General features: G+C 39.7%; 2 protein-coding genes across 2 annotated transcripts in view; one reads left to right on the forward strand and one right to left on the reverse strand.

Moving 5' to 3' along the window:
* Window positions 1-6,494, reverse strand: part of hdc (histidine decarboxylase) — a 16,589-nt gene extending 10,095 nt beyond the window's left edge. Inside the window, exons 1-3 of the mRNA XM_033986956.2 lie at window positions 6,441-6,494; window positions 1,810-1,982; window positions 510-623 (exon numbers count right to left, since the gene is read on the reverse strand). Coding sequence (XP_033842847.1) covers window positions 510-623; window positions 1,810-1,982; window positions 6,441-6,468 — 315 coding nt within the window. The 5' untranslated portion in view covers window positions 6,469-6,494. The remainder of the gene's footprint in view (window positions 1-509; window positions 624-1,809; window positions 1,983-6,440) is intronic.
* Window positions 6,495-14,383: 7,889 nt separating this feature from the next.
* Window positions 14,384-42,930, forward strand: usp8 (ubiquitin specific peptidase 8). Its single transcript, XM_033985923.2, has 19 exons — window positions 14,384-14,484; window positions 15,699-15,871; window positions 17,275-17,419; window positions 18,183-18,268; window positions 18,357-18,492; window positions 19,407-19,449; window positions 20,317-20,488; window positions 21,182-21,344; window positions 22,537-22,678; window positions 23,568-23,830; window positions 25,145-25,564; window positions 27,264-27,338; window positions 27,764-28,059; window positions 29,263-29,484; window positions 31,027-31,237; window positions 36,265-36,501; window positions 37,921-38,063; window positions 39,416-39,548; window positions 39,923-42,930. Exons 2-19 carry the CDS (start codon window positions 15,768-15,770, stop codon window positions 40,079-40,081), a joined length of 3,150 nt encoding a protein of 1,049 aa, XP_033841814.1. The 5' UTR covers window positions 14,384-14,484; window positions 15,699-15,767; the 3' UTR covers window positions 40,082-42,930.
* Window positions 42,931-64,665: the final 21,735 nt, after the last annotated feature.

The following is a 64,665-nucleotide window of genomic DNA, read 5'->3' on the forward strand; positions in this document are numbered from 1 at the left end:
TTTTTAGTCGAGATTGAACGTGCTATTAAAGTGTGGCAAAAATCTCCACCAGTGCACACAGACACTGGGGATGAGGTGGGTTAAGTGTCTTGCCCAAGGACACAACAACAGCATTCATCTGTGGGAGCTGGAATTGCACCGCCAATCTGTTTCTGATGTTTTGATGTCGAAAGGCGAGACTCAAACCGCCAACAGTAGCGCACTCGGTTGGAGAGTTTGTTCACCGATCTGAAGGTTGACGGTTCAAATCCCGCTCTTGACATAAACATCATCGGTTGAGCGGTCAGATCCACAGTGCGATTCAAGCTCCCAGAAATGAATGCTGTTGTTGTGTCCTTGGGCAAGACACTTAACCCACCTCGCCCCCAATGTCTGTGTACTCAGGTGTATGAATGTGTGTGTGAATGGGGGAGTGGTGCTGATGACCTACTGACTCCCCAAATACATTTCCAAAGTATTTTCAACAACAAATTTCAAATGAACGACACATGTGTAGGGATTGTGCTCACCCAAGTGAAGCCGAGACAGTTAATAGCGTCTGCGATCATGTCCCCGAGCAGAGAGGGCCAAGAGGTGAGGCAGGGGAAGTACGCGTGCATCTGAGGACTCTGCCAGTGAACCACCTGAAGAAGAAGAGAAAACAGAAGAAAAACATCAACTGAGCCCAGTGAGAGGACTCAGAATCTCTTTTTCATGAGCGCCATGTTTAAAATACACAACATAGGTCCATTTAAAACATTAAAAACAGGAGCAGGTGTGAGTATAAATGTTTATCAGCAGATTATTAAAGTGCATTAGTGGGACCAGTGTGTCCAGTTGTGCGTGTCCTTGAAATAGTATATTCCATTTTTAGGAAGTAAAATAACCAAAAGGTTTCAGTTCAACTGTGGTCGGTGTTTTAGACGCAGACAATCATGAGATCTTGTGTTAAAAGTTCTTTTCCACCTCTTCTCTTCTCCCTCTCTCCTCCTTCCCTCTCTCACTCCTTCTCTTCCCTGCCGCTTCTCTTCTCCCTCTCTCCTCCTCTCCTTTCTCACGCATTCTCCTCTCCCTCTCTCCTCCTCTCCTCGGTCTCTCCTCTCTCACTCCTTCTGTTGTCCATCTCTCTTCCTCCCTCTCTCCTCCTCTCCTCTCTCACCCCTTCTCTTCGCTGCCGCTTCTCTTCTCCCTCTCTTCTCCCTCTCTCCTCCTCGCCTTTCTCACGCATTCTCGTCTCCCTCTCTCCTTCTCTTCTCCCTCTCTCCTCCTCTTCTCTCTCCCTCTCTCCTTCCCCTCTCCTCCTCTCCTCTCTCACCCCTTCTCTCCTTTCACTCCATCTCTTCTCCCTCTCTCCTCTCTCATTCCTTCTCTTCTCCCTCTCTCCTCCTCTCCCCTCTCCCTCTTTCCTCCCTCTCCTCCCCTCCACTCTCACCCCTCCTCTCCTCCTTCTTTCCTCTTCTCTTCTCTCACTCCTTTACTCCCTCTCTCCTCCTCTCCTCTCTCACTTCTTCTCTTCTCCCTCTCTCCTCCCTCTCTTCTCTTCTCCTCCTGAAATATTCCACAGTATGGCATAAAACCCATTTATCTCCCTGGAGACAAGCAAGCGATGCTACTATGCCAAGTGTCAGGTTAGATCTGTGGAGCGGCGACCCTGCTCACAGTAAGAATACATGTTTTTTTCAGTGTATCTTTGAGCAATAAAACATGTGTGATTTAATGAATGCAAATTGATCAGTTTAATGCCATACTGTGGTACATTTCAGTTGCGTAGCGTCCCTTTAAGTGTAACAAAAGTTTAAGGAGGAGTCATTTGTGGTCACATGGTCTTACCCCAGGCATGATGACCTTCTCGATGTCATTGAAGATGTTGTCCCATTCCTCTGGCTCGGAGGGGGCGGAGTCTGGCAGCAGCTCCTTCATGTATCCAGGCTTCACGTCGGGAATCACCCTCCGCTCACGAATGGAGCTCAGGTACTGGGTAATGTAGTCCACCATCTCCTTACCTGAATAAAACACACTTCATTACACTGCACCATGTTTAAAGTGCGACTAAACACTTAAACCTCTTCCAAATGGAGCTGCTAAACTAAATAAAAGAGAGAGGGGAGGAGAAGGAACAGTGTGATTGGTCTAACAGGTATCCACATTTCCAACTCTGCCCCTGTCTCCAGGTAACTGTAGATTTAATCATGGCAGACCTGCGTGATGTCACATAGTACTTGAGAGAGCAGAGCAGTGGCCACTAGAGGCAGCATGCACAGTTTTTTTTCTTTTATTTCTTTTCTTTTTTATGGTTTTGACTAGAAAGCTGCCAATTTACCTAAACTGCAAAAAAAATACAAATAAAAATACACAATAATACACTGCGCACACACACACACACACACACACACACACACACTTTATGTTTCTCACTATATATTGCAATGAAACTGTAAACGAAATTTGAGTTGGCACAATTATTCAAATCGTAAAGGCTGCAAAGAATAAATTATTTGTATTGAAAAATCTTGTTACACCTGTAGTTTAAACCTCAGCATGTTCTGAAATGTTCTGGATTCTTCTATTAATTTCCAGTTCTGATTTCTGTCTTCTCTCAAGTGGAGTTGTTTATGTTGAGTAACAGAAAACTACATTTAAACAAATCTGATATCACAATTCTAAAATGGAATAAATTTAACGTAACACATTTTTCAAAAGCCTCGACTGGAACTGTGTCTGTGTCTGATAATACAGAGTGAACTTACACACACACACACACACACACACACACACACACATCACACTCATATCATCACTCAAGACTGGGACTAAACCAGAACTAAACCAGGACTAGACCAGGACTAAACCAGGACTAAACCAGGACTAAACCAGGACTAAACCAGGACTAAACCAGGACTAAACCAGGACTAAACCAGAACTAAACCAGGACTAGACCAGAACTAAACCAGGACTAAACCAGGACTAAACCAGGACTAAACCAGGACTAAATCAGAACTAAACCAGAACAAAACCAGGACTAAACCAGGACTAAACCAGAACTAAACCAGGACTAAATCAGAACTAAACCAGAACTAAACCAGGACTAAACCAGAGCTAAACTAGGACTAAACCAGGACTAAACCAGAACTAAACCAGGACTAAACCAGGACTAAACCAGAACTAAACCAGGACTAGACCAGAACTAAACCAGGACTAAACCAGAACTAAACCAGGACTAGACCAGAACTAAACCAGGACTAAACCAGGACTAAACCAGGACTAAACCAGAACTAAACCAGGACTAGACCAGAACTAAACCAGGACTAGACCCGAACTAAACCAGGACTAAACCAGGACTAAACCAGGACTAAACCAGAACTAAACCAGGACTAAACCAGAACTAAACTAGGACTAAACCAGGACTAAACCAGAACTAAACCAGGACTAGACCAGAACTAAACCAGGACTAAACCAGGACTAAACCAGGACTAAACCAGAACTAAACCAGGACTAGACCAGAACTAAACCAGGACTAAACCAGAACTAAACCAGGACTAGACCAGAACTAAACCAGGACTAAACCAGGACTAAACCAGGACTAAACCAGAACTAAACCAGGACTAGACCAGAACTAAACCAGGACTAGACCCGAACTAAACCAGGACTAAACCAGGACTAAACCAGGACTAAACCAGAACTAAACCAGGACTAAACCAGAACTAAACTAGGACTAAACCAGGACTAAACCAGAACTAAACCAGGACTAAACCAGGACTAAACCAGGACTAAACCAGAACTAAACCAGGACTAGACCAGAACTAAACCAGGACTAAACCAGAACTAAACCAGGACTAGACCAGAACTAAACCAGGACTAAACCAGGACTAAACCAGGACTAAACCAGAACTAAACCAGGACTAGACCAGAACTAAACCAGGACTAGACCCAAACTAAACCAGGACTAAACCAGGACTAAACCAGGACTAAACCAGAACTAAACCAGGACTAAACCAGGACTAAACCAGGACTAAATCAGAAGTAAACCAGAACAAAACCAGGACTAAACCAGGACTAAACCAGGACTAAACCAGGACTAAACCAGGACTAAACCAGGACTAAACCAGAACTAAACCAGGACTAGACCAGAACTAAACCAGGACTAAACCAGGACTAAACCAGGACTAAACCAGGACTAAATCAGAACTAAACCAGAACAAAACCAGGACTAAACCAGGACTAAACCAGGACTAAACCAGAACTAAACCAGGACTAAATCAGAACTAAACCAGAGCTAAACCAGGACTAAACCAGAGCTAAACTAGGACTAAACCAGGACTAAACCAGAACTAAACCAGGACTAAACCAGGACTAAACCAGAACTAAACCAGGACTAGACCAGAACTAAACCAGGACTAAACCAGAACTAAACCAGGACTAGACCAGAACTAAACCAGGACTAAACCAGGACTAAACCAGGACTAAACCAGAACTAAACCAGGACTAGACCAGAACTAAACCAGGACTAGACCCGAACTAAACCAGGACTAAACCAGGACTAAACCAGGACTAAACCAGAACTAAACCAGGACTAAACCAGAACTAAACTAGGACTAAACCAGGACTAAACCAGAACTAAACCAGGACTAGACCAGAACTAAACCAGGACTAAACCAGGACTAAACCAGGACTAAACCAGAACTAAACCAGGACTAGACCAGAACTAAACCAGGACTAAACCAGAACTAAACCAGGACTAGACCAGAACTAAACCAGGACTAAACCAGGACTAAACCAGGACTAAACCAGAACTAAACCAGGACTAGACCAGAACTAAACCAGGACTAGACCCGAACTAAACCAGGACTAAACCAGGACTAAACCAGGACTAAACCAGAACTAAACCAGGACTAAACCAGAACTAAACCAGGACTAAACCAGGACTAAACCAGGACTAAACCAGAACTAAACCAGGACTAGACCAGAACTAAACCAGGACTAAACCAGAACTAAACCAGGACTAGACCAGAACTAAACCAGGACTAAACCAGGACTAAACCAGGACTAAACCAGAACTAAACCAGGACTAGACCAGAACTAAACCAGGACTAGACCCGAACTAAACCAGGACTAAACCAGGACTAAACCAGGACTAAACCAGAACTAAACCAGGACTAAACCAGGACTAAACCAGGACTAAATCAGAAGTAAACCAGAACAAAACCAGGACTAAACCAGGACTAAACCAGGACTAAACCAGGACTAAACCAGGACTAAATCAGAACTAAACCAGAACAAAACCAGGACTAAACCAGGACTAAACCAGGACTAAACCAGAACTAAACCAGGACTAAATCAGAACTAAACCAGAACTAAACCAGGACTAAACCAGAGCTAAACCAGGGCTAAACCAGGACTAAACCAGAACTAAACCAGGACTAAACCAGGACTAAACCAGGACTAAACCAGAACTAAACCAGAACCAAATCAAGTCTATTATCAGGACTAAACTGGCAAATCAGGAAAAAAGGGCAAGCGTGAACTCACCCTTCACACACACGCACACACCCCCGCACACACCCCCACACACACCCCACACACACATGCACACACCCCCCCACACACAAATGTACACACACAAGCGCACACACACAAGCGCACACACTCACACATCAAAACTTAGACTAAATTAAACCTGTACCAGACCAGGACTACATGGTTTGGTCATGTTCAGAGTTAAGTTACTATGGTAATTTTGTTATAAATAAAGCTGCACTATGTAACTTTTCTTATGGAAGGTCTGCTGCCTGATTTTCTCCATGGAAATGTCATCGTTTTACCTAGAATATTCCACAGCTTGGCATTAAATCTATCTCTATTACAATAGAAACAAGCCGATATTTGCACTCTGTAATACTATATGGAGTATCGACCTTAAATCCACAGCAGGGACCAATATGTTGTTTTGGCCTAAAGAATAATCATAAAACTATTTGAACACAATAATAATAATAACTGCAGAATGTGACCACACAGCTCTTTTATACATTTGTAGTAAATTTAAATTACATCATCAAAATCGGCTTTATATATACAGTATATATCGGCAGAGCTTATCGGCCATCGGTTTCTATAGATTCTAAACAAACGGTATCGGCATCAGCAATAAAAAAAAAAACAGAAAAAAACATATCGATCGATCTCTAATCTCTATGAGGATAAGAAAGTGACGCTGCCAAGCCAGCTCTGTGGAGACGCAACTCTGCTTACTATAAGAATACATGCTTTTCAAATATAATTCACTTTACCAGGCAAAAAAAACCCAAAACAAAATCTTAATTACAATTACAATTTCTTTAGCAATAAAACACCGGCTTACATCAATGCTAGATCGAAAAGTTTACTGCCATAACGTCGGCATGGTGATAAGCAGGTGGCCAGAAAAGTTCCATAGTGCATCTTTAATTTAAACTAATCCTCACCTCTGCGGTTGTAGTCCTCCGCCTGCATGTTGGTGACGGTGTTAGGGTGTAGTCCAGTGCTGTGAACAGGTGGAAGCAGTGATGTGTTTCAGTAGTGAGGAGTGACTTTAAAGAGCACAATACGAAGACCCCTCCTCAGTGTGACGCGTCTCTGAGCATATGTCAGATAATCACTGACCCTTCTGAGTCTGTGGACAAAAAAACAATGTCATTTACGCCAAATAATTACCCACATTTACCTCGCTCTAGGATTTAAATGTTTTTTTTTAGTGATACTTTTGTCCTTGATGTAGCAATACTTACAATCCTGACGTTTGATTGGCTATTTTGCGCCGGGCAGTTTGATTGATTTCAGATCCATTTATTTCAAATTGTAAATAACATGGTAGTTTCTTTTTAAAGCTACAGTATGTCACTTTTTAGCCTAAAATAGAAACGTTTAGATTTTTTTTTTTTTTTTTTTTTTTTTCATTTTGGATGTTTGTTGCACTGAAAGAGTAAGAAAAACATCCGTCCTTAGTCCTTAATGTAAGCGGGTTTATATCCCCACAAACCTGACTCCTCCTGCTTGTTTCCATGGAAATGTTGTTCCTTTGTGGTTGTTCCTCCACAGTATAGCATAAAACCCATATATCTCCAATGGGAACGTTCCGCAGTATGTATTTACAGTACTGGGTATTTCCACGGCATCATGCAGGTGTCATGTCACTGCCAGAACGTTACATAGTGTACCTTTAATCTACATATATGTCTGTATTGGTGGAATGTTCAGCAGTTACCGTGACACAACGCACACATTTGCAAACTCAGATAAAACGTTTTAGGATCTGAAATCTCATCACTCATCACTTCATGGTCCTGTTTCAATAATAGATTTTCAGCAAATGTTTTAGCGGCTAAGCGCACAAATCAGCTTGCCTGTTGTAGTTCCAACCATGTCATCTCTTTCTGGTCAAATAACGTTGAAATAAAGCTCGTATTAAGTCTTATTTGAGTAACAGAGCTTCTAACACAGCATAGTGCTTTCAGTTAGCATCACACCCCCAGGGAATGTTAATGACGTCAGCTCCAAAGTGTCAATAGACAACGCCGTGTGGTTTAAAAATATATTAGACGATGTTTTTTTTTATTGCAATGATTAAAAGTCTGTCTTGTTTATGTACGTTCTCAAAAATAATAATAATTGTGAAATCATGATTGATCAAAATGAAGGAAAAAGGTGATGTTTGTTTACCATATTGCCCAGCCTTAACAAAGAACAGTACATCTCCACAGAAGCGCTGTTCAAACAGTCACTTTCTGCACACAGGTTTAATCTTTGTATTCGTTACCCACATCCTTTCTCCTCAATGACTCAAACATCAATATTTGTATTAGCTATTGACACAAAATAAACACGCACGGCAAAGTGGACAGGTTTAGAGAATGAATAAAAAACCTTTTAAAATTGAGACATTTGAGCAGCTGGACCGGTCACACCCCGGGTATTTGTCATGCTTTATGTAACATTTGCAGCCGTAAAAACATCACATTAAAGCCATATCTGAAGAACTCAAACGAGCGGCAAAGCACATTATCAATACTAATGACTGCAGCGTGTTTGTGTAGGACTGATACCTCTGTTCAGTGCAATCAGTTATTTCATACAGACAGATGATTCTACATGTGAGTGTGCAGTTAACAGAATTTTGATCAAATCAAGATTCAGCCATTTCAAGTAGTTAATGAGACTTTTTATGGAGAGGTCTACAGTCCAAGAATTAGAACAGGACTAAACCAGGAACAAAAAGCGGGCTAAACAGGTCAGTCCCATTTCAGTCCAAGTTTAGTCTAGTGCAGTGTGCTTTAGGTTTAATTAAATCCTGGTAGTGTCCTCTTTGGTCTATTTGCTGCCATTGTCCTCCCTTGTTCTACAGATTATGTAGAACAAAGGAGGGGTGTTTTTCTAACCTTATTGAAAGTTGTAGAAACAACTCTTGTGTCCTGTTCGCAACAGTAAACCATTAATTTCCACATATAAGTTCAATGAGTTTGCAATATTCTTTAATGACAAGGTTCAGAGCATTGAAAATGTCATCAATTCCATGACGCAAAAAACAACCCAGCACCCACCTAGACTTAGACCTGACTCACTTTGCACCTGTAACTGACAAAAATGTCCTCTCAATTTCTAAAGTCTGTGCTCAATAGGTTGAGCACAGACTTTAGATAGGATGTCACTTCAATCTGGAACATTCCCAAGAGCTTTTTAAACTCAAGCCTCTCCTAAAGAAGAGCAGTCTTGATGCCACGATATTGAACAATTGCCAACCAGTCTCAAATCTGCAAAGGCAAAGTCCTTGAAGAAGTTGTTTGCCAACAGCTTATTAACTTTCTCCAAATGAACAACTCCTTTGATGTTTTCCAGTCAGGTTTTAGGTTTTATATGGACCAGTGGATTCACTCACTGCATCCAACAGATCAGTGTGTGGATGCAAAACAACTTTCTCCAGCTAAACTCAGACAAGACTGAAGTCATCATCTTTGGCCACAGAAACAAAGAGAAAGTGTCAGAAGTCCTCTCCAGTCTCTCTCTCTAAAACCTTCAAATCAGGCTAGAATGGACTCAGACTTGAACTTTAACAGCCACATCAAATCAATAACATCTGCTGCTTTTTACCACCTAAAAACATTGCAAAAATCAAAACCAGACTTGGAAAGACTTATGCATCTCCAGTAGACGACTGTAACGTCCTGCTCACTGGCCTGTCCAAACGAGCCTTAACACAGCTGCAGTACATCCAGAACACTGCTGCTCGGGTCCTGACTAGAAGCAGGAAGTACTTCACATATGTGTCCTGTGGCTCAGAGACTTTAAAGCAGCTCTGTGTGAACAAATCTCTCCATGGTCTAGCACAGGTGCTCAGACTTTTTCAGTATGTGAGCTACTTTTAAAATGATCGTGTCTTAAAGATCTACCACCTAATACAAAAATGTTAAACATATATTTGTTTGTAAATGTATTATGAATTCTTACATGTACAGTGCATTTTCATGTACTTTGCACAAAGTCATGAGATAATACTGCACAACACAACTGAACTTCCTACATGTTCATAATTAGTTGAATGATGATTCCTGCTCTGACACTGAATGAATCAGTGAGGGATGCATATTTCGGGCAGAAGCTTCTGACAGGAGCCAGGAGTAAAATTGCATTTTTCGTTTGAAAGTGATAACAGAGCTAATCATGTTGATTACGGTTTTGTCTTTTTTTATTGCCATAAAAATCATGTTAAACGAAGTATCAGAATTTACTGCATTTTTTCACACAACTACTTCTATTTTACACATCCATCTATATTTTTTCTTTTACGCATCGAATATCATTTGTCACCTTCAGGACAAAAGAGGCAGATTACTGTAATGATGGTAAAATATTTAAATAGCCTCATGTCTCCGCTTTGAGACGGCGTTTGAATTTACATGAGAGCACGACTGGGCGGAGTTACGCTGCTGGAAAGACCACAACCCGCTCTATCAGCGACGATAGGATCCGACGCTATAGGGTTAAACTAACTCACGCTTATTTATGCAGCGCCCATGATGTGACCCAGGGTCAGGTTTAATCTGACTGTCCTGTATATTAGTCATGTGACTGGATGGATGACGGGACGTGATCTGAACAGCCCTGGTCTAGCACCAAAGTTCATCTCCCACATGTTAGTGTCACATGAACCATCTCACACTCTGAGGACTTCAGGGACCGGCCTCCTGCTGGAGCCTAGAGTCAGGACTAAACATGGAGAATCAGCATTTCAGTTTTATGCAACTAAAACCTGGAACAATCTTACTGAAGATATGACACAGGCCTCTACTTTCACATTTTGTATATCTCTGTTCTGTTTAGCTGTGCATATGACTTAAAGGCTTTTATTCTGCACTCTTCTGTTTTAATGTTCATTTTAATTTTTCACAAATGTTATGAAATTTCACACAAAATTCCACTGGGTCATCTCAATCAATAAAGTCAGTCAGACCCATGCTGGTTTTTGCACCATGCTGCCATGGAGATGTGTCAAAATGCCCATATTATCCTAAAGGGAGTGATCCCAAAACTTCCCATTCATGAGAAAAATAGTCCTGCAATGAAAGTCACTAGTGCCTAGACAGTTCTAACACCTCAGTGGCTTTGGAACATAGGATCTTACTGGAAAACTAATGAATTCAAGGAAGGCCTTTGTTGGCAAGTCAATCAGGAGGCAGACAGGCTTTCACTGTCCACTTTCACTCCATCTTAAAACAGGTTAGGGCTAAAAACACAACTTTAACCTTAATAGGTTATTCAACGAATTAAAGTAACTATTACTAGGTTACTCAATTACTTAAATAATCATTAACTGCAGCCCTATATTTGTACATGTTTGAGCAATTTTTAATTGTGTATTTTCAAAACGGTCAATCGCTGTTCGATTGATCGACAGTACCAGCGCCATCAGTACACGGCCACTGTGATGTACTTACTTCATTCTTCAATTTTATTTTCTTAATGAATGATACGTGTAGCATTCAGCAGTGTCATTTTGGTATAAATGAATACTGCAAAGTCAGCTCCCACTGGGCAGTTTTCTAACGTGCAGACTTGTCTCTTTTATAAAGTCATTTTAGATTAATATTGCTATTTAAAATATGCAAATTATAACATAATTTTCCACGAGTGTCATAGATTATAACTATACAGCAGACACATGCACAATACACCTTTTAAAAAAAAAAAAAAACAAAGCCTCATAACAACATCCCTAGTGGACAACACAACAGAATCGTGGGGCGACACTGAACTGCTCTCATATTATAAGCATAAAGGATCAAATGTAAAAACAATGTAATGCAGTTTATGTGGGTCATGATTTCTAAACAAGTCTTTTGATCCAACTTAAGTGTTATCTGGACCCAGGCACAGTGAAGCCATTGTCCTTCTCCTTACGTATGCCAGTCTGATGAAAGCAGGTTTAACTGCAATTGTGCAATTCAAACCAATATGCGAAATCAAAGACAAACAGATTTATAATACAAGTCTTTCTTTTGCTTGTTGTATTTGAGTCAAACGCAGTGATTCAAAACATATCCTGTTGACATGAATGAAGAGGAACAACAGTTTTTTGGGGGTGGAATTTCAGCCAGTATACCTTTAAACATGAACTTTGATCATGATAACCCAAATAATTGTTCTTTATAATATAATGATCTAGTTTTGTATGTTTTATGCTGTGCTCTATTTTTGGAAGACTGGTTAAAAGAGGAGCGGTCAGTAGGCTAGATCACATTAGTCGAAAAAACTGTACAACTACACTGCTATCTTGAGAAGATATTGAAGACAAAATTATTTTTGTAGAAGCCTATTTCATGTTTTAATTAAATCATTAGTCATAATGATAGGTATAAAGGTTTAATGCACAAAAATAGTTTGAAGTCCATTGTATTCATGTCATAAATCAATATAATAATCAAAATTCAAGACTTAGTTCATGTTACATTAAATGTGAACTGTGAAACTTCTCACTTGCTTGTCTCCATGGAAATTTCTGAAATGTTGGATGGCAATAAACTATGCCAGATCAGATTGATTGTGGTACGAAAAAAGAGGACACCTGGTTCGAGGGCTAAAGTGTATCCGAGGGTCTGGATTGTAAAAAAATAAATAAAAACAAAAATAAAAAAGTGGTGCAGAGTTTGAGACATGAAGCACTGCGAGAATGAACCTCCTTCACAATACATGTAATAGCCTACATCAGTGGAGCAGCTGTGCCCCCTCTCCTAAAAAAAAAAATAAAAATCTGGCTACACCCCTGGCTTACATTTAGGTGTATTTTCCAAGGAGCAGTCTGTCCCGTCGCTTTGCTAGATGTGATTGTGTACCATGAAGGGCAGAAGACCAAAGAGGGAACGGGCAGAATTTAAATGCATGCTCAGTTTTGGGGAGTAACTGAATACATGTACCAAATATAAGTATTCAGAATACTCATTTTGAGTGATTGTATTCCAGAACAGTTACCCTTTCATGTGGTGGTATTCAGAGCACAGTTACTTCAAACTGCACATAACTGGTGAGAATATAAAACACTGCTCTTGTGGTGAGTGAGTGTGACTTTGTTTTTTACAAAATACATTTTAATGCAGGTATTTAGTATTCTGTAGCTAAGTACATTTTTGAAGTATTCTTCCCATGTGCGCGCTGTAGGTGCTGCTGGTTGGATCTGATCAGATGAGCAAAGACTGTCGCCAAAACTAAGAAAAGTGCCTCACACAGGGATGTCACCTAAGCTAAAATCCCTGACATTTTGGGGTAATTTGGAAATTCTTCCTGAATGCTTTTGGACGGCTGTTAAAGGAGGACATGACTGTTTCCATGGATATAAGTATGAACTTAACTAGGAAAAATTAGGATTAGATCCAGGTCTGGGTCTACAGGGCTGCAAACTTTTATAAATTAGGTTGCACCTCATTTGAAACTGGAGAAATGTGACAAAGTGGGCCTTTGTCCCTTTAATACCACCATCATTTTGTTTATTCACACATTTGGTCATTTTCAATAGTTTTGAGATATACAAATAAAACAAACTATCCCGGGTTTGTTTAATTTAGTTTTTCAGTTAGTTTACCTTTAATTTAATCACCACACATACCTGTTACTTTAATGATATTTTATTTGGTTAAATGTAGTCAATTCAGTTATAATATGTCAATAATCTACTCTTACCTGAATCTCCACAGGGTCCAGACAAAGAGGGGGCATATCATAGGTCGGACATTTTTAAAGGCTTGGGAGTGGCCATGGGCTGGACCATGTGGAGGGGAGAACTGGGTCAAGTTCTTTTTCTTTTTGTTTCAATGTCTTTGTGTATTTTGTAATGTTTAAGTGTTTATAGTTTATTTTAAACACTTTTTAAAGGAATTTAGGCCCTCATAAATCCGCAGTGTATGAGATCCTGCTAAACTTGTACCTACCGTACCTGAGAAGTAAATGGTGTTTACCTGGCGGAGGTGATTCTGGTTTGAAAGGGTATAAACAGGGCACGTCAGTCTTTTGGGGAGACCATCAGTCTAGCAGGGTACACGTGGGGTGTTTCCTTAATTTCTGTTGCCTTTTGCTTACGTTGAGCACAGTTTGTAAATATGTATTATTTTTCCACACATTACCATGGTGATTTAAATGAATTTTGATAATTGGGAAATTTGCCTACTTTGACCACATTGGGCCAGTTTCCCCACAATAAATAATAACACTTAATGGAACAGTATGCACCCCCTTTGAAACTCAAATGCACCCTCAGCCAGTTTAGTCTGGAGCTGTTGCTTATAATAATAATGCCTTACACTTGTAGCTTTACAGGCTTGTCAAAGCCTCCCAAAGCGCTACACTATAGTCATTATTCATTCACTTGGTGATGGTTAGCTACTATTGTAGCCACTGCTGCCCTGAAGCAGACTGACAAAAGCAAGGCTGCCAATCTGCACCATCAGGCCCTCTAACCATCACTAATCATTCACACACACGTAAGGACACAACAACAGAACTTGGTCCAAGCGGGACATGATTCTCCAACCTTTGGGTTGGGAGGCCAAAGCTCTAACCACTGAGCCACTGCCGCCCCAGAATAAAAATGCTGTTTTTAAAGTATTTTAGCCCTAACCTGTAACTGAAAAAATAGGATATATACGTTCAATGCCATACTGTGAAATATTCCAGGCCCAGCAACAATTTACATAGCCTAAGCCTTCAAATCAAAGACAGTTAGCTGCATATGGGTAAACTGTGGGTAAACTCAAGGCAAAATGAAAACAAAAAGGGAAGAATTTACCTAGAAATAACAGTGTTTTAAATGTTTAATAATAGTAACATTCAGCAGAGATCGGTGTCATTACTGATTTTTACATATAGAGGGCGCAAGTGAGTAGTCTACGTCCCCCCGGAAATTGACCCACCAAAGAACAAGACACGGGGAGAAAATCAGGAACCAGCTCCAAAAAAGTGTCTAAAGTGTAAACAACGGTCCAAAAAGAGGTAATTATGTAAGCGCAGATGAAATATTTAGAGTTTAATCATTTCATTTAGGTGTATTATCTGTTTTTGCATCAGTTGCACGTTGTGGTGTGTCTTGCCTGTGCCTGGTACTTCCTGTCCTCTGGTTAAATGGCTTTAGCCGCTAATGCTAATGCTAAACTGCGTGATACCTTTGCGTAGCTTCAAAATACAGCTACAGGCTAACACAAGAATCGGTAAATATCTTAAAACTACAGATTACACTGCAACATGACTCGGACTCAAATATTGCGTTGATGCTACTTTATTTCTGCCAGTCGAGTGTTTATATTTGTCCGCAAAGACGACCTAAGGAGACCTGTCAAAATAATGCTAACGTTAGCCTTCAAAGTATGTGATGTTGACAGCACACTACAGATGCACAATTACACTCATAAATCAAAGAGAATTGTACATTATTAGCGACTGTCTGAGTGCAGTGGAGAAATATATTTAGAATGGGTTTATGTTGTTCTTTTTTTAAACTTTAGTGTTAAGTTTTGACAAGCTCAGTTTGTCATTAGATTCTTTAGCTGTGCTGTGGTAGTTTGTTCTATCCAGTGAGTAAAAGTAATAAAGTACTCTGCTAAAGTACAAATCTTGGGTATCTGTGGTTACTTTTAAATTTTTCTTCACTATTTGAGAGCGGTATCTGTACTTTCTGCTCCATTTTTAAACAAGACTGAAACTTAAAAAGTAGTTTGGTTGCTTGAGAGCTGCTGAAAAGGCTGAGGGTTTATTTTTAACACGCACATAATTTGAGCAAACAAAAATATCCTAATAAAAACACCTAGAAAAAAGAGTTCCATTGTTTCTGTTGAACAAAATTCACCACAAATCTTTAACAAAATCACTGCATTTGAAGCGCTATAAGACACATATATGCATGACATACTTTTACTTTTTGCTATTTTGTACATTTTTAAATACTTTAATACTTTTACTTCAGTACTTTTTTCATGTGACTACTTGCTCTGGTATCTGTATTTTTACTTAAGCAACAAAACTGAGTACTTCTTCCATCACTGGCTTTAACATTGTGTAACAGTGTAATGATGTAACTACAGTGACCAGTGAATACATTGATACCTTTCTTTATCAGTACAATGTCATGTCTTTTTATTGACTGCAAAGATCACTACATATATTTTTGTATACTTTTTACATGTGGGCTAACACTTCTCTGCTCCAAATAGATGTGGTGGGTCTCCATACACTATTAAATGCCCACTGCGTTTGAGCTGTGAAAGAAAATAACTGCCAAGATGCCTGCAGTGTCCACCAGCCCCAAGGACCTATACCTGTCCACGTCTCTGGGTGATCTAAACAAGAAGGCAGAGGTTAAACCAGACAAGATCACCACAAGGAGGTATGCCCCAAAACAGAATCCATGCTGTGTTCTAAGGAAATGGGTGGTTTGGTTATTTCCAACTTGAATGTTACAAGATCAAGACACATTTTTCTGTATATACTAAGGCTATCAAAATCTGGAAATCAGATACTAATTGCTACGAAATGTAATGTATTGAAAACTAGATACTCATTTAAGTGGGTATTGGTAATAAAAATAAAAATAAATCACATGAACAGGACAGAATTTGAGCTGACAATTTTAGTATGGCTTTGAGCTTTATCAGAAGGCCATGGTAAGATAAAGAAAGTATTATTTTGTTTATGAAAATCACATTCACATTCTATTGCCAAAAAGGAGAATTTTTTTAAACTGCATTGTGGTATCGTAATCAGTATCAAGTTTTGACTAAATGTCTCAGTATTGAGATCAAGAAATGTTAGTATCGTGATGAATACTAGTATGTACATAAATAATATCACTTATGCTAAAACAGTAGGCAAGATATTTAAATGTTATATGAATGTCTCCAACATGTTTAATAGCAGAATACCTATAACAAATATTTACATATTTATGTGGTGTTTAACTACTAGATCCACTGTTTAGTGTTGATTTCCATTCATATAATACATCAGAGTTTAACTTGTTTGTGAAGTGAGAGTTCCTCAGCATCCCCAAGTTTGCAAGTACGAATTACCAATTTGCATTAAAGAGGGCGTATTATGCAAAATCAACATTTTATAGCTTTCTACTATGTTATAATGTCGTTCCCTCATGAAAAACATGCCTGAAGTGGTTTTAGATGTCATCCATTCATGTTTGAGTAATTTAGTGATCTCTCTCGGGCCCTAATCGAACCCTCCTTATGGTTAGCTGCAAGATTTGTCCTGTGCTCCACATGCCTATGTCACCCATGCTCCCACATGACAATTCTCCATAAATCTACAAAAAAATACACCACAGCTTCACAAACCTGATGTGCAGCAGTCTCATTAAGGCTGATTGTAATGTTATAGCTCTGTGAAGGGGGATGGACTTTTGACTCAGAGCGTCAAAAACAAAAGTGCAACTTATAAAACATGTTAATAAGTTGTTTTGGTGACTTTAGTATTTTCAAAACAATAAAGGACAATATGGTGATCAAAATAAGGTATGTTTTGGTAGTTAATACCCCATAGACATAAAATACCAGCTCTTTAAAGTCAAAATTTGGTGTTATAATTATTGTGGGCAGAGAATATTATCCACAGTTTTCACAGTTAATGATACATGAACAAAATATTTAAATTAATATTTACATTTATACTATAACAGATTACTACACATGTAACTACAGGTGTGTTATCAGTCTTACTAAATTGTGTGTTTTTTATTTTTATTTTTTATATTTATGCTAGTTTTTCTTGTGTTGTGTGCAGTTATATTCAGAGTGCCTGTAAACTCTTTAAGGCAGCAGAAGAGTGCCGCCTGGACAGAGACGAGGAGAAGGCTTACGTATTTTATATGAAGTATTTAACAATTTATGATGTTGTTAAAAAGAGACCAGACTTCAAACAACAACAGGTAAAATGGTGCTTTAGCAAAATGTTAAATTTATGCAATTTCATATACATGTAGGTATAGCTGTTAGCATTTTAAATATGCACCGTATTTTCCGGTCTATAAGTCGCTCTGGAGTATACGTCGCACCAGTGAAAAAATGCATAATAATGACGAAAAAAACATATATAATTTGCTTTTTTGGGGGAAATTTATTTTACAAAATCTTAGACCAAGAACAGACATTTCATCTTCAAAGGCAAGTTATAATAAGAATAAAATGGAGAACAACAGGCTGAATACTGGTACAGCACGCCACGTAACACATTTATATTTATTCAGCTACATGAAGCACAGACAGAACTGAATACGTGCCTGGTATGTTAACATAAGATGTTAACTGTTAATCAGATAAAGAAAGTATAAAAAACAAGCTAATAAGTTTACTCTTGATCTCACTCCTAATCACTAAATCCATTGAATTCTTAATCTTTGGTGTCGCTTCTGAACAACTCCAGAAGTAGATGAAGTGCTGCTTCTGTGTGGCTGTCATACTGGTAAACAAGCCTAGAGTGCCTTTGCCTTTGTAATTTCACATATAAGTCACATCTGAGTATAAGTTGCACCCCCGGCCAAACTATGAAAAAAAAAAAAGTGCAACGTATAGTCTGGAAAATACGGTAATATGTAACTACTGGTCAACCACATATTTCAAGTTGATTTCTTCACATTTCTATTAATTTAATTCACATTCATTCAGAATCAAGTGAATCTTTTTTATACACAGGACTTTTTTATGACAATGCTTGGACCAAACAGCATTAAAAAAGCCATTGAAGAAGCAGAGAAACTCTCAGAAAGTCTCAAACTCAGGTTAGTTCATTGTGTGCGTGTCTGTATGTTGTTAAGGCAAATGGTATGTCAAACCTGTAACCTGTGAATATTTTCTTTCCCATTTCAGGTATGAGGAAGTTGAGGTGCGCAAAAAGCTTGAGGAAAAAGAAAGACTGGAAGAGAAGAAGAGAAAGGAGGAGATGACAGAGAAAGAGAGTGGTCGATCCTCTCCCAAAACGACAGGCAAAAAGGACATTAAGAAGGTACACCAGTCAAATAATCAATATGTTCTGTTTGGTATGAATTTTTAAACTTCTACAGCAGACAACTGATCTAACTGAGTCTCTGTTCAATACAATGTTGTCTCTGGTGAAACTGAATACGGGCCATTTCCTGTGATTTATTGAACAAGCAAAGCACTGTGGCATCGTTGTGTTCAGTGTACAACAAAACCCCTTAGTAATTTATTATTCAGCTCAACTAGGATAATAATGCAGACAATGAGATGTTTACTGTTTGTATTGTCACTGCCCCTGTCTGTTTTTAAAAATGGACCATGAGTCCGAAATAAAGATGAATTGAAATGATACATGCAAAATCATTTAAAAAAACGTTTCAGCTATCTCATAATGGTTTCCCCTCTTCATTTAAAGGCTCGTTCCAAATTCGTCAAATTGGCCACAAAGCTCCTTAATCCAAAACTGGATGTGCGTCACCATCTGCCATGATAAGGACTGTCCGAATCATAGACCGTATATATAAATAGACATAGCGAACACATTAGCTGCCGCATTTCAAATACCAGAAAGTACCTACTGTAAAATGTACTTAAGTAAAAGCAACGATACCTAAAAATGTGTTTTTCTCCTTGATTTAACCTTTCAAAATGGTTTGAGTGCTGAACAGAATTTAAAAAGCCCTATATTTTGTGACCTTTTACCTTTTTTACCATGCACTTAACATCATAATGTTATTTGCCTCACCAGCCAAGCTGATTTGAATATGCGTGCATGTGTGAGGCAGCTAATTTAACTTTAAAATGAGTCACGTCAAAATACCACAGTGCAGTGAATAAATTAATCATTGTGACTTCATGACTTTCAAACCACAGCAGTAATAACAGATGAATAAAATAAAAAATGCACTGGAACTAGTAACTTTTAATGTTGTTTTTCAGGTGAAGGAAGGACAGAATGAAATAAAGAATACAACTCCAAAAGGTAAGCTCATTATTCACCTTGTTCTGGAGGTTGCTGTGGGCGTTGGCCATTGTCCTTTTTGTATTGGTGGTTTGCTAGAGTATGATGATGTCATACTCCCAGATGGGAGGTGTCAGATTTTCCTATTGATTACACTTCTTTTTGTTGAAATATCTACAAATATCATTCAAAATGTTGAATCTGATCATCTGTTAGTGACTAGACCCATTAACTTTTTTCATTACAACAAAAATCTCCATTTCTATGATATTCATTTTACATAACATAGATACATAGTAATATTGTAAAGGGAAGTATGTTCTCTTTACAGTATTTTATGATTTTTGCCTTTTTAAACTTTTCTCTTTTTTTTTTCTTACTACCTGACAATGGGTACATTTGTTTACTGGAGTAATCAGACCACTCAATAATTATTAATCTTAATAATCCTATATTAACTCTAGATGTGCATATGCCAATTCATTAAACTGCCCATATTACATTTTTCCTGATCTGTTAATAATTTTGTTTCCTTATCACAAACATACCTGGAGTTGTGTTTTGTTCCACCTTGTGATTTCATGCAGTAACACAGGAAGTGCTCCACTATGGTTTTAAACTCCATACACTTGATTTCAGCCCTGGAATTTGTGATTAAAAGGTAAAAGTAGTAGTAGTAGTAGTAGTAGTTTTGGAAATGTAGACAGATTAATAATGGTTTCTCAAACGTGTGTGAATAAAACAAAACTGCAGGTATGTTTTTGATGAGGTAACAAAATTATAACATGATTGAAAGCTCACAAGAGTCAATTTTGCATACCATAGGACCTTTTGAATGTTTTATGAAGTAACACTGGTATTTGGAAGTAAAATATTTTTTTCTTCCAGCTGTGACACCAGCTGGGGGCATCACAGCAGAGAGACTGTTCGCTCTGATGAAGGACCAGACGATCTCGCTGATGGTGATGGACGCTCGGACATTTAAAGATTTCGAAGACTCCCACATCCAGGTCCCAGCTCAGACCTGCATCAGCGTCCCAGAGGAGGCAGTCAGCCCGGGGTAACAACCACAGCATTTGAGATGAGGCAAAAACGGAACAGAACACCAACAAATGTAACAAACAAAAACCTGGCAGAGGTGACATTTATGGAAATAACATATGAACACGCAATTAACAGAGGTTGAAATTATACTTAAAGGGCCCATATTATGCTAATTTCTGATCTATGTTATAATCTTGTTTTCTCATCACAAATATACTGAGTTCTTCTCTCAAACAAAAAAGAATCAATTCCACCTTGGGATATCATGGGGTAATACCGGAAGTGCTCCACTGTGTTTTTAAACTCCACACACCTTCACTAGAATTATTTGGATATTTTAAGCCCTTAAATTGCCAATCTCATCTCTAAGATTAAAGGAGCTGTTAATTTAAAACTACCACTTCATGACAACACAAGGTTGAACAGAGCATTTTTAGCTCTTAAGTTTGTGGGTTTGCGTAATTTAGAGTTCATGTTTTGCCCTCCGTTGGATGTTTTCTTGTTTATAACTACTGTGGAAATTATATAGTCCATTTTCAGACCTAGCTAAGACCTAGATTAGACCTGGAATAGTCCTGTTACAGAGCTGGTTTAGATCCGGTGGTACTCTGAAAGCCAAATTGTGTCTTTGGAGGTACTTAGTGTGAAAAGTTTGAGTGACACTGGTCTAATTGATATTTTTTCATTTGTTTGTTTTTGACTCTTTCAGAATCACTGTGAATCAGATTGAGGCGAAGCTGCCGGACCTGTCCAAAGAGCCCTGGAGGAGGAGAGGCTTTGTGGATTACATCGTTTTACTCGACTGGTTCAGCTCCGTCTCAGACCTGGCCCTTGGCAACACTCTGCGGAGCCTCAAAGACGCACTGTTTGTGGTGAGATAGTAATACTTTACTATGTTACAAATGTGTGTTATCGTGAATTAATACCTAGTGTTGTCATGATACTAACATTTCAAACTCAATTTCGATACTAAGGAATAGACTCCATGCACAATACCGATTTGGATACCACAATAATTAAAAAAAACCTCTTTAGACAATATAATTTGATTACATTAAATGATAGTATTTCTTTTCTATTCCCATGTGGCCTTATATCTGTGTAATCCCTCAGTGGTCCAGGTAGGTTTCATAGTGGTCCATGGGCGTATACTAGTATATGTGGTCTTAGACTTGTTCTGACACAGCTCAAGATCATTCAGGAAAGGTTCATTTCTGTCCTATAAATGTGTTTTTGTTTTAGTATTGATACATCCTCAAATGAGTGTCTAGTTTCGATGCTACTTTTAGTATCGATTAGGATCTGATTTTCAATACTTTCGACAATCCTTTTCATACCAGCAGCTCTAAAACGTTTAAGTAGCCGTACCAAATATTATTTAAATACCTCCTACCAATGTTCATGGTTTGGAAATCAAGTACCTCAGCCCAAATGCAATAATTTGTTAGAGCTTTTTATGTTTCAAAAAAATGCTTGCTGCAAGGAGCCAATGTTACACTTGGAGATTCTTGGTCAAGTGTCTAAATATTACGCTATTTTCTAATCTATTTTACAATGTTTCCTCATCACAAACATTCCTGGACTTTTGTTTTGTTTCATTCACACATTCACAGTCTAACACACAAACCCTGCATTTTATTTTTAGTTCTTCTCTCAAACAGAAAACAATCTATCCCACCTTAATGTCATGTGGTAATATAGAAAGTGCTCCACATTTTTTCTTTTTAAACTCCATACACCTTCACTAGAGTCATAATCATGCATAATTTCAGCACTGGAATTGCCTATCTCTAGTGAACTAAAGGTAAAAGGTAGCTGTTAATGCCAAAACTACTGCTTCACAAGGTGGAACAGAGCATTTTCAGCTTTGGAGATGCAGACAGACTAATAATACAGGCTTATGCAAACACACGGAGGTGACAGTATTACAACACGGCTTAAAGCTCTCAAGAGTCATTTTTTGCACATTATTGGACCTGGAATATTGGAGCTGGAGGAGTAGTGTATGGAAAGTGAAGAGTTCTCTATCTGTTGTTTAGTGGTATTTCTACATTTTGTTCACAGTGGGACAGTATGACTATCCTTCGCAGCGAGCCCTTGGTTTTGGAGGGAGGCTACGAGAACTGGCTTCTGTTTTATCCAATGTACACGACAAACTCCAAAGTCAAACCCCCAAGACAAACCTTCACCAACACACTGCCTCAATGTAAGAACAGCTGTTTAAGTAATATTTATATTTACCTTTATGCCACTGTGTCTCAAGTTTATTTGAATTACTTTGTGTACCAATTGTGCTATACAAAGTGCTTTACAGAATAAGAAAGACATTCTATTCACAACACAAACAGATCAATTATCACTGAAACACTTAACACTGAAAGAGAAGGGTGCAGAGTACAAACCTTTTCAGTCATATGCACCACTGAACAGAACCTTTTTTCAGCCTGGATTTAAACAAAGTAGAGGCCTGTCTCACATCTTCAGGAAGACTGTTCCAGGTTTTAGCTGCATAAAACAAACACTGATTTATCATGTTTAGTCCTGGTTTAGTCCTGGTTCAGTCCTGGTTCAGTCCTGGTTCAGTCCTGGTTCAGTCCTGGTTCAGTCCTGGTTCAGTCCTGGTTCAGTCCTGGCTCAGTCCTGGCTCAGTCCTGGCTCAGTCCTGGCTCAGTCCTGGCTTAGTCCTGGCTTAGTCCTGGCTTAGTCCTGGCTTAGTCCTGGCTTAGTCCTGGCTTAGTCCTGGCTTAGTCCTGGTTCAGTCCTGGTTCAGTCCTGGTTCAGTCCTGGTTCAGTCCTGGTTTAGTCCTGGTCTGCTATTGTTCACAAAGACACAGGGAAAACAAAACATCCAAAGTTACTCACAGTCTGCAACTAAACTCTGTTAATCTGGGGTGTGAGAAATGTGATTTTATTCAAAATTATAGGTGACCAATGAGCTATGTTTCACATGCATCACTGAAAAAAAACAAAAAACACAAATCTGATTAGGCAATCGTGTTCGGTTCTATCCCTCTGTGTAAAAAAATGCAGAGATATTATTCTGGAACAACTGAAGTACAACCCATAGTTAGTTTTCTCAAAACCATTATTCCCAGTGAATTTCAGCTACCCCACCCTTGAAGACCCCAAGCCTCCACCCCTTCCTCAGCCCGAGCCGCAGCACCGCCCTGAGCCGGTGGAGCCCTCTGACCCTCCGATGGTGAATGGCGTAGCTTGTGCAGATGCCCCGCCCCCTCAGACCGCAGTGACAGACAGACAGGCCGACGCTGTGGACTCACCAGGGACAGGACCAGAGCTCAGCAAGAAGACATCGGGCCCAACGAGCCAGTCGCCGGTCATAACCAAAGCATTCCCTCAGGTATTCAAATTAACGTCATGTAACCTATGTACACCTGGGAAGCAAACAACTAAGAGATAGTAAAAGGAAAAATCAAATTCAAATCTGTCAACTGGACAAAACGTTGTTAGAGTGAAGAAGTTTTGCTACTTTTTTTTTTTTTTGCTACCATCACTTTTTCAGTTATGGTCAGATTACTGTTGGACACTTAAATCTATCTGTTGTTTTCAGTGTAGCTAGCTCCTCCCTTCACACCTATTGTTTTATCTGGAAACAGCAGCAAAACGTCATCATTCCTACAACTTTTTATCCAGTTGACAGATTAGAATTTTTCTTTTACTCTGGATCATACCTGGATGACTGAGGGATTACACAGACAGCTAGGAGATACTTTAAAATAACTACACTTCTAATAGCATTAATATACCATGACCAAAAATTAACAGTGTTTATTAAGAATGATTCAAGCGTGCAGACTTCTAAATGAATACACTAAATCTATCTCTTAACCGTAACCCTTTAATTCAAAAGTCTGGACACACCCTATCATTTAATGTTTTTATGTTTATTTCTACTTTCTCCATTTTTTATACACAGACATCAAGACATCAAACTTATGAAGTACAATATATGGAATTAAGTAGCAAGGGAAAAAAGTTGAATAACTACTAAATATTTTTCGATTAACAAAGGGTGGCTACTTTGAGGATTTGAATCTAAAATATATATATGTGTCCAAATGTTTAACTGGTTAGTTGCGTTTATTTAATGTCAATCAATCAATCAATCAATAAACAACTGTATTAAACCAAGAGGCCAATGCAGTTAGCAGATCTATGGTTGTGCATAAACCGTAAATAAAATCAAATACAAACACAACACATTCAAATGATTCAAAGTTTTATGGGAGAAGGAATAAAATATTTAGTTAGTATAGTTATTATATTTAGTGTATTTATTATAAAAACTAATACTAATACTAAATAAAACATACAGTCTTGCTGTGAGTGGTGTCATCGTCTCCGCAGATCTGATCTATAATTTGGCAATGTGGCATCCCTTGTTTGACTCCGTGGAAATGGATAAAGCCTTTGGCCATACTGTGGAACTTTCCAGGCAAAGCAATAGCATCTCCATGGAGACAAGCAAGCTAGTAGCAGACACTTCTACAGAAAAGTTACATAACATTGATATAGAGAAATTCTGTATGATTTCTTCTATTTGAAATACAGCACATTTTGTATTGTGATTATTTTGTATACATTTAAGGGAGATTTCAAATTATACTAATGGTTCATATTGGTTTACTAAAACTCTGGTCTCTTATTCCCTCAGTTTGACCGCACCAAGAAGCCCTCTGTGAGAATAGTGGAAGAGCCCAAACCTAGTGTGAACGGCGCAGCCAAAGATTTGACCCAAAACGGACCCACGATCCCAGACCGCTCTGTCAAACCCTCCGTGACCCCAAATCAAATGCACAACGAGGCTGCGGCAGAGATGGAGCAAGCCAGGCAGGAGCAGGAGAGGAAAGAGAGGGAGCTGAAGGAAAGACTCGAACGAGAGAATAGTGAAAAGATGAAGAAGGAGGAAGAGGAGAGGAAGGAGAAGAAGAAACTGGAGCGACAGAAGGCGGAAGAGGTGGAGGACAGCAAAGGAGAGAGAGAGCGCAGAGGCAAAGATGCAAACACAGACACACCCTCAAAAAGCATGTCCCTGGATTCGCCCGCGCCAAACCACCTCGTCAGTGAGATAAAGGTGCGTCTCATGGTCACATGATGCAGAAAACACAACACACTCACAATAATGAAATATGAACCTGCTATGAACCTGAGTAGTGTTGCACAATGCTAACATTTTAAACTCTATTTCAATACTAAAAATCTGTAACGAGTATCAGGTCTATTCTTGATAACCAAATGATAATCTTTTTTGTGATCAAATTTTTTTAATCAAGTGTTGATATCATCTGCAGTTAAACAAGTGTGTTTTTTTGACAATTTTGAAATTTTAAATAATAGTACTTGTTTATTATATCGTGTGGGTTTAAACTAGTTCTGATAAAACTCAAGATTAATCTGTTCAGGAAATGTCCAATTTTATCCAGTTATCAGTAGTTGCTTAAATGAGATGGTTTCGATACTATTTTTAGTATGAATTAGTATTTGATTTTCGATACTTTTGACAACCCAATTTTAAAACGCATTAATACATCAAAAACAGTCTTCATTATGTCTTTCTGGGCTTTAGATGTGTTTTATAATACCTACATTTAAACCCATCACCGTACATTCTATGAAAAGATAAATTGGCCATCGCTGTCTGTCAGAAGAGAACAACATTGCATAAATGCATTTATAAAGGACTATGACAATAGACTGCCTGAATATCTCACGTATTTGTTGAACTTTGATACGGGAACTTTTAATACAACATCTCATGATTGGCATGCTTCCAAAAACTGGTCACATTAGAACTGAAATGGGGGACAAAAAGCTTTTGATTATTTTGCTTCCTAAAAATGGAATGCATTTCTAGGACAAGCAAAACTGGATACATTAGTGTCACTAATGCACTTTAATCTGGCAATAAACATTTATAATCACACTTGCTCCTGTTTTTAATGTTTTTAATGGTCTTATGTAGGCTTTTGTTTGTTTTGTTATGAAAAAGTTGTGATTACGTGACTTTTTTGCAGAACTTGTCCATCTTTTATTTATTCAATTACAAGTATTTTTATTGGTTTGGTTCGGTCTGCAAAAGGCTTATTGTTAATGGGAATAACGCATGGATAATTGGATCAGTCAAATGAAGCTCATCGAGGCTAGCAGTTATAGAGGCCAATTTGGAGCTAAGTTTTATATTCGGAATTCCAAATTCCAAAGAGCCAATCTGGAGAGAAGTCCCTAAAGCTAACACTCCTTCCCGCCCGCACCACTAGTTTAGCAGGGAGCGGGCTCTTGGCAACATTGTCAATCAAATCAAACTAAACCTCGGGGGAAAGAAGGCAGCTGGTTTGTCTCTTATTAATGTTATTATTAATGTTCATGTCTTGATTTACGGACACCATAGTGAAATAAAAATACCAGGATCATGTAATACGAAAATTTTAAGACCAAACGATGAGCCTGATGGCAGCAGTTACAGTGAGAGAGGCCACAGTTTTCTAAGGTAATGTGAATTGGAGCCAGAGTTGATGGAGCCGGAAGTGCCTATGCTCACTTCCTATTTGGAAAGTGGCAGCTAGCAGGTTAGCTTTGTCTATTTATATATAGAGTCTGTGGGTCCACAGAAGAATTCAGTATCAAACAGTGTGGTTAAATCGTTTTCCATTGTTCTTTCAGTTCAAACAAATCATTGTCTCAGCTATTAATCAGGAATAGACTTTTTACAGTAAATACTCTCTGAACTACCATACATTTATGTTTTTGGTGTTCTGTTATTTTTTTTATTACAGAGGGAACCACTGACCAGAGCAAGAAGTGAGGAGATGGGCAGAACTGTACCTGGTCTACCTGTTGGATGGATGAAGGTAAAAATGTGTTTGTGTAATTATATTTATATCTCCTTATTATGTTGTTCATTTATATCAACGCATCAAATGAAATTGGACTTATTATGCAGTTTTTCAACAAACGAGTAAAAGAATAAAAAAGATAATAAAACAAGATGGCTTAAGCTGGGAGCACAGACATCACACACTTCACCCGTTAAATAAATACAGTGATGTTAGGGGAGTCATACAATATAGTACACATTACATTTTCACAGGATAAAAGAAATTAGCACAGAAAGGATCCATTTACCCCAAATCTTGTAGAATTTTTCCCTGTGAGTTGTTGGCGTCTATGATTTACTTTACTTGTTGAATACATATTGCGTTGCCATTTTCCTATAGCAAAACTATAAAAATCTGCTGTTTTCATAGTTGGCTAATGCACTTCTTTCTCCCTATAGTTTCTTGACACAGTGACGGGCACGTACCGCTACTACCACTCACCAACAAACATGGTCCACCTCTATCCACCAGAGGTCACTGTTCCCCAGACTCCGCCCTCAACTCCTCCTACCGTCCAATCCAAACCCAAATCTCTTGAACCAGACGCGAAAATTGAGCGGGAACGCGAGCAGTCAAAATTGAAACGCTCCTACTCGTCTCCGGACATCAGCCAGGACCTGCGGGAGGAGGCCCAGAAGAAAGCCACAGCCCCCATCACCGCTACTGTCACCCCCACAGTCAACAGAGAGACCAAGTATGTCTGAGTTTTCATTTATTTCTCATTTATTTCAATTAAAAGGAAGCAAAAAAACTGTAGCAATCAACAGTCCTGCCAACTTAAAAGTCCACTCTGGTCACGGAAGTAAATTTTCCAATCAATTTTCCCTATAGACTTTTCAAAAAAATGCAAATATTAACAAGCTGAACACTGAAGCTAACCAGCTACATGTGGTCATTAGTTATCATGTAGCTGATTAGCCCGGAGCAAGCTTTCAAACTGTTAGTATTATTTTTTTTTGGAAAGTCTAGGGGAAAAATTAATGAGAATTAAGTTTTTCCAGAAGCAGGGGACAGGCGCTTACTGTCATTTTGTTGTTGGGCATCAGCGTTGTCGTAACTAATGACCACAAGACTTTATTTAAAACCGACTTCTGAAACTTTAGAAACCACTAAGTTGTTAAAACATTTAGCAAAATCTTGCTTTTTAGACATGCTTTTTGGACCTGTTACCACAAAGCTGGTTAGCCTCCGCGATGCCTTCAAACTCTTCATATTTAAATCTTTGAAATGTCTATGAGAAAAAAAAATTACTTCTCGAACTTCGAAGAGGGCAGGATTCTTGAGCTTCATTACATCATATTGTAAATTACAATTGTGTATTTTCTCTCTTAAATTTAAAATTAATACTAATCATTTTGTGAGTTGCATAAAAGATAACTACACTACCAGTGAAAAGTTTGGACAGACATTTCAGAAGGTATCAAGAGGTATGAATGACACGTATGGAATATAGCAAACAAAATTCAAACTCAAAATAACATACTTTCAAAAAAAAAAAAAAAAAGCCTTTATCCTAGGCCAAGGATGTGCAGTGCTGATTTGAATATAAAATAGTTATTTAACTTTTTTTCTGCACTACATAATTCCATATATCTTGCTTCATATATTTGATGTCTTCTGTCTGTATATAAAATGTTGAAAGTAGTAAACATAAAGAAATCATACACTGAAACATTTGACTGGTACTGTCATTTGGTTTGCTTTGGTTAGCCCATAGTCTTTGGCTATGTTCTTGAGTAACTGCATTCACAATGTTAAGCTGGCTGTAATTAATTGTCTGGCAGTCATCATGGTTCGCTCTATAAATGAGTCATAGTAGTACAAATGCATTATTTAGATAAATGGGTAACTAATTTTGTATTATTGTGTATTTGCCTCGAAATCCTATCTATTTTAGACCAACAGCTACTAAAGTCTACCAGAAGGTGGAGATAGTGCGACCGTCCGCTGCCAAACTTCGAAATCTTAACCCAACTTTTGGAGGCATGGGAGCGTCTTTGACCGGACTCCGTAACCTAGGCAACACCTGTTACATGAACTCTATCCTCCAGTGTCTCTGCAACACTCCCGCCATGGCCGACTACTTCAACAACAACTACTACTTGGAGGACATCAACAGGTTAGTCTAGGGGAGACGTATGGTATATGAGCTTTTAACCATGTTATAATGGGTTTGTTGAGTGATTCACGCATTTTTGAGTAATCCTGTGTTTTCCTGCTTTTGAGTTGTCACTAGGCCTGTCGCAATAACAAATTCTGAAGCACGATATATTGGTACAGAGCATAGACTGTATAAAGAAGTAGACTAAGTGAGTGTGACTTCACCCATAGCATTTGGCTCCGGTCAAATGAAGGTCATGGAGGCTAGCATTTATAGGGGCCAATTTGAAGCTGAGTTCCAAATTTGGAATTCCGACCACGAGTTGCTAATGCTAGTGGGAGCGACCTCGGGGAAGGCCTTCTCCCTTGATTTGTCTATTATTAATGTTCATATCTTGATTTCCGGACACAATAGTGAAATAAAAATACCAGGATCATGTAGAGCGGGTTAATATGAACATTTTCAGACCAAAATGACGAACATGACAGCAGCAGTTACAGAGAGAGGGGTGTCAGTTTGAATAGAAAGTGAATTGGAGCCAGAGTTGATGAGGCTGGAAGCACGCCCATACTCACTTCCTATTTTGAATGTGGTGACCCAATTCGCCCCATTTTTACAAAGAAAATGCATACACGATAAATATTGAGCCGCAAAAAGTGTATGTGACAGGCCAAGTTGTCAGTGCTTAGAAAATTCCTTTTTTCACTTATCCCCTGTCTCTGTCCACTGGCTTGAAAATCCAATGCTACAGTTAAATAACACTTTGAAGAGCCAAACTTTGAACAGGAAGTCATATTTGTCATAAATATACAAGACGATACATAGGCAATGTGCAGTAGTGTCATTAGTGGAATGCATGCTGATTACTCCATGCCCTTTACAGCGCCATCACAACACAAAGGGAGAATGGAGCTCAGAGTGTCAAAAGTGAAACTAATTACACATTTTAATGAATATTATTTAATTAAATTTAATACCAGCTCTTTAATTATTTGGCACAGATTTAGATTAAAGAGGGCTATATACTTCTATGGGGTATTAAGTGCTAACACATAACATATTTAGATCACCATGTTACTTTTTATTGTTTTGAAAATGTTAAATTCACCAAAAACCACATATTAACTTGTTTTATTAGTATCACGATCTTTTTTTGATCCTCTGAGTCAATAGTTTGTCCCCATTTACAGCGCTATCAAATTACAATCTAGGCTAATGAAACTACTGCATATCACATCAGGTTTGTGAAGTTGTAGTGTATTGTTTTGTATCATGTTTTTGTATATTTATGGTTAATTGTTGTGTGGGAGCATGGGTGACGTAGGCTTGTGGGCGGAGCACTGGACAAATCTTACAGCTAATAAGTAAGGAGGGTTCGAATAGGGCCTGGAAGAGATTGCTTAATTACTCAAACATGTATGTTGTGTAAAACCTCTTCAGTCATGTTTTTGATGATGGAACAATATTATAACATGGTAGAATGCTCCAAAAAGTCGATTTTGTATAATACCCCTTCTTTAAGTGTGTAGTACATGTATAATTGTTGCCCTTCTTTGGCAGGTCTAACATCCTGGGACACAAAGGGGAGGTGGCAGAGGAGTTTGGGGTGATCATGAAGGCGTTGTGGGCTGGTCTGTACAAATGCATCAGCCCCAGAGACTTTAAAATCACCATCGGAAAAATCAACGAACAGTTTTCAGGCTGCGACCAACAAGACTCACAAGAGCTGCTACTGTTTCTGATGGACGGACTCCACGAGGATCTCAACAAGGTATGTCTGCTACTGCTGTGACTACTATTTCTACTACTATTACTAGTGTCACTACTAATGATCCCCCATTGGTTAATCCTAATTATTCATATTCAATAACAAGAATTTTCATATTTTTGAAGCAAAAGTAAATTTGATCTCAATTCAACTTAATTCAATCTACATCCAAAGTAGTGCTTTTGTCCAGCCGTTTAAATCACATGAACCTTACTATTTCTTTGTCATTTGCATTCATAAAGATTATCTTACTAGAGGAATGGTTATTTGATCCTGGTCCTAATAAGTGTGAATAATTGCAAAATAGGGGTTTCTTTTTGGTATAATCCTATAGTCTCAATCTGTGTAATCCCTCAGTCGTCCAGGTCTGATCAAAACTTCGCACACTGTTTGTTGTTAAATATTCCAACCTAGTCTTTTTATGATTTTTTTTTTTTTTCTTTTTGCCTGATGTCATTTTGATGGGATATTAGCGAGTAAGTACAGAGTCTTGTGTGGTGTGGTCTGTTTGTCCCTCTGCATGTTGGACCCCACACCTGGCTTTCATTGACTGACTCTATCCTGGTTACTCTTGTTTATTTAATATTATGCAAATTTTACTTTTTTGAGCTTTTAACCATGTTGTGATCTTGTATTGGTGTTTGTCATGTTCTACAGTGTGATGGTGTCATTCTTCCAGATAGTCGCTGAACGCTATAAGGACCTATCAGGACATTCAAACTAATAGTTGAATCTAATTGGTTGAACCATCACAACAGTGGGGAAGAAAAAAATCTGTACTTTTCTCTCAGCTGAATGTAGCAAAAGTTAGACATCTTACTCATCCACAAATGCACAAAGCACTGCTCAAATGTTCTGCATTTTTTCACAAACAGAATAGTCTATAAGGACATCTGTCGGTGTCACCATGTTTTGGTATGTTCACATTTAGCTTCCGTATAAACCACAATGCTGCTCTGTGACTGGTTTGCCCATCAGTGGCCAGGCCCAATCGCACCAGTGGGAGCACGCCAAGATGGATTCTCGTGACTTTGTGAACTCACAAATATCACTGGAATCCATCTTGCTGTGCAAGGTCAGTGGAAATGTTCTATTTTGGTCAAATTGATTTTGGTATTTCTCCAAATGCCCATATCACCTAACCAATATATTGGTCGGGCATTAATACTAAGATCATTTTCACTCCCACTCGTTTGGTCGATGTAAAAAAGCATTCACGGTGATCGGTGCTTATGCTGGTGTGACCATGACGGTCACCCTTTGCACCGCAGTAAATGGTTGGTCCGAGAGCGCTTCAAACAGCAGGGCTTGAAGCAGCACTCTGAAGTGGAGGAGAGTGTGGTGTGAATGTGGTCGACCTCGAGCTCACCTACATAGTCTGTTGCCCAGTTCCAAGCACTTACACTCACCTGAAGGATTATTAGGAACACCATACTAATACGGTGTTTGACCCCCTTTCGCCTTCAGAACTGCCTTAATTGTACGTGGCATTGATTCAACAAGGTGCTGATTCATTCTTTAGAAATGTTGGCCCATATTGAGGAGCATCTTGCAGTTGATGGAGATTTGTGGGATGCACATCCAGGGCACGAAGCTCCTGTTCCACCACATCCCAAAGATGCTCTATCGGGTTGAGATCTGGTGACTGTGGGGCCATTGTAGTACAGTGAACTCATTGTCATGTTCAAGAAACCAATTTGAAATGATTGGAGCTTTATGACATGGTGCATTATCCTGCTGGAAGTAGAGGAGGAGGATGGGTACATGGTGGTCATGAAGGGATGGACATGGTCAGAAATAATGTTCAGGTAGCCCGTGGCATTTAAACAATGCCCAACTGGCACTAAGGGACCTAAAGTGTGCCAAGAAAACATCCCCCACACCATTACACCACCAGCAGCCTGCACAGTGGTAACAAGGCATGATGGATCCATGTTCTCATTCTGTTTATGCCAAATTCTGACTCTACCATTTGAATGTCTCAACAGAAATCGAGACTCATCAGACCAGGCAACATTTTTCCAGTCTTCAACTGTCCAATTTTGGTGAGCTCGTGCAAATTGTAGCCTCTTTTTCCTATTTGTGGTGGAGATGAGTGGTACCCGGTGGGGTCTTCTGCTGTTGTAGCCCATCCGCCTCAAGGTTGTGCGTGTTGTGGCTTCACAAATGCTTTGCTGCATTCCTCGGTTGTAACGAGTGGTTATTTCAGTCAACGTTGCTCTTCTATCAGCTTGAATCACTCGGCCCATTCTCCTCTGACCTCTAGCATCAACAAGGCATTTTCGCCCACAGGACTGCCACATACTGGATGTTTTTCCCTTTTCACACCATTCTTTGTAAACCCTAGAAATGGTTGTGCGTGAAAATCCCAGTAACTGAGCAGATTGTGAAATACTCAGACCGGCCCGTCTGGCACCAACAACCATGCCACGCTCAAAATTGCTTAAATCACCTTTCTTTCCCATTCTGACATTCAGTTTGGAGTTTAGGAGATTGTCTTGACCAGGACCACACCCCTAAATGCACTGAAGCAACTGCCATGTGATTGGTTGATTAGATAATTGCATTCAGGAGAAACTGAACAGGTGTTCCTAATAATCCTTTAGGTGAGTGTATATTGTCACAGCAAAGTGCTCGGATCACGTATATTTCTGTGAATGAGTGTTATGCATGTGATCAAAGCCAACCTAAAATTTAAGTACCGTAAACAAACCCAAATTTAGTTTGCACTGGGGTCGCTCCAGAGAGCCACTCACGTGCGCGAAAACGATCTTAGTTTACATGAGTTATGATAAAACACAACTTCAGACAGGGGTCAGCATGAATTGAAGTAATTCCGCTCTAATACTCTTAGCAAGTTTCATGCTAGTAAATGAAAGTGTCCAGGCTAGTTTAAAAAGACTGGATTTTGCAAGATAGGACCTGTATTGGTATTGATGTCCTGCCTCCTGTCATCACGTCCCCTTTGTGTGACGTCAAATGTTTTGTGTATGACCCTAAAAAAAAATTACATTAAGCTTGGATTTTTATTTGGAAATAGAAAGAGTGTAATTAATCAGATTTTAATTAAAATTCTGTCATTTATAATCATCAGTGATCAATGAAGAGGTCTACAGCCATCATCTGCTCCAAACCATGTGCTTTTACTGAGAGGTCAAATTTAAGAGGAAGAAACTTTAACATTCATTTGTTTCTAAGAAATTAAATATTAGTTCAATATGAAGAAATAAAAATGTGATTGAAATTTGGACCCAGATTGGTTTGGTCATGGGTAGACAGATTAGGTATCTCTGATCTGGAGCCTGCTTCATCTTTGGGTGTAACAACAACTGAAATATTGTGGTATTGTAACTTCAAGTCTCAGTAATATCGCTGGGACTATTCACCTTATTCCAGAAGTGGCCATGGGCGCCGCTGTTGCCATTTTGGTTCTATTACTTTCCATGGGGTCCCTATACAATAAGCTCTAGAGGGAATACTAAGCCATTTTAAAACCTCCCAGAGAATCGGTGCAGAGTTGACTTGTTGTTGCACATGAGCGGCAAAACTTTTACCGAATCCTCCTTGGAAACTAATGGGATTCTCACTTAACTGGAAGTGCCAGCACAAAGAAAGCGCGGATAAGTCGTATTTACAGCAAAAGTGGGCAGGCTGAATAAGGTCAACATATCAAATCACAAGCTCCTTTGCAGCAACTAAAAGACCAGGGGAAACTACATAGGCCATGATCCTTTGCTCTGTTTTAGAGCAGACATCATGTTAATAAGCACTTTTTTTTGGAGTATCACATTAAGGATTTGTAACCGAGTCTTTTGAGAGCATTTTAAAGAGAAAAAGTAGCATTTCTGCAGTTCAGTTCAAGTCAGTTAAAAACACGCACTTAAATATTGTACCATGAGATTTGGATATTGTTAAATCTCTAGGTTCATAAATAGCTGAGTGTGGTCTGTGGTTTTAGGTAGAGGTTAGAATGAGCAAACAATTACTCTAATGGAAACAGTACTAGTAGAACGTTTAATTAAAATTGCTTGCTTGGTGATTTTTTTACTTTGTTGGAGCAGTGTAAAGAGTACAGTTGTCTTAAATTGTCCATTATTGAAAGCCCTAAAATCACATTGTGTTTAAGTAATACATTTCCAAATAAAAATCCTTTGTTTGTGTTGAAACATTATCACAGACATCAGCTGTAGTCCAAACATCTGGTTCATCTGGTTTGAGCTGAGGTGACGCTGGGCTGCTTACAAAGGACACAGAATGCATTTGAATATTACTCAGACTCTTGCTTTATCACTCTGTTCTCTCCCTTTAGTTTGGCCATTTATTGTGTTATATTATTATGTTTTAATGGCAGTTGTTTTTACATGTAATCTAGGGATGCACAATATAAAAATACTGCAGCTCGATAGTACAAGAAAACGACAGTATAAACTGTTAAACGCAGAAAAAAAACACATCAGTGATAATAATACTAATGTAATGTATGGTGGTACCTATGTTTTACTATTGATACCTTGCAGTGACATCACGCTGGGGGTGCGCTGCATGTATGTCTATAGTGGAATGTTCAGCAGTTACCATGGTGACACAATCTACTCATTGGCTAACACAGACAGATATGTTTTAGATTGTCTGAAAACTCAACAAACAATACAAAATGGATTTAACACTGCATTTGCATGTGTCTGTGATCAATACGAGCGTTTGATTTTCAGTAAAAAGATGATGGTGGCTAACTGAAAAAAACTGCTGGCTAATGCTAACTAGCTTGTGACTGTAATTTTTGGTGGAAGAGCACAATTCAGCTCCCCTGTGGTAATTCCAACTAAGTCATTTATTTATGGTCAGATTGTGTTAAAATCAAAGCTCAGATTAAAGTAAAATTTGAGTAACAGGGCTTCAGACAGAGCAGTGCCCCCAGTTAGCATCACACACCCAGGGAATGTTAGCGACATCAGCTGCAAAGTAGTTCAAATGTGTGTGTATATGTACAAATGTCTAAACCGCCTGTGTGTGTGTGTGTGTGGTCCCAGGCGGATAACAGGAAGCGTTACAAGGAGGAGGAGAACGACCATCTTGACGACCAGTCTGCGGCGGACGTGGCCTGGAACAAACACAAGGCTCTGAACGAGTCCATCATCGTGGCTCTATTTCAGGGACAGTTCAAGTCCACGGTCCAGTGCCTCACCTGCCACCGCAAGTCCAGGACTTTTGAGACCTTCATGTACCTGTCCCTACCCCTCGCCTCCTCATCCAAGTGCTCACTACAGGTCAGAACACCGGGGCTGGAGTCGATTAACCATTTTGTTTAGATTATAAGTATTTAAACGGGACAACGGGAGAAAGGTGTGGCGAGTGAGTTAGCTGAATATTTTGTATGACTCGGTGTTTGTATGTAAAAATCATAGACTATAAATATAAATGGACATAGCTAACATGATATTCGCCGCGTTCCAAATAGGATGTGATTATGGGCACAGTTCGGGCTCCATGGACTTCACTTCACATTAGAAAACTGTGGCCCCTCTCTCTGTAACTGCTGCTGTCAGGCTCGTCATTTTAGTCTTAAAATGTTCGCATCAGCCCCACTCTACATGATCCTGGTATTTTTATTTCGCTATTATGTCTTTAACTCCAGGTATGAACATTAATATCAGACAAATCAGCTGTCTTCTTTCCCCGAGGTCGCTCCCACTTGCCAACGTTGGCACCTGCCCCCTGCCAAATCAGTGGTGTGAGTAGGAAGGGGCATTATCTTCAACAGCTTCACTCCAGTTTGGCTCTTTAGTTACTATGATACTCGTGGTCGGATTTCCAAATATGGAAGTCCAAATTGGCCCCTACAACTGCTAGCCTCGATGAGCTTCATTTTACTGGAGCCGCACGCTATGGGTGATGTCACACTCACTTTGTCCAATTCTTTATACAGTTTATTTTAAAAATCCAAATCAAACTCATGATTCACAAGTTTAATCTATGCAGAAAAAAGTAACCAGGAAACAATTTGTTGGACACAGCATCTCGTTCAGTTTTTATTTTTCTTTATTTTTACTGCTTTCGATATTAAATATACAAACAGAAGACATCAAAATATTAAGTAAGACGTATGGAATTATGTAGCAAGGAAAAATGGTCTTCTAAATATTGTTTGACAAAGCAAAGGGTGGCTACTTTGGGGCTTAGATTGTAAACATTTTAAAAATACTAGAGTTGTTTCACTTTTTTCTTTACTACATAATTCTGTACATCGTTAGTGTTTTCTATATGAGAGAAGACATCAGCCTAAATCTGCAGGGTTTGAGTGTTAAACATGTGTGAATGAAACAAAACACAACTCCAGGTCTGTTTGTGATGAGGAAATAACATAGAAAATAGCATAATATGGAACCTTTAATGTTGTGGCCTTTCTCCCACCTATCTCAGTTTTTCTCCTACAAAAACTAGTCTGCATAAATACTAGCCGGCCTTCATTGATTAATAATAAACAGATTCAGACAACATTATATTACTGCTTATAAGGTATTCAAAATGGGGTTTCAAAGAATTTTACTCCCAAGGAAAAAATAACATTTGCACTGTTTGTTTCAGGCGGTTTTGGGTGATTATGATTACGATGAATTTGATTAGATTTTTTTCATGATTATTATATGTCCAAGTATTTGACATAGAATTATGGCTTTTGTTCACAGGATTGTCTTAGGCTTTTCTCTAAAGAGGAAAAGCTCACGGACAACAACAAAGTGTTCTGTCGACACTGCAAAGCTCATCGAGACTCGACCAAGAAACTGGAAATCTGGAAAGTCCCACCCATTCTTCTTGTTCACTTGAAACGGTCAGTACCTCTGCCCTTAACACACAGAACTCCGCTTAGGACTACACGTGATCTCACCTCTGAGTCCTACCACAAAAACAAAGCCAGAAATCAGCTGTGAAGTTTGTTTCTTATTCATCAGACAAGAGAGAATTACCTTTCATAGGCGTATGTTTAACCACAAATTGTGGTTAAACGCTAGCTTAGCCTAGCTTACCTCAGCCTTTCTCGTATACTTTGTTATAACCATAGATCCTTGCTTATGACCTTGTTAGCTTTAAACGACTGCAATCTCTTTTTAAAGTGAGATGTGCTGTTGCAAAAAATAATAATAATAGAGGGAAATGTAACATGTTCATTGTTTTAAATCAGTTGATGGACCAGGAAGTGACATCACACTTAACAATCCCTATAGTGTGAAATGGATTTATTGGGCAGGTCGGTGGTAGAATTCTGTGTTTAACTGTCCGATTGCAGATGTGTTGACCTGGTTTATAGTTGATATCTCTGTAATTATTGGGCCTGTCCACATGAAACAAACCCTCTTCTCTGTCAGCATAAATAATCAAAAGTTTAATTGTTATTATTAACAGTTTCAGAATGTGTTGCCAATATTCAATCCAGAATGTGTGAATGTTAGTTGAAAGGCATTAAACATAAGATTAGTATGGCAAGTGGAGACCATGCATCCATTTTCTTCCGCTTATCTGGGACTGAGTCCGGGTCCAGGGGGGGGCCAACAGTCTAAGCAGGGACTCCCAGACTTCCCTCACCCCAGACACGTCCTCCAGCTCCTCCGGTGGGACCCCAAGGCTTTCTCAGGCCAGAGAGACATAGTCCCTCCAGCGTGTCCTGAGTCTTCCCCGGGGCCTCCTCCCAGTGGGACATGCCCAGAACACCTCCCTAGGGAGAAAGTTTGTGGAGACAGTCCCTGAAAAAATAATGATGAGGTTCAACAATTGTGGGTCTTGACTTTGTACCATAGACTGTATATATAAATGGACATAGCTAACCTACTAGCTGCCGCGTTCCAAATAGGAAGTGTACATGAGTGCACTTCCAGCTCCATTGACTCCAATTCACTTTGCACTGAAAAACTGTCACCCCTCTTTCCGTAATTGCTGCTGTCAGGCTCGTCATTTTGACCTTAAAATGTTCATATTAACGACTTCAAATTGTGACGTCACCCGCAGCGTTCAGCTCCAGTCAAATGAAGCTCATCGAGGATAGAGCAGTTATAGTCCACTTCTTTATACAGTCTGTGGTTTGCACATGTCTCTCCAAAACAGTGAATCTTTCATAGAGGTTTGTAGACCCCTGCTTGGTATTTTGTGCTGATAAATTTGTATTGATTTGAGTGTTATTGTCTCTAGTTTTTCATACGAGGGCCGGTGGAAGCAGAAGTTGCAGACATCGGTGGACTTTCCTCTGGACTGTCTAGACTTGAGTCAATATGTGATTGGACCCAAACAGAGCCTGAAGAAATACAACGTCTACGGAGTCTCTGTGAGTTCAGATTCAGAATGTTTATAAATGTTTATCACCAGATTATTAAAGTGAATTAGTGGCACCAATATATCCAGTATTGCATGTTCTTTTGCTTCTTTTTTTCCCCCCCATTTCAGTTTTAGATGTAGACAACCATGAAATGTTAAAAGTTAAGTTTACACACTACCAGACAAAAGTTTGGACACACCCTCTCATTCAATATTTTCTTTCTTTATGTTTAAATACATATAGAAGATGTCAAATGTATGAAGCTAGATATATGGAATTATGAAGTAAAAAAAAGTTAAATGGCAAAATTGCAAACTAGGGTTCTAAGCAAAGGGTTGGCTATTTAAAACATTTATAAATTGTATTTCTTGTCTCTTTTGCAGAATCATTATGGGGGTCTGGACGGCGGGCACTACACCGCCTACTGCAAGAACGCCGTGAAGCAGCGCTGGTACAAGTTTGACGATCACGAGGTTTCCGAGCTCTCCACCTCCTCGGTCAAGTCCTCCGCAGCCTACATCCTATTCTACTCCACTCTCTGATGTCTTAACTCAAACTCAACGCTCTAAAATACTACTACCACTACTACCACTACTACTACTACTACAACTACACAGAGCAGCGACTCTTGTCTATGTATGGATTAAGAGATCTTGGTTAATCTGCTCTGGAATACGCTGCAGAGTATAGGGAGTAGTTTTTGAACGCGGAGATGTGAGAAAGTGGTTCTGACATCTCGGGAGAGCTCCAATGCTTTTACAAGTGCGTAGAGGAACAGTCACCAGTCGTGTAGTGGGCTCCTGACTGCTCTGACAGTCGATGTAAGGCTGTACTTTCAGTTGCTGCAGGCTCATTCATACTGTGTAATATTCATAAGGGTTAGCCGCCTTGTACATAACCTTCCGATGCTAAAATTGCACATATAAAAATGTAAATAGTCAAAGGGCAAAAGATGAGACCTGTTTTAAGTGACCAAATTTCTCCTTCTAATGTAGTAGCCATCATGGTATTATTAACACATGGAGTTTTTTTCTGAGCCATGGAGGGGATATTGAAATTGTTTATTGTTCTGATTATTATCCAAACACATTTTTTGCACTTACAATATGCAATCGATCTAGTTTATGTAGAACGCGCTGTTTAGTATCTTTGAAATGACACTCGCTTTAGCCTTTAAACTGGTTTTGAGTGGAGCACTTGTGGAAAAAATGTGTATTAGTTACTACAGTTACCAGTCTATTACTTTTCATGGCCACATCTGCACCAAACCTTTAGTTTATTACAATACCGCATACAGCACTTTGTATTTATTTCACAATGTAAAAAACAAATATCTGAAATTACTCTCTGCCCCTTGGACCATTGTTGAAAGACATCCCACTAAGTAATTTAACTTTTGTCAAAATTACTGAATACTTTTAAAGGTGCGCTGTGTAACTTTTCTGGTAGGGGGTCTGCACCTCCTACAAGTTATTGCTTTGTCTGCAAGGTTCCGTATTCTGGCATTAAATGTACTACAGGTGTTTTTATTGCTCAAAAATACCTTAAAAACATATAAAATGTTGTTGTGAGCGGGGGGACGCCTCTCCACAGATCTGAACTGTAACTTGGCCTGGAGGTGTCAACTGCTTTTCATCGTGAAGATGGATAAATTTAATACTATACTGTGGAACATTCCAAGCAAAGCAATAATTAATAATATAATTTCCTTGGAAACAACCAAGGGGTGGACCCTGCACCAGAAAGTTACATAATGTGTCTTTAATGTCCCTAGCCTAACACAATCAAACAAATACAAAACAGGACTCCCTTTTGTTCTCCACTCTTGGTCAATGTGAGTTCATAAAACATTCAAACCATCTTTAATCCCAAATTAAACGGGAGGTTAACTGGCTCTGTTAACAACTGTATCTGACCAGTTCCAATCACAGGGACAGACAGAGCGACCAGTTCTGATGTAATGTCTATGAGGCTTTTGCTAAAATCACTAAATCTTGACAGAACAGGCAGTGGACAGGGAGCTGCAGGTGTGTAAGGGGTCAGAGGTCAGAGGTAAGGGGGTTAGCATCAGGCAGTGAACAGGGAGCTGTAGGTGGATGTCACTGACAACGTGTTAAACATTTTATAAATGTGAGGAAAACTTCACCTGGCACTTCTGCTTTTAGAAAGGGACGTCTTTGTATGTTGGGGCTAATGCTAATGCTAATTTTGGAGCCTAATGAATATTTAAATAACGCCACTGACTGAAATAATCTACACCAATTGGGTCATTCTTACAAGAAATGTAATTTTGTTGTTATGCTACAATGTTTTAATAGACGTTAGCATTAGCATTAGCGCTGACACACAAAGACAAAAAGTAAAAGAAGTGTCGTCCAGTGAAGTTTTACTCATTTATAAAGTGTTTAACATGTTGTCACTGACATCCACCTGCAGCTCCCTGTCCACTGCCTGATCCCAACCCCCTTACCTCTGACCTCTGACCCCTAACTCACCCGCAGCTCCCTGTCCACCAGTTACTCACGGTACTTATTTTTGATTGGCCGAAATATCAAAAATGTCAATATATTTTTAAGTTGTCCCTCAAATCCAACACATGGCCTCTTCTGATAATTGAGGATCTAAACAAATTCATAATAAAGTTTAGTTGACATTCACAAGTGCTACTCCAATACTCAGATGGACCATAATGTGGTGAGATGGCCCTCTGTTACTGTTTCACGCCTATAACACTTGTCTTATATCTAACATTAACATCACTATAAAATAAAAGGGTTATTTCTACCTGGTTTGATGCTAGTATAAAGGTGCACTATGTAACTTTTCTGTTTGGGGGCATCTACCGCTTGCTTGTCTCCATGGAGATACTGGATTGCCTGGAATGTTTAACAGTATGGCATCAAACATATCTAACATCAGCTCTAAAATAACTTGGAAAAACACGCGTTCTTACTGTGAATGGGGTCGCTTCTCCGCGGATCTGACCTGTAACATGGGCTGAGGGTGTCTTTGCTTGTCTCCATGGAGATAGATGCCATAATATAGAACATTTGAGGAGAAGCAATAACCTGTAGGCCAAACGGTGACAGACCCAGAAAAGTTCCATTGTGTACCTTTTCAAGTATTTGGGTGGTTTGAGGTTGGTTGAGTTGTCTTCATCTGTGTGTTGTCTTGGAAACCATTTAGCACAGTAATTGTCTGTTGGACTTTGGACAGAGTAATGGACCAGGAACCGGATTTGCCTGGATCGGACTCGTGGAACTGTCTTGCCTCGCATGACATCATAATGATCTGTTTCTTGTACTTGTTCATTTTATTTCTAATGCTCTAAAATCGTTTCCAATATAACGAATATATTAACCAACTTATATGACTATTTATTAAAACGGCTTCAAATTAAACTTTGAATTGTTTCATTGAATTGTTTGAATTGTTTGATTGTTTCAGTGGTGTACACTCTCACTCTTTTACTATGGGCTCTGTACACAACAGCTCCCGGCAAACTCACTGTCAGCGTCCTGTTCGTGTTTAGTTTTATCTCTATGAGGTTTTTGTAGTCACACTAAAAAGAATAAATATTTAAAGATCAGACACTCACTCACTCAATAAACAGGGAGCTGACGACATGTTAAACAATAAAAATAAATACTTAGGTAGGTTGTTTATGTTTTCCAATGTTAATAAAAGTGACTGTTAGCTTTGAGACATAGTGAGTTAGCTAGCATGCTGCTGTGCAGAGCCTGTAGTATATAGCAGGTCCTCTGTCAGTAAGAGCATGTGGTTTGGAACCTCCTGCCTCCTGGACACCTCCCTGAGGCTTAGTGGGCTCCCCTCAATGTGAAGGAGCAGCGGCTCTACTCAGAAGTCCTCCCGTGTGACTGAGCTCAGTCACCCGGCGGAGAAAACCCATTTAACCGCTTGTATCTGCCATCTTGTTCTTTTGGTCATTACCCAAAGGCCATGACCATAGGAGAGGACAGGACCAGAGATTTAAACCAGGACTATAGGTGAGGAAGGAAAATGTAGAAATAAAAACACAGGTGCTCATCTCCAGTTTGTTTATTTCCAAATACAAAATTGTAAACATGTCTTTCTTTGTTTGAGGTCAGAGAGGTTGTGTTCATAGTCCTTGTATCTGCGGTTTGAGGAAAGGCTTACGGCTGTAGAGCAGGATGTACGCGTGAGGAGACTGAACCCGGACGCCCTCTACAGGCCGCACCTCAGAATCATCAAAACAGTGCCAGGTCTGAGTCACAGTGTTGTGGCACAGAGCTGTGTAATGTCCCATGTGCAAGTGACCAATGTGGTTCTGGAGGAGCAAATATAAGGATTAAAGATAGTCATTTTATGCTGTCAAAGTATAATATTACTTTTTATTTATATGACAGAAGCCAGAACTCATTTTAACATCTAATGCCATGCTGTGGAACATTGTAACTTTCTGGTGCAGAGTCCACTCTTCACTGCTTTGCCTGCATAGTGCTGTTAAATGCTTATATTTTGAGGACGTTTTCCTATTTGAAAGATATATTATTTTGTTTACATTGTTAATCGCTATGTCTTAATTTTTTATCATTCTGAAATTAATGGATAAATGGAGGTAAAAAAAAAAAATTGAAACTGTTAAATTAGAATATTATGGTTAGGTTCCCCCTGACTCACCACCACAGCATACAGACTGTAGGAGGCGCCGTCTGAGCTGAACACAGAGCTGGAGAGGAAGGGGCTCAGGTCCAGAGTCTCTGTAGAAAACTCCACATTGGTCCTGAGTTTGACCTGGCTCCTCCCTTTACAGCCGAATCTGCACAAGACAACACACAGGCTTAAAGCTGCATCGTGTAACTTTTACAATGACGGGTTGTTAAATTGTGTATGACAGGTGACAGGCGATTCTCTATTTTTTACGTAATTTCCTGAGCTAAAACCTGTTATAAAATAAATAACTGATTACACTGAAGCAGTCTGCAAAGAAAAGTTGAAATATATTGTGAAAATTACAGAAAGTAGAGAGTTCTGTTTTGTTCCATATTGATGACATCACTCTGAGAATTCTGTACAAAAGTTCAACACAATTTATACTTACAAAACACATTTTTCAAATACTTTAAACAGTATTTCAACATCTTTTATTTGTATTTGTCAAATAATAATCTCTGTGTACATTAGAGGAGTTTTGCTCAGTGTACAACATGGTTGCTAGGCAACAGTTATGGAATTCCCTCGCATGGAAGTAAAATTGTGAACCTAAAAAAATTACCAAACTGGAAGAAAAAAATAAAATATGTTTATTTTTTTTTCTTATAATATAATTTTCTCACTTGCCATATGAGTCTGCCTGTGTCTGTTTTTGGTTCAATGAGCACATACACTCCATAGTCTGTATAAAGAAGTGGACTAAATCAGTGTGATGTCACAGCGTTCAGCTCTGGTCAAATGAAGCTCAGCGTGAGTAGGGGTTACGGGGAGAATTTGGAGCCAGGCTCCATATTTGAAATTCAGTGGATATCATAGCAACCAAAGAGCCAATCTGGAGCAAAACTGTAGAAGGAAAAGGCCCTTCCCTCCTGCACCACTGGTTTAGCAGAGAGCGGGTGGTGTCAATCAAACCTGTTGCTAATGCTAGCTATTTCTTTCTTATTGATGTTTATATCTTGAGATCCAGACACAATAACAAAATAAAAATACCAGGCTCATGTACAGAGGGTTAATACAAACATTTTAAGCCCAAAATGAGGAGCCTGACAGCAGCAGGTACAGAGAGAGGGACAACAGTTTTCTAATGTTAAATGAAATGGAGCCGGAATCGCGCACCATGATAAACATGCATGATACATTTGTCCAGTAAAATGCTAACCTTACGTGACGTGATATTTCCTTGTTATTGTTGTTACCGTTTGAGGTGGAGGATGAGGATGTCGGGGAGCTTGTCGAGGTATGTGACCACAGCAGTCTCTCTCCTCAGGCCACACTCGGAGCACACGACCCCTCCGCTCAGGACGCTCTGCTGGAAGAACAACGCCAGGCAGTCCTGCAACGCAATATGAGAGATGTATACAGAGGAGTCGATAGGGGGGGGTCTGTTATCCCGGACTCCAGCGTCTTAGGGACCTGGAAATTGACCTTTTTCCTACTGATTTATCTTAGAGTGAGGCCCCCTAAGTGTGGCCTCTTCTCCCCAAATCCTGTCAACTGCCTTGAATTTACGTAATAACACACAAACACTGATACATTGCATTCAATCCTTACATTTCATCCACTTAGAATTATAGGGTTCTTTCTTTATTCTGGGTGGTTTTGAGAGTTTGGGGTCTAAACGTTTGACCAACTACAAGACGAGTGCGGAAGGTATTCAGTAATAAGAACATATGAATAAATCGATTTCAACATCATTCAGGGAGCGTGAGACGTCATTTTCACACATGGATCGTCCACCACAGAGTCTAGACCTTAACCTCATTGAGAATCTTTGGGATGTGCTGGAGAAGCTTTGAGCAGCGTCAGACTCGACCAGCATCAATGCAACATCTTGGTAAAAAAATGTATGCAACACTGGATGGAAATAAATCTTGTGACGTTGCAGAAGCGAAATCGAAACAATGCAACAGCAAATGTGTGACGTAATCAAAAGTAAAGGCAGTCTCATGAAAGATATCAGTGTGTGACCTTTTTTTTTTGTGGTACTTTTTTGGGGGGGAGTGTGACTGACACATTGACCAGTTCTTTTGAAACTCTTTAGTTTTTTAGCTCAGTTTTTAATATTGTATCTTAGGATTTTAACAAACTAAGAAGAGCAGCATGTGCAGATCAAAGGACACAAGTAAGAGACATGTGCGGAATGAGAAGTTTGGTTTTCCTCTGTCTAGGGAGACCGTGAAAGAAGCTACCTATGAACCTCTGAGATGCTACAGACATCACGGAAACCACAACTAATAGTTAAGGGCCTCAGGGATGCTACAGACTCAAATGTGGCGAAACACCTTCCAGAGGTGATGCCAATCGAAACAAAGAGTCAAGCCAAGATGGACGTCTGCAGTCTAATCTATCCATCTGTCTATCATTTTTCCGAAACCCATCCACATCCTTCATTTGACCTGTTTGTACCTGTATGGAGCAGGAGATGAGGTCAGTCGGGATGGGCAGGGACAGGATGGTAAAAGGCTGTGAGTTGTGAGCCTGGTGGTCGCAGTGTAAACACAGAGTCACTCCGCTGAGACGCCCCTCAAACAGACGTGAGACCACCGTACTGTCCGACCGCAGACCGCCCCTCTTCTGCTGACGACGACAAATCTGAGGGTAAAACGACCCTCAGTGAAGAGATGCCACTGTACAGCATTTACACAACTATTACACACACGCGTACCTTTTTGAGATCGTCGTGCAGGGCGTTGATGCAGTACATGAGCAGCTCCTGGGCGTCCTGCTGTAGGTGGTTGTTAAACTGCGGGAGGACGGAGCAGAGCACGGTCCTGGCCTCTAGGGGGGCACAGCGAGCCACTCTGCCCAGCCACATCTGCTCCAAGAGACGCACAAACACCTCAGCCACGCGGCACTTACACCTGCAGAGGGGAGTGTATAAGCTCTACCCGCCTATCCATGGGTTTCAGAGTGACGGAAATGACGGCCGTTACCATAGTGATTAACAATTTAAAAGCCCTATATTAAACAAAAATGGATTCTTGTGAGATTTAAGTCATGTTATAATGTCGTCACCTCCTCACCTCACCTCAAAATGCTCTGTTCCAACTTGTGATGTCATGAAGTGGTAGTTTTCATCAACAGATACATTTGACCTTTCGTTTAGTAGAGATTGGATGTTCTAGGTTTGAAATCATCCAAATGATTCTAGCGAAGGTGTATGGAGTTTAAAAACACACTGGAGCGTTTTCTAATAAGCAGATGACCTCATGAACATAAAAGTGTATTTTTTTTGGGTCTGACCTGCTGATGTCTTTCCTGGTGTCCGGCTGCAGCAGATACTCCACTAGGGGCACTGTGGAGCAGAGACACTGGAGCACTGCATTGAGGTAACAGGAGTTGCCGGAGTTGTCCAGGCCGCAGACTCCAGGCTGGTTTTTCATCGGCTTCTCATTCTTCACAACTGAACTACAGCTATTGGGCTCTGAGGATCTGGCAGAAAAAAAAAAAAAAAAAGTCAGCATAAGTGTAACCGGTGGAGTGTTTTAAGTCTCATCTTAACCTCCTGAGACCCGAGCTCTTGCAGAACTTTATTTGCAAAAACTATTAAGAGCTTGAACACATGAATTTTGTGTAAAAAATAAAATGAGAAACAATTGTGCCTCTAGGAACAATGTGTCTCATTTGTGCTGCTGACAGGTGCAGGAAGACATGTGCCTTTAAATAAAAATAAATAAATAAATACATTTAAAAAAAATTAAAAAAAAAAATTAAAATACAATAAATAAAAAAAATAAAAAAATTAAAATACAATAAATAAAAAAATAAAAACAAAAAATTAAATATAAAATAAAATAAAATAAAAATAAATAAATAAATATTCCAAACTCTTAGAAAGACTCACTTTTACTCTCAGGCTTTTGTGCTCCTCTGTGTGTTTTAGTTATTTTTACGATTTTATCTTTTCATTTACTGCTATTTCTGGTCTTATTTCATTTGACTAGTTTTATTCTCTTAATGAGGATGGGTGGACTTTAATAGAGCTTTATTTTATATTTTTTTTGTATCTGTATCACTGCAGCACTTCAGAAACAGTTTTGTTTGTAAAATGTGCTATAAAAGCCAAGTGGATTGGATTAAATAAGCAATGATGTGTGCGCTAAACTTAATTTTTTTTTTTTTTTTCGTTTGTATATAGCACTTTTCCACCATCAAGGCTTAAAGTACTTTACATCAAGGAACCACTCACACATTCATACACTTGGGGTGATGATGTCAATATGTCAAGAGTGAGATTTGAACCACCAAACCTCGGATGAATGGACAAACACTCTACCAACTCAGCCACTGGAACTTTGCTTTTACAGAAAATCATAAAAAGTGGTTCTTCCTGTGTGCTATGAAGAAACCACGATCAATAAGACTTTGCAAATATGAATGATGACATGTTCCAGTGTTCATAGTGCTAATTTGCTTTAAAAAAAATCAAATGTTCATTACAAATAAATAATATAATGAATACCACAATATTAAATACACATTTAAAGGTTTAGCAATTCATATTTAAAGGTCATATATTGCACAAACTTGACTCTTATGAGCTTTAATCCATGTTTAAATGCTGTTACCTCCTCAAAAAACATACCTGGAGTTGTGTTTTGTTTCCTTCACACACGTTTGAATAACTCTTTATTATTAGTCTGTCTCCAAAGCTCAAAATGCTCAGTTCCACCTTGTGATGTCATGAAGTGGTAGTTTTCACATTAACAGCTACCTTTTACCTTTAGTTCAGTAGAGATTGGCAATTCCAAGGAGAAAATCATCCAAATGATTCTAGTGAAGGTGTGTGGAGTTGCCCCAAGTGGAGGAGTTCAAGTATCTCGGGGTCTTGTTCACGAGTGAGGGAAGGATGGAGCGGGAGATTGACAGGTGGATCGGTGCAGCGTCTGCAGTGATGCGGTCGCTGTATCGGTCCGTTGTGGTAAAGAAGGAGCTGAGCCGGAAGGCGAAGCTCTCGATTTACCGGTCAATCTACGTTCCTACCCTCACCTATGGTCATGAGCTCTGGGTAATGACCGAAAGGACAAGATCGCGGATACAAGCGGCCAAAATGGGTTTCCTCCGCAGAGTGGCCGGGCGCACCCTTAGGGATAGGGTGAGGAGCGCGGTCACACGGGAGGAGCTCGGAGTAGAGCCGCTGCTCCTACACGTTGAGAGGAACCAGCTGAGGTGGCTCGGGCATCTGCTCAGGATGCCTCCTGGACGCCTCCCTAGGGAGGTGTTCTGGGCATGTCCCACCGGGAGGAGGCCCCGAGGAAGACCCAGGACACGCTGGAGGGACTATGTCTCTCGGCTGGCCTGGGAACGCCTTGGGGTCCCACCGGAGGAGCTGGAGGACGTGTCCGGGGTGAGGGAAGTCTGGGAGTCCCTGCTTAGACTGCTGCCCCCGCGACCCGGCCCCGGATAAAGCGGAAGAAGATGGATGGATGGATGGTGTGTGGAGTTTAAAAACACAGTGGAGCACTTCCTGTATCACCACATGATGACATCACAAGTTGGAACAGAGTGTTTTCAGTTTCAGAGAAGAACAACAACAACAATAACTAAATATTCAGGCTTTGTGTGTTAAACATGTGTGAATGAAACAAAACACAACTACAGGCATGTTTTTGATGACGACACAACATAACAGAAAATAACAAACACAAACCACACTTATCCTCACCTCTGATTGGTCGCTTTGGTGAATGGGCCGTCCTGATAGGAGCTGTGGAGTCTGGGCAGAACTGGCACAGACACAGAGGGATCCACCACGAGCTGACAGCCCAACGCCTTTGTAAAATGACTGAGCTCCACCCTCTTCCCCGAGCCCGGGTTCTGCAGCGTATGGAGCACAAATGTATTGATGCAGACCACGTGTACTGCCCCCCACAGGCCGGGAAGAAACACATCCACCTCTGAGCCTTTGAGGTCCGATGGCCGAAAGAGAGCAGGTCCTGTCCAGCCCTGGAGGTGAGCGGCCATTTTGGAGTCCTGATTAGCTTGTTGTTTTCGAGGAGTAGTCAAGTGAGAGTCTACTGACATTTTAGCTGTAGAAATAAAGTCTATATTGAGACCAAAGTTTGAAAAGACACCAGTGAGTTTACTATCCATCCATGCAGAACTGTTGATCTTAACAACGTGACCATTACAACAAAATGGTCTTAAAAGATTACTTATAACTTGCTGGATTACAGGTTTTCGGCTTTGTTTTTGCATTTGTTCAGGGCAATAAAGAAACATATTGCAAATAAACCCTGTGCTAACGTCGCAAAGGAGCGCGAGATGCAAAGACGAGGGATCTTGCTGGTATGAAAGCTGGTATTTTTTGACTGTCAAACTGTGTCCGGGCGTGTAAAGTGTCTGGTAACGCCTCGATATATGGCTACAAAATGCTGAGAGGATTTCAAGTTTGGTCACGTCTTCCAGTCTGGTAAGCGACATAAGATGTGTTTGAAAAGTGTTCCTCTTGAGAACTCCCTGCCATCCGTCTAAACTCAAATCTGAATCACACGTCTCGTCAACAAAAATCCCACTTTTCAAAACGACCGAGAACCACGTTAAGGCATCCGCGTACACCCCTTCCGTGGATAGGTCTGCATTTTGGTCTTTGGTTTGGTTGTAAGAAGAGCGATTTGATCCGGATTTGGCGCTGCTGGCACGTCTGGTTAGCTCCCGAATAGCACTGCGGTCTAGGACATTCATAAACAGTTCCCTGGCAGTGTAGTAGACCTGGTAAGTGGGACCGTTGTGCGTTTTGGAGAGAGGTTTGATTCGCTTGGGTCGGAAAATATTGGGGAGACACAGTCCGTTACTTTGAGCGGATCCATCGTCTGAAAAGCGGCACTCTTCTGAAGTCCAAGAGCACTCTTTGATGGATAAGGCTTTGGGTTTCATATCAGCAGGACCTAAAACAAGAGGAGAAAAACAACACGAGGGACTGATGAAAATGCACAATAATTAAAGTGGGACTAAACATCTAAACTACGCTGATTAGATACCTGAACTGTACATGTGACAACTCTGCTGTAATCAGGACAGTCTTTCGTGATGTCTGGAAATAGCAGAGGCAACTGAAGGTATCACAAAATCACAAACTTACAGGGACGGGTCAGACTAAGAGCGGTTCAGAAGCCCTTTATAATGAGTTATACAACAAGCCCTGTTGCATCGCCTGGATAGGTGCCACCGGGGCCCTCATCTTGGAGCCAGGCCTGGGGAGCATGTTCTTCCTGAAGAAGTGACCGTTGGGCCGTGTTCCAGGGACCCACCGCCTGCAGGAGGATCTGTAAGGGGTTGGCGCAGAGAGGTCTGGGCGGCGGTCGAAGGCCGTCGACGACTGGATCTCCAACATGGAGACTGGCTCCGGGGACATGGAACGTCACCTCACTGAGGGTAAAGGAGCCTGAACATGTGCTGCAGGTTGAGCATTAATGACTAAATACAGTCAACCTCACCTCCACACACAGCTTGGGCTCTGGACCCCAACTCCTTGAGAGGGGCTGGACTCTCCATTTCTCTGGGATTGGCCATGAGGAGAGGAGGCGCCCTGGTGTGGGCTTGCTTATTGTCCCACAGCTCAGTTCACCTCAGTGCCTTCAGGTCAGGGACAGGTCTCTCACTGTTGAGTTGGTCTACAGGTCGAAGAGCTTCTTGAAGGCCGGGAGGTCTGCAGTTATGATATGAATTAACTGAGAAAAGGTGGATGAAGAGTACAAGTATCTCGGGGTCTTGTTCAAGAAGTCAAAATGAGTTTCCTTCACAGGGTGGCTGGGCACTCTCTTAGAGATAGGATGAGGAGATCAGTCACATGGAAGGAGCTCAGAGTAGAACCACTGCTCCTCCACGTTGAGAGGAGCTAGCTGAGGTTGCTCCTGCATTATGCCTCCTGAACACTTCCCAAGAAAGTTGTTCAGAGCATGTCCCACAGGGTGGAGGCCCCAGGGAAGACCCAGGACACACTGGAGGGACTATGTCTGGGGTGAGAGAAGCCTGGCAGTCCCTGTTTAGACTGCTTCTCCCACGACCCGGCCCTATATAAGCGGAAGAAAATGGATGGATGGAAGCTTGAAATTTTTCATTGGCACTAAAGTTGCCAAAAAAGACTAGGAACAGTAAATAATGCTATTTAAGTCAAGTACCATAATCCTCCACAATAAAACATGTTCTGAAATGTGATTCTTGTGTTAGTTTGTCACTTCATATTTCAGTCTTTTTCTGTCAATTCTCCTGATCGTGTTTAAAATGTGAACTTTAACCAGATTCATATTATTAAAACATAGATCGCAGTTATAATCTCAATCACAATCCTTGCCAGAAAAATCACAAAAATGGGACTCACCTCTGCTCAAAGTTTCCCCACTGTATCCGACTCCGACTGGCTGAACCTCCGCTCTCCCATCTGCTGCTCTGTTGAAACATAGAATGAAATGTTTACGTTGAAGTTGCTCTGAGATGAGGGACACAGGGCTGGTTGTCAGGGGTAACTCCAGGGATCCTTCGTCTCCACAACTGTGTCCTGGAAACACACGAGGACAAAGCTCGGGTGACTGTAGACCTGGGACTGTGTGTATTTTTAAACCTCTTTTAGGCTGAATAACATTAACATAATTGGTCTGATACAGTTTGGGCTTTCCATGTTAGCAGTGAAGCGAAGGCCTTTTTCCTTCGTTTAATTTGAATTCTGTTATCTCTCCAAAAGATCAGTTTTCCAAGAGCTAAACTATAGTTATTTTTTATTGAATTTAACAACTTTATAATCAGAGGTGGGTAGCATTACATTTACTCGGTTATATTTACTTCAATAACTTTTTAAAGAAATTCTACTTTTCTAGCAGCATACTTTTACTCCTACTTGAGTAATATTTGAATTGAAGTAACAGTACTCTTTCTTGAGTTTGTGCTTCTTGCAGATCCTTCAGATATGATTTAGTTTGTCTCATGTTGGTGTCTATTTTTGAACATTATATCATGTTTTGTCCTTCCAATTACATGCACTTCCCGTTATAAATCAGATGTTATGTCCCAGCAGTTACTCGTTAAGTTACTCTCAGTAATCTAGTAGTTTTCCCCAAACACTTTTTTGCTCTCACTTGAATATTTTCCCAGTCAGTCTATGTTCCTACCCTCGCCTCTGGTCATGAGCGATGGAACAAGATCATGGATACAGGGGGACAGAGTTGCTGCTCATCCACATGGAAAGGAGCAGCTGAGGCTCAGGTGTCTGTTCCTGATGCTTCCTGGATGCATCCCTAGGGAGGTGTTCATGTCCCACCGGGAGGAGGACACGCTGGAGGGACTATGTGTCTCAGCTGGCTTGGGAACACGTTGGGGTCCCAGTGAAGGAATGGTGGGAAGTCTGGTCCCTGCTCAAACATCTGCCCCCGGAAGAGTGCAAGAAAATGGATGGAAACTTTGTACTTCTACTTGTGCATTTTGAAGTAATGTTACTGTTACTTGAGTACAATGTTTGGTTACTCTACCCCCTTGGTTTATAATGTTTTTTAAGGCTTGAATAATTAATCAAATAATACTATCCGCAGCTGGAGATGTTTACAATAAAGCTGATGGATATCTGATCGATGAAGTCCCATTTAGACCTGGGACTACTCATGAGCTCATGGGTTAGAGAGTGTAACACTAAAACCTGCCTACAGAGGGCAGACTTTACCAGCTAACCAAATAAAGGAGTCTTGTATAAATGACAAAGTATAGTCAAAAAACACCTCAAAATGAAGGAATCAGTTATCCAACCTACCATACCTACATGTTTTTGTTTTATTTTGCCTTTATAAAAATCTTTTCAAACTTAAAACTATTTATTTTAATTTATTTAGGTGAGATTTGCTTGGGAAGGCATGCTATTTTCCAATTTTCCACCCATTTAGGTATTAGGCTTCCTGTTTATAGGCGCCATTTTGAGTACTTTTCATTCAGAAAAGATAGAATATTTAGTTTTGAACTGTTACCTGATTGCAATGACAACAGGGCTCATTTTTCATTATTCTGAAAACCCACTAAAAAGCAACAAGAACTCGACGCTATTATAACTGATCTCGCCATCGTCTCCACTGGACTACATTAGCACAGTCGCCATGGCAATAAACAATTCAAAACTAAATATTTTATCTTTCGAAATAGTGGAAAGTAGATGTTGATTTGCACGTAGCCTCATTATTTTGTACTATTTTGTTCTGTATTTATGCGGGCTTGGCACACTTTGTCACCTGCTCTTGTGCGCCCCCTAGTGACGGTCCCTCTGCAGCTCCTCAGTTCATTTTGCATGTCACCGTTGCCACTGTTACACAATTGTCTAAGAGCATCCTGAGCCAAATCCATTAGCCAGCCTTCTGCGTCCCCATATGTGAACACAGTGTTTATGTAACCCGCAAACTGTGAAGCACGAAACAGCTTTGGTCTGTGTTTGGCAGAGATTAAAACGGGATGGAAAAATACATTTTAAATCTCGAATAAGACACAGGCACATAATTTGAGTGGTATAAACGGAAAGCTGCGGCTACTGCGTCCCCATAGATTATCAGTGTATGTTTTGTCCACCAATCAAAGCTAATATAAGAGCTGTATTTTAATTGTATGTAAATTGATTCATTTGGAAGCCGCCTCCACATCTCGCCCTCTCAGAAAAGAATAATAAAACAGAAATGATCCTGCCTCTAGGTACAAAGTGAACTGGCCATTTATTCAAGCAGTGAACAGTGAGGCCACAAATGAGCGGATTTAATTAACATTTATAAAAAAGATAAATACTCCCAAGTGTTCAGTTCTGTTGTTGGATTTAAACCGCACCCAGACACATCCAATAAATGAAATAAATTGTTAGAACTAGAGGGTTAAAACATAATATTAAAGCAAAATCAACTTTTTTTTGGAGCTTTCTACCATGTTATAACGTTGCTTACGCATCAAAAACATGTCTGAAGAGGTTTTAAATGTCAGCTATTCACGTTTGAGCAATCTAGTGATCTCTCCCGGGCCCTATTTGATTTCTTCTTGAAGCTAGCTGTAAGATTTGTCCCAAGCTCCGCCCACAAGCCTACGTCCCCCATGATCCCACACGACAGTTCTCCATAAATATACAAAAACGTGAAACAAAACGATACGCTACGACTTCACAAACCTGACGTGATGTGTAGTAGCTTCATTAGCGGGATGGATGCTGATGAGTGCTCTGGAAGGGGAGTGACTTAGCATAGGGAGCAAAGAGAGGGGTACGAAAATGAAACGTGTTAATACGATGTTTCCGGCGATTATAGCATTTGGAAACAATAAAAGATAACGCGGTGATCTAAATATGTCGTGTGTTGCAGTTAATACCCCACAGAAGTAAAATCGCTGATCGTGAGTCACTTTTATCAACTTGAGCATGTCTGTCTATGGCGGAATGTTCAGCAGTTACCGTGGTGACACATTGCACACACTTGTAGCAAACACTGCCAAAAACGTTTTTAGATCAAGGTCTAACTCAGGTACAAAACAGCACATTTTCAGGAGCGTGTGATAAATCCGAGCGCTCATGCCCCCGTTTGGGTTTGATTTTCAACAAAAACGTTAAAGTGACTGACTGAAAAATGACTTGCGACTGTCATTTTACGTGAGAGGCTTGATTAACGGCACAAATCAGCTCATCTGTTGTAGTTCTAGCTAGATCTGTTCTTCAAAACAAAGCGTAGATTAAAAGTGTCAGAACTGTAGACAGAGCAGTGCCTATAGTTAGCATCACAGCTCCAGGGAATGTTGATGGCATCAGCTGCAAAGTGTCAACTGAGACTAAACTAAAATGACCCCCTGACCACAGTCTTAGGTGCTCACGGGTGCACTTCAGGCTCCAGTGACTCAAATTCATTTTACATTAGGAAACTGCTGCTGTCAGGCTCGTCATTTTGGTACTTTTTTTTTTTTTATCGAGTGTGGGATCTGGACCAGCTGATCACATGTGTATTTGTCTGTAATAACGTCACGTCCCATTGTTCCAGCGCCACAGGCCTAATCTGTGTTACCTCACTCACATATTGGCTTACACTCTGAGAAAACCAGGCTGTCAGATGTCTATAATTTCCAAGCAAACAGATGTCTAAAAATGGAGACTACTTTTGTTTTTTTGCTTTTTCCATTCAAAACAGCAATGTAACCGCTTTAAATGACAAACTTTCTGGGATATCTGTGAGTCTCAGCTATTTGCTACGGCGTCTGTTCAGATTTTTCATTATTCTAAAATCCGTGGATGGAGTTTGCGACTGTTATCACGCGTTTATTCCGTTACAGGTGTCATAGGTAAAACTTGAAAAACGTGAAAGTGAGTGGGTTCACCTTTACGCCAATCTGACCCGCAACTTGGTCCCTGTGGTGAATAGCAGAGCTCAGAAAAGTTACAGAGTGAGATATAAACATGCCTAACCATGAGGAGGGTTTAAATAGGACCTGGGAGAGATCGCTAAATTACTCAAACATGCATGGGTGACATCTAAAACCTCTTGAGGCGTATATGTTTGATGAGGGAACAGTGTTATGACGTGGTAGAAAGAGCCAAAAAGTCGATTTTGTGTAACCAAAACCAAAACGCAGATTCAAGTCCCAGTCAAATCCCTGTAAATGATTCAGATTGAGCAGAGTCACAGTTTAATGAATGTGAATGAGTCTGTGATGGATTTATTCAGTGTCTGACGCACAGACACAGACAGAGGAGGGCGCCCCCCGCAGGTCACTCACTGTCATGTATTAAAACACATGAATCCACTCAGCAGGATCACGAGGGCACGTCCTACATTCACAGATCAGACCTGTAACTCGGCCTCATGGCGTCACATGCTTGTCTCCATGGAGATATTTAAGTTTACTGCCATGGCATCTCCATGGAGACAAGCAGCGTGTGTGTTTTATACCAGAAAAGTTACACAGTGTACCTTTAAATTAATTAAAACAACAACTGTGCATAGGCTAACTATGGCTACTACTACTACTACTACTACTACTATTACTACTGCGACTATTACTACTACAACAACAACAACTACTACTACTACTACTACTACTACTACTATTACTACTATTACTACTGCTACCACTACTGCTACTATTACTACTACTACCACTACTACTACTATTACTACTACTACCACTACTACTACTATTACTACTACTACCACTACTACTACTATTACTACTACTACCACTACTACTACTATTACTACTACTACTACTACTACTACTACTACTACTACTACTACCACTACTACTACTGTTACTACTGCTACTACTACTGTTAATTTTACTACTGCTACTACTACTACTACTACTACTATCACTACTACCATTACTAGTATTACTACTACTACTACTATCACTACTACCATTACTAGTATTACTCCTACTACTACTATCACTACTACCACTACAACTACCACTACTACTACTATTACTACTACCACGACTACTACTATTACTACTACTACTACTACTACTACTACTACAGTTAATGTATTACTTGTATTGGACAATAGGTGGCGTTACTATGGAGCTGCTTTAATAATACACATCTGAACATATTCCTTAAGTTACTGAAGGGATAAAGTCAAATAAAAAAGTCCTATTCTTCAAATCCACACGTGCACAGATTCTGTCTCGTCTTTGTTCTTTTCACCATAAATAAAACGGAGGTCGCAGCATTTCTAAGTTTACTTCAGCACATACGTAAATACACTGCGTCACAAACATATCTGCTTTGTGCTCGTTCTTTTTCCAATATAAGATCTCAAAAGCGGCCCTCATCCCGAGAGTTACCCGTGTTTTGGAAAATGTTGTGATGGTGTGAAACATGGAGGCTCCAAATCGGAAAAAGTCTATGGAAAAGTGACTGATAAGAGAACGGTCCTTTCCCAGGTCCAGTTTCACAGTTTCTGCAGTTAAAGGGCTCATGATGTACAGTGTGTTATAATGTTGTTTCCTTTCCGAGTTGTGTTTTGTTTCATTCACACATGTTTAACACACAAACCCTGCATAAAACACTCTGCTCCACCTTGTGACGTCACACTCGCTTAGTCCACGTCTTTATACAGTGTGGGATCTGGACCAGCTGATCACATGTGCATTTAAAACAGCAATGTAAACGCTTTAAATGACAAACTTTCTGGGGTATCTGTGAGTCTCAGCTTCCTGTTATAGGCGACGTTTTTAGTACTAGTATTTGCCAGTCAAAAGATACACAATTTTGGTTACCACTTCATGACATCACCAAGTAGAACGGAGTATTTTGAGCTTTGGAGATGTAGATACACAAATAATAAAGTGTGACTCAAACATGTGTGAATGAAACAAAACACAACTCCAGGTCTGTTTTTGATGAGGTAACAGCATTATAACATGAATTAAAGCTCACAAGAGTCAGTTTTGTGTAATTAAGTATTTCTTCATGCTTTATTAATGTTAATTAGCTTCATAATCACTACTTGTTAACCAGAGTTGGCCAAAAATGTCCCAAGCTCATTGACGTACAACTGCAACTTCAGTCGCTGGTGATTCTAAAACTGTCCTGAACCAGCTCGAGTTCTGTGACCCCTGTCAAACTCACATCCGGGTTCACGTAAAACGGATCGGGGTCATGTGAGGTCGTCGTCGTGGGTGACCTAAAACCGTATTTAAAACACGTCAAGCTCTGATCCGTTTGACCCAGAGAGCATTTATAAACAACACTGTGGGCCTAACTTTAGCCGCTCTCTCAATATGGCCACGTACTGGTGTTCAGAGTCATAATAAAACCTGAGATAACAATGTGCAGATAAAGAGAAGAGAAGCAGAGGACGAGCCAAGAGTCTGGTCCAGGACGAGAGCAGAACTTTAATAATACAGTTTATTTATAGCCTCCTGAGACCTGGCGTCCTCATCTGTGGACGACACGTTTTGGGTTGTCTAGGCCACAGTGCAAATTTTTAGCAAACAACAGCAACAAGAACATGTTCAATTTTGAATATTTATAAGAGTTTAGAATATGTATTTTTTATTTATTTATTTTTATGTATTTTATTATTTATTTATTTTTTAAATTTTATTTATGTTTTTAATTTATTTTATTTATTTTATTATTTATTTATTTTATTTATGGTTTTTATTTATTTATTTATTTATTTTATTATTTTTTATGTTTTTTATTTATTTTATTATTTATTTTTATTTATTTATTTTATTTATGTTTTTATTTTATTTATGTTTTTTATTTTATTTTATTTATTTTTTTATTTATTAATTTTATTTGTATTATTTTTTTATTTAAAAGCACATGTCTTCCTGCACTTGTCAACAGCACAAATGAGACACATTGTTCCAGAGGTAAAATTGTTGTTTCTTATTTAGTTTTTTACACTGATGTGAAATAATGTGTGTGTTCAGGCACTTAAGAGTTTTTGCAAATAAAATCCTGCAAGATCTCGGGTCTCAGGAGGTTAAGGCGCCTTTCTGGGCACTCAAGATTCAACATTTGTGAACATAGAGTTGAAAGCATTCAGATAAAAAACATTGAAAAAGGACAGGGCAGGTGTGGATTATAAAGAATATGTCAGTCTGAACAAGTGGGTTTTGAGGTTGGATTTGAAGTGTGAGAGTGTGTCAGTGCTGCGGAGGTCAGGGGGGGAGAGAGTTCCAGAGCTGAAGGCCCTGCTCCCCACGGTGACGAGCCGGGGCTGAGGGAACAGAGAGATGGAGAGAGGGTGTGGCAATATGGAGGAGGTCTGAGAGGTGCGGAGGTGCGAGGTTATGGATGGTTTTGAATGTGTGGAGCAGGGTTTTATATCGGATGCGGCGTGAGATGGGGAGCCGGTGAAGTTGCTGTAGGATGCGTGTGATGATGCGAGCTGCTGAATTCTGAACCAGCTGAAGTTTATGCAGTGTTTTTTGTGGGAGACCAAAGAGAAGAGAATTTAACTCAAACTGAACTGGTCAAATACAAAATGGCGGTAATGATGTAGTGGAGTTTGCATGTTTTATAGGTCTACAGTAGAGCGCTGCCAAGTCAATATCTGGAAAAGGACGTATGCTTTTCATAACATTTTAAATTACAATATTGATCTAAAGTCGCTCTCTTTCTTCCGCTCTTCTTTATTTGTCAGGGGCTGTGTACAAATTCATTAATCTTACAAAAGAAAAGATGATTTGTTCCAGATTTAGCTACTGCTGCTTTCCATTTGCAGTCCCTGTGCGGGTGAACACACATTAAAATACACTTTTCAGTACAATTACATTATAAGACGAACAGTTCTTCATTAATATTAGCGGTAAAATATATTTTAAAAAATGTCCCTATGTCTAAATCATCATGTTTCCTACAGTTAAACCAATAAAAAAAATGTAAAAAATCATTATGTGCAGGTTTTTACAGTGAAAAATTACATAAACTGGTGTTGACACATTTGATTATCTACGATGTACTTTTTAAAATTTCTAGTAAAATTATTCAAAGCTATAAATTTGAGAGAGTCTGAGCTGATTTCACTGTCTGATAGTTCGAAAAGAAAAGGCTGAGCAAAAAAAAAAAATATAATTTGGGTTCACAGACACTGAGCACATCGGGTAGTTCGGAACAAAGTTTAATACATTTTTTCAATGTAGGAGGAGCTGCATTATTAATAATTTTGAACACGTTTCTTCTTCAGTTACTTAAAGGGAACATGAATGTAAATGTAAACTCATCATGATCTTACTTATAGTTTTATGTCACTGATTCATGTTTGTATCTTTGCTCTGTACTCACCTGGGATTATCTTAAACATTCAGACTCTGGGTCACGTCAAGTTCAAAAATGTTTGTTTGTTTTGATTCATTTGAGCCAAAATGGCGGCGCGGCTGAATCCCACTTTGTTCTCCAGTTTTGTTTTCTTCATCTGTGATACAAGTTGTTTTAGATGAATATTGTGATTTAAAATGTATAAATTATAACGTAATGATCCACATGTGTCATAAATTATAACTTTGTAGCAGACACAAGCACATTAACCACAAACTAACCTATATACAATGGATATAGTCAATTTGCTGAATCCGACCCCTGAGGTTTGGGTAAATAAAAAGGATCTTACTTTAAGATGAAAAAATGTGGTCTTTATGAACTAATAGCTTGCACTTTATCCCAAAAGTAGGTTACATCTGGACAGCACGCTCAAACATGTCTGCTTTAACAACAGAAACACATCCGCTGACTTTCTGATTTAATGCGGTCGAGCAGGTGGAGTTTTGATTCATTTGAGCCAAAATGGCGGCGCGGCTGAATCCCACGACTATCACAGACGCTGTTTCCTTTGTATTATTTGTATGTATTTAGTGCAGATTTAATAATACTGTGCCAAATTTTCGATGACACAGAATAAAAGTTGGGAGAACTTTTGTTACCATGGAAACGATATTGAACCCCCGACGCACCTAAACCGGCCATGGCACAAAAATCAATTCACTGCATAGGCCTATCGAGTGTTCATCATGTAACTGCAGTGTCAGATCTCTCCTCAACTTAAAGCTGCACTACGTAACTTTTCTGGTGGAAGCGGAGGAGCGTAGAGAGAGAAAGAGAGAGGGAGGGGCAGTGTGGAGGAGGTCAGAGATGTATTGTGGAACTTTGAATGAGATCGTATGCCCGAGCGACAGAGGGAGAGAGGGAGAGAGGGAGGACGGGGTCGTATTTTTAACCCGACGACACCTGAAGGCCGGAAAATAGACGGAAGGGAGGGAGAGGGAGGGAATGAGTGAAGGGAGAGAGAGTCAGGAAATGGAAAAGGGGAGGAGAGAGTGTAGAGAGAGGAGAGGGTGGTATTTTTCAACCTGATGACAAATGAAGGCCGGAAACATAGAGGGAGGGAGGGAAAGAGAGGGATCGAGTGAAGGGAGAGAGAGAAAGAGGAGAAAGAGAAGGAGGCTGTGTTGAGGGGAGAGAGAGGAGAGAAGGAGGCGGGCGGAGGGGTGGTATTTTTCAAACTCATGACACCTGAAGAGTGGATCGTGAGAGAGGGACAGAGGAAGAGAGAGCGAGAGAGAGAAAGATAGCAAAGAGAGGGAGGGAGAGAGTGTAATTTCAATGCCCAGAGTATAGACAGAATATATATGTGCCAATCTGGTGGACGAAATATTATCTCCATGGAAACCAGCAGCACAAAAGCAACATGATGCAGCTTTAAAGTGAGCCTACTCATATGAATAGACTTTTCAGACATTTTAATGTTATAGTTGTTTCCTTCTCATTTACCCTCTGAAGTTGTATTTGGAGTGATTCGTGCATGTTTCAATAATCTTTAATCGCTTATTATTCAGACGCCATATTGCCGATCAACCCCCATTTTCACCGCCACTGTGACGTACACACTTTGTTCTCCAGTTTTATTTTCTTCATCTGTGATACAAGTTGTTTTAGATGAATATTGTGATTTAAAATGTATAAATTATAACGTAATGATCCACATGTGTCATAGATTATAACTTTGTAGCAGACACAAGCACATTAACCACAAACTAACCTATATACGATGGATATAGTCAATTTGCTGAATCCGACCCCTGAGGTTTGGGTAAATAAAAAAGATTTTACTTTAAGATGAAAAAAATATGGTCTTTATGAACTAATAGCTTGCACTTCATCCCAAAAGTAGGTTACATCTGGACAGCATGTGTTTTTTAGATTTCAAAATGAATCAGCAGAGTCTATATGGGATGTGAATAGAGCGGGGTAATTGGGTTCACCATGCGCGCCCTGGCACAGAGGACACACGTGCTCTTGCTACACAAAACGTGCACGGGACTCAACAGACACATAAAGAAAAACATGATGTCAGCGCGTACCTCGCTCATGATTTGCCCTAGTTTCAGCTCTGGCCCTGGGCAGATCTGGTTTTGCTCTCTGTAGAGTCTGAATTACTCCAGTCGGGTTTAATCACCGGTAAATTATTCATGGGTTTATGCGACATTTTGAGGAGCTTTTCTCATTCAAGATATATTGTTTTAAATATATTGTCCTATGCTACACAAAATTGATTCTTGTGAGCGTTAAGTCATGTTATAATGTTGTTGCCTCCTCAAAAACAGACCTGGAGTTGTGTTTGATTGACACATATTTGAGTAACTCTTTATTATTAGTCTGTCACATCTCCAAAGCTCAAAATGCTCTGCTCCACCTGATGATGTCATGAAGTGGTAGTTTTCAAGTTAACAGCTCCTTTTACCTTTAGTTCAGTAGAGATTGGCCATTCCAGAGCTGAAATCATCCAAATGATACTAGCGAAGATGTGTGGAGTTTAAAAACACAGTGGAGCACTTCCTGTATCACCACTTAATGACATCACAAGGTGGAACAGAGTAGAGTGTTTTCTGTTTGAGAGAAAAACTCAGCCTAAATACCTGTTTGTGATGAGGAAACATTATAATATAGATCAGAAAATACAGTAAGATTTTGGTTTTAAATTCCATAAACACGACCCCAGATATACAGACAAACAGGTGATTTATTACAAAAAAACCCAAAACCAAACAAAAACACTGGACATGAAGTTTTATAATTTGTGTTTTCAAGACGATTATCCAATCATAAAGCACAATGAGCGTCACACGTGTCTTTCATTTGGGTTACTAGGTTCAGTGTTGAAATCCAGGTGGTTTAAACCCAAAAGGTCTGTCTCTCTGATCTAAATCCTCACTATATAAACCCAGCACCTGCAGACAATTTTCATTTTAATATATCTTTTTTTCTACAGGGAGAGCCCAATGAAAGCACTCAAACTCTCTTTTTTATGAGCGCCCTGTTAAAATACAGAACAATACAAACAAAAACAAACAAAACAAGTCTCTACATAGGTCCATTTAAAACATTATAAACAGGAGCAGGTGAGATTATAAATGTTTATCACCAGATTATTAAAGTGCATTAGTGGCACCAGTGTATCCAGTTTTGCATGTCCTTGAAATGTATTCCAGGAAGTAAAATAACCCAAAACTTTTTCCTCATTTCAGTTCTAGTGCGGTCAGTTTTTTCAGACATAGACAATCATGAGATCTTGTGTTAAAAGTTCCCGTATCAAAGTTCAACAAATAAGTGAGCTGTGTCCCTGTTTCCTATAAATGCAGATTAAGGGATTGGTAACCCAGACTCGTCATTATGAAGCGTGGATAGAGATGTTTTTTACGCAGACAGGAAAGACACGAGGAACTATAAGCCACATGATTATGAAAGGAAATAAAATATAGAAACAAGCTAGTCTTATAGAGTAACTGGACACTGCAGTGGAGTCTTTAAGCAGCTACAGAAACAGAGCTATGGACAAACAGACAAATGTGTTTCTTCACTTCTTTTCCCTTATTTTTGTCCATTGAGCTATTGTTTTCATCCCTCAACACCCAGACACACACACACGTTCAACTTCAGAGTCTGTATCAGTAATAAATGTGTGTCTGCAGTGTCCCTGTGGTTTAG

This window comes from Periophthalmus magnuspinnatus, chromosome 3 (assembly GCF_009829125.3).
Source record: "Periophthalmus magnuspinnatus isolate fPerMag1 chromosome 3, fPerMag1.2.pri, whole genome shotgun sequence".
Taxonomy (NCBI): Eukaryota; Metazoa; Chordata; class Actinopteri; order Gobiiformes; family Gobiidae; genus Periophthalmus; species Periophthalmus magnuspinnatus.

What these genes read in the sequence shown, in the direction of transcription:
- usp8 (XM_033985923.2), top strand. Translation starts at nt 15,768, where the DNA reads ATGCCTGCAGTGTCCACCAGCCCCAAGGACCTATACCTGTCCACGTCT. An exon ending in GAGGAGGCAGTCAGCCCGGG is followed by an intron (nt 20,489 to 21,181) that starts GTAACAACCACA and finishes TGACTCTTTCAG; the next exon opens with AATCACTGTGAATCAGATTG. An exon ending in ACAACGTCTACGGAGTCTCT is followed by an intron (nt 39,549 to 39,922) that starts GTGAGTTCAGAT and finishes TCTCTTTTGCAG; the next exon opens with AATCATTATGGGGGTCTGGA.